The sequence below is a fragment of the Micromys minutus genome (assembly GCF_963924665.1).
Source record: "Micromys minutus genome assembly, chromosome: 12".
Lineage (NCBI taxonomy): Eukaryota > Metazoa > Chordata > Mammalia > Rodentia > Muridae > Micromys > Micromys minutus.
Window position 1 is genome coordinate 42189233 of NC_137981.1, and position 72089 is coordinate 42261321.

The 72089-nt window shown below is 37.1% G+C and overlaps 1 protein-coding gene across 1 annotated transcript; it reads right to left on the reverse strand.

The window, feature by feature from the left end:
• Positions 1-25140: 25140 nt before the first annotated feature.
• SERPINB7 (serpin family B member 7) lies at positions 25141-51833 on the reverse strand (the record flags this gene model as incomplete). Its single annotated transcript, XM_080925887.1, is given in 8 exon segments — positions 25141-25539; positions 26995-27141; positions 29026-29168; positions 31391-31508; positions 40905-40956; positions 40958-41016; positions 41533-41583; positions 51666-51833. Coding segments are annotated over 8 exon segments (1137 nt in total).
• Between the last annotated feature and the right edge of the window lie 20256 nt (positions 51834-72089).

Here is a 72089-nt window from a genome sequence, read left to right on the forward strand (position 1 = left end):
ATCACAGAGAAACCAAGCTGTCATTGATTTGGAGTTTTCATTACCACTGGCTAGTTTTCATAGTGCTAGAAGATGCTAGGCAAGGTATTAAAGGAGAAGAGTCATCAGCCTACTCAGCTGTGACTTCTGTAAGCTACTCTAATGACTAGCCTGATGCCTGCCCACAGTGAAACAGAGGCCAAAGTACACTGGGAGAAAAATAACACTTTTTGATTAGATTTAAAGTCCCCCTCCACAGGATAAAACCCATACCTGGCACCATAATTGGGGTCACAGTCTACCTAGAGAAATCATAGACCTTAGGGGATCATACATTACTGTTATGCTGCTAAGTAGATATAGATCAAACTGACCCACATTCAATCTCGGGGCACTTCACACTTGTTCGCTACTAGGACAGGCAGAGCAATGTTTCTTTAAGAGCATATCTGGCCACACTTTAGTAGAAGACTGAATATACAGGAGCATGTGGGCAGCATATGTTGGTCTTTCGGTGTTAAAGTAAAAGCACAAGTCTGTAGGCCTTTTACCTACTTGTCATCTCCGATATTGCTATTCTAGGGAGCCTACTTATCTTAAACTTGCAAGGTTTTCTCGTAGAAGTTGAAACCAGTTACATTTAGGCTCATGATCTCTTTTTAAGAAAGTCATCGGATCTTTAAGCTTTACTTTGGCAATAGAATATTACTAAGCAATAAAAATAAATAAATAAATCACCAATGCACACAAATTAGCTTAATTTAAAAATAATTAGACAACCCCCCACAGACACAAGTCTTTCCTCAAGCCACAAGGTTTGGGCTGGTGGCCCATTTCTATCATGCTGCCTTAATAAAGATTTTGGAATAAAAAAAAAATTAGACCAAGTGAAAGAAGTCGGTTACAAGATCTCAGGATGATTCGGTTGGCTACACAAACATGAAGACTGACCCAGTTTGATTCCCAGGACTCATTTTTAAAGGATGCATTCCATTCCTGTAATCCAGTTCTGAAGCAGTGGAGACAGAAAGGACTCTGGGGTCTCCTGTCAACTCAGTCTATGCAGATTGGCAAACTGCAGGTTCAGCTGGGAAGTTTTCTGCAGAAGCTAATGAGGACAGTGGTAGAGGAGGACTTTGACATTGGCCTCTGAGTTCCACACCTGTGAATGCACACATATACGTAGACACCCATAAAAGAAGCGGAGACCATAAACATATATCCTGTATAATTACCAATAAAATTTACAAAGTTCAGACCAATCTAGAATGTAGCTTTAGAGGAGATGGGAAGTTTGTACTTTCACAAAATTCACTTTTCAATTATCAAATAGATCAAATGCTCAATTACAAGTATGAACCGCTTATTATATTTAATTTATGTCTTGGTAGAGTTTCAGGATATCAATTTGAAATTAGGAGCAAAATAAATTCTTCCTTGAGCAGTTTATGCAGCATTATAAACACAGTAAGTAGTTTTTTTTTTTTTCTTCCTGGCAGTTTATGCCCTGTACACCATAGTCTACGAGTTGGGCGCCATGCAACTTTTGTCCACTAGAGGTCAGGCGTCTCCAGTAAAAGAGTGCAGGAGCTAGACATAAACTCATGCTTACTCCTGGTAAGCAACCTTTATTACTCTGAGGAAGTTGGTGCGTGAGCACGTGCACATGTGCTTGTGCCTGTGCCTGTGTGTGCATGCGTGCGTGAGTGTGTGCGTGCATCTGTGAGTACATATGGGCATTTATGAGCATGGAAGCTATAGGTCAATATTGTTTGTTGGTTTTTAACTGTCATCTGCTTCTACAAATTCTGCTTGTCCATCAAGGTTCAGCTGAATCTTATTGTTCCGATGGCCTCGCTCTCTATTTCTCCCTGAAGCCATCTTATTCCATGCCCTTGACTTAGACCTGACCTCTTCTTCCCTGTTATTTTACTTGACAGCTCCTTGTAACCCTAGTCTTTCCAAACACAGTCGTTCTTGGGAAGCAAGACCACTTCCATGTCTTTTGGCACCAGGGTGCTTTTCACATAGGCATTTCCTAATGTCTCTCAGACTAACATTATGGTTTCATGTTCCAGTCGCTACCATTCAGTGATCTTCCTTCAGCTGAGCTTGTGTTCCGTGCCTGAGAGGTTTTATACAGTTCTGTAGCTGTGGACATGAATGTTTGTAAGTCCTCCTGAATTTGTCCTTCATAGTGTATCATACTTAGATTCTTAAAGTTTGGCCTGGTCTTAGAATATCAGTATAGCTACAACAAAGTATCAGGATGCAACTAGGCCTGGTGGCCTATAATATCAGTTCCTAAAATGGCGGTTACAGGTCATTGCAAGTTGGATGCCAGCCTGTGATTAATGAGATTTTCATCTCAAAAAATTTTTTTAAGTAGAAAGATGAGTTAAGGGTGTAATTCAATGGTAGCATGCTTACCTGTGTTACCTGTATAGGATGAGTGAAGCTCTGTGTTCAGTCCCCAGCATCAGTATAACAAATGTATAACTACGGTGTACTTCCTAAACTAAACAAAAGAGTTTGACATATCCTTTAAAGACCAGCCAAACTGACTCACACTGGAGAATATAATCAGTGATCAATCTGATTTTCCTTTCAACCAAAACCAGGTCTACCTAGACTTCCTGTTGATTCTGCTGATAAAATATGTTCAGAGCATATTTATATAACACACATTTTCTTCTGTTTCAATATTTGTATTTGAAAACTTCCTGCCAAATGACAACACTCATGAGCAACAACCCCTACAATCCTGCAAACCTAAGGGGGAAAAAGACATTAAAATTAATCAAAATGAGAAATTCTAATGGGCCCTTTCTTCTTTGAACAGTGGTGGGAGCAAGCTGGTATTCATATTTAACAAATATTCAAGCAACGATTCTTGTCTACTCTGTCTAGGTTGAGTAGTGGTACTCTGTCCGGGATAAGCGCTCACGCCTACACCCACCCCATGGGGAACTATCTGGAGACGTTCGGAGGATGCTGCCAGGCATCATGCGGTTCCCTGGACATCTGAAACTGAGCAAGTGTCAACTGACACAGCATGGTAATGTTGACAGGGAGAAAAACCTGAGAAACAGGCAGCCCTAATACAGATGGCCTCTAGGATGCTGCAAAAGCAAGCAAGAAAACACTAGCGGTCACTAAGGTTGCATAAGATGTCACTGCCCTAGTCCTCTTTCGCCTTTCAAACAGTACATTGCTTATCAAACCTCTGTATCTCTTGTAGGACAAAGCAACGATATGGACAATAGAAATAGTTGTTAGGACTGTTGTATAAGGAAAGCATTGGTGTAAGAAGAAAACTGTGAGGTCAGATTTTATTTGCAGGTGACCAGTTTAAACGCATAGATATATGATATGTTGTAATAGATAGCATTTCAAATACTGTGATACTGTATGTTACCCTCCTGTCTTTTCTCATAGAATAAGCCTAGAAACATCCCTAAAAAAGAACGATATCTAAATTGTATTCTCTGCATAATTCCCTTTTCTACTAAACAACAACAACAAAACTGAAAGTAGGGTTTCTCAAAGAACTTCCTGATTTCAAGTATGAGAACAAAGTCCTGGGCCAAAGAATGGGACTGTCCTCTGAAGCATATGGAGGTGGCAAACATGTATGGGGCATCTGGTCCTACAATTCTCAATGACCCCATCCAAGGCAACCTATACAGGAAAACAAAGTTAAAATCTTGATCTAATAAAATGTACAGATTAGTGAGAAGTAGACAAGACATTATTTGTGGGAGCAAAAATAGGCACGAAGGTTGCAGAGGTCCGTCACACTACCCCTGGCTGTAACCAGACAAGCTCTCATCTCAGATTCAAGTGACAACAGGTCAATGTTTGGCCATCTCTCTCTCATACACATGCACATACTCCCAAATACAGAAGGGCATTCGGGCAACTAAGCAACTGGAAGCAGGTGAGACTGCTAAAAGTCAAGGATGGATAGCAAAATGACATGATTTCATTCAGCATTCTAACCAGTTCCTCCCACATTTGTTAGCCTTTCTTCAGCCAGGCTTCCACAGACTGTCTCACTGAATGCTGGACCAGCATGCTGGGCAGAAATTGAAAGTCCTTCAAAACACCAGAAAACAAACCACCAAACACTGTAGATTACAAATAAAATCTATTCTCTTAGTCTTTTTCATAAAACAACACATATTCTAAGCATTTTATTGAAAGCCTGAGCAGTGATCTAATAAGTACTAAAAGAAGGATAAGGAGCAGTTTACTGTATGTAACTGTATTGCTGTTCAGTAAAGGACAAAATATATATGGTCAAAACATATCATCATATTACATAACTACATGTACTATAAACATAAAATATAGCCATATGATATGCAATGTATGTAATGTGGTCATGCGTGCTAATATGTATTGCATGTATTTTTAATTCTTTTATCGGTCATTTTGTTTATTTACATTTCAAATGTTATTACACTTTCTGGCTTCTCCTCCCAACACCCCCCATTTCACTACCCCTCCCCCAACCTCTATAAAAGTGTTCCCCCACCTACCCACCATCCTAGAATGTTCCTCTGCTGGGGCATCAAGCTTTCACAGGATCAAGGACTTCCCCTCCCATTAGTGCCAGACAAAGCCATCCTCTATACCTGGAGCCATGGTTGGTGATTTAGTCACTGAGAGCTCTGGAGGGTCTGGGTAGTTGATATTGTTGTTCTTCCTATAGGGTTTCAAACCCCTTCACCTCCTCTCAGTCCTTCCTCTAACTCTTGCATTGGGATCCCCGTGCTCAGTCCAATGGTTTGCGGCAAACACCCTCATAAATATCAGGAAGTCACTAGCAGAGACTCTCAGGAGACAGCTATATCAGGCTCCTGTCAACAAGGACTTCTTGGCACCAGCAATAGTGTCTGGGTTTGGTGTCTGCATGTGGGATGGATCCCCAGGTGGGCAGTCTCTGGATGTCCTTTCCTTTAGTCTCTGCTCCACTCTTTGTCCCTGTATTTCCTTTAGATAGAAGTATTTCAGGGTTAAATTTTTGTGAAGAATGGGTGGCCCCATCCCTCAACTGGGGGTCATATCTAACAACTACATATGGTCTCTACAGGGTTTCTCTCCTCATTATTGGGTATTTCAGCTAATGTTATTCCTTTTGGGTCTGGGAGCCTCTTACTTTTCTGGATTTTGGGACTTTCTTGTGGTTTTCAGTTCCCTATTTCCCATTGTTACACACCTCTGTTCAAACTTCATAGTACTGGTACAGAGACAAGCAGGTAGGTCAATGCAATAGAATTGAAGTCCCAGAAATAAACCCACACATCTATGGTCACTTGATCTTTGACAAAGAAGCTAAAACCATCCAGTGGGGGAAAAGCAGCATTTTCAACAAATGGTGCTAGTTCAATTAGTGGTCTGCATATAGAAGAATGCAAATTGATCCATTCTTATTGCCTTGTACAAAGCTAATGTTCAAGTAAATCAAGGACCTTCACATAAAACTAGGTACAATGAATCTAACTAATATAAGAGAAATTGGGGAAGAGCCTTCAATACTTGGGCACAGGGGAAAACTTCCTGAACAGAACACCAATAGCTTATGCTTTAAGATCAAGAATCGACAAAAGGGACCTCATAAAATTGAAAAGCTTCTGTAAGGCAAAGGACAAAACAGCAACCCATAGATTGGGAAAAGATCTTTATTAATCCTACATGATATAGAAGGCAAATATCCAATATATACAAAGAACTCAAGAAGTCAGACTCTAGAGAACCAAAAACCCTATTAAAAATAGTGTAGCAGAGGCTTCATGCCCTAGCTGCACCAAGGCCTTACATGTTTGCTGTTTCCTACTAATTCTAAAGCATAGCAGAAAAGGCTCTCTCTCTCTCTCTCTCTCTCTCTCTCTCTCTCTCTCTCTCTCTCTCTCTCTCTCTCTCTCTCTCTCCCTGCATCTTCTTTGCCTTCTGAAACCTGGAAGTCCCACCTATTCCTTTTGCCCAGAAATTGGTTCTCAACCTTCTTTATTGGGAAGTCAATAACCAATTGTTGAACAAGACCTTAGCAACAGAACCTCCCATTACAAATATGATCTATGAAACATGGGTATATACAAACATCCCTCTGTATCTGGTTTCCGTGCATTGTATACTGGGTTAAAACTGGGTTAAAAACTGGGTTACACAGAGAGAATCTTCATGTTCAAGTGCACTGAAACTAAGTTTGAGAGTCACTACGATTGAGATTCATGAGCAGTGTGAAGATATTTGGAAGGTGAGAGTCTGAAAAGGTGCATGTGCCTAGGTGCATAGTGTGTGTGTGTGTGTGTGTGTGTGTGTGTGTGTGTGTGTGTGTGTGTGTGTTTATGGTGAAGGATGGACAGCTTTCATGAGACTCTAACAAACACCTATGGAGGAAGTACACTTTGTGGATGATCTTCTTTCAGAACACAGACCTTTGGTTTATGCTGTGTATCTTTTTAAGTTTAAACATTTAATTCAGGAAGCCTGAGTGCAGTGTTTAATTCTCAGAAATTGCTTGGTTTTACTAATGATAAGTCCTTCTGTCTTTTGCTCTCTCCACAATAGAAACGTTTTAAGCCTCTGCTCTCTAATCTTCTTTCTGTCCATCTTCCAGCAAGAAAACATTGTTTTTTTTTAATTTTTGAAATTATAATTTAGTTACAGTATTTCCCTCTTGCCTTTCTCCCCTTCAAACACTTTCACATACCCCTCTTTCTTCTCCTTTAAAATCATGGTCTCTTCAATCACTAGTTACTATTACATGCATATATATTGATAACTATAATCTTTTCCATTAATATAATGACACTTTTTTAATGTATTTAGGGCTGACCATTTACCAACAATTGGTGTGCTCTTCCCTAGGGAAAACCCTGCTTCTACTCCTGGCTTTCTGCAGTTGCCTGTAGTTCTTTATGTAGTCTTGTATACCTTTTCTCATCTCCCTTGATATGCCCACTGTTCTCACTCTTGTTCAGCTCATGTTTGGGCAGACATGTTGCTGAGATTTTATGGGTGTAGCTTCTGACATTGCTAGAAGAGACAATCTCACAGCAAACCACTTGTTTCTCTGGCTCTTACAATCTTTGTGCCCCATTTCCTGTAATGATCCTTAAACCTTATGTGAAAAAGTGTTTTGAAGATATAGCCAATGGGACTGGGCTCCACAACTTTGAATTTTGATTTCTGTGGTCTTTACTGAAAAAGAGAAATTTTCATGATGAGGTTGAACACTATACATATCTGTGGGTGAAAAGTCAAACATTTCTAGATTTTTGGTAGGGATTATTCTGTTTTGTGGCTATATCATTTATAGCTCTAAGTACCTACATTAAAAAATTAGAAATAGTACAATTAAATGTCTTAACAGATAGCATATGCCTTTAATACCAGCACTGGGGAAGCAGAGGCAGATCTCTTCAATTTGAGGCTGGCCTGGTCTACAGAGTAAGTTCTAGGACAGCCAGAGCTACACAGAGAAACCCCTCTCAAACAAAAAACAAACAAACAAAAGAACAGAATAAAATATTGAAAAATCAAAATCAAATCAAATGTAAGCTCAGTCAACTGAAAGACATAGGAATAATCAGAACAGAAATTGGTGAAAACGAAACAAAAATTATAAATACCCCCTCTAATACAAAGAAGCAACATATCTAAGATCTGGGTTTTTCTGATTGGTTGCTTGGTTGATTGATTGGTGTTTGTTGTTTTTGTTTCTGTTGTTTTGTTTTGTTTGATAAAGCAAATAAAATTGACTAGGGATTTGGCCCAGCTAACCAAAAGAAAGAAAGAGAGTACCTAAATTAACAGAATCAAAAGTGAACAGGAAAATATTACAACAAAACCAAAGAAATTTACAATATTATATGTAAGTCATTTAAAAGCCTGTACTCCATTAAGCTGAAGATCCTAAAAGAAGTGGATGACTTTATTGATTCAGCCAAACCGCCCGAATTAAACCAAGAAGTCAACAACTTAAACAAGCCTAAAGCAAATGAGGAGATTGCAATAAGAGTAAGGATAGGGATAAGGATAGGAATAAGGATAAGGATAGGGATAGGGATAAGGATAAGGATGAGGTTAAGGATAAGGTTGGGGATGGGGATGGGGATGGGGATGGGGATGGGGATGGGGATGAGGATGAGGATGAGGATGAGGATGAGGTTAAGGATAAGGATGGGGATGGGGATGGGGATGGGGATGGTGTTAAGGATAAGGATGGGGATAAGGATAAGGATAAGGATAAGGATAAGGATAAGGATAAGGATAAGGATAAGGATAAGGATAAGGATAAGGATAAGGATAAGGATAAAGATAAGGATAAGGATAAGGATAAGATAAGGATAAGGATAAGGATAAGGATAAGGATAAGGATAAGGATAAGGATAAGGATAAGGATAAGGATAAGGATAAGGATAAGGATAAGAAAGTCTGCCAGCTAAAATGGAGTCTAAGACCAGATGGATAAACAGCATAATTTTAGCCAGTTTTCAAAGATTTACAGCCAATCTTTCTTAAACTATTCACACAAAATAGAAACAAGAGGAGCATTCTCAAACTCCTGTGAAGAAACTATCACTCCAATACCAAAACTAGTGAAAGACACAAGACAGAAAGGATTTTCCCAATGAATACAGATTCCAAAAATGCTCAACAAATACTTACAAACAGAATATAGATTTGCAGCAAAAAGATTATCCACCATGGGAGCATTGGGTCTATCCCTGAAATTAAGGGATGCTTCAAGATAAGCAAGTGAATAAATGTAATAAACCAAATGGATTTAATGACAAAAGCACACCATCATCTCTATAAATGCAGAAAAGTCCTGAACTACATCCAGAATGCTTTCATAATAAAAGTCATAGAGTGTATATAACACTAGCAGAAATATACATCAACACAGTAAAATTCATAGTCAAGAAACATACACCCAACATCATACTAAAGGGATCTGGCAGGATCAAGTATGAGAGAGAAGCCCAGAAACGAGGAGACTAAATGGAAATTTGCAGCAGTGGGAGGTGAGAAGCAGGGACGTGGTGGGTGTGAGGGGTGGGCTGGAGTGTGGAGAAACTGCTAAAACGTCCCAGAGACCTGAGATGTAAGAGGCTACCAGGACTCAATGGGGACTGACCTCGTCCCAAATGCCCAACAGGGACAGATGGAACCTGAAGAGATCACTTCTAGTAGATGGGGCCCCCAGTGTAGGCACAGGGTCACAGTGTGTAGGGGAGCAGTGAGGCAGGGGTGGATGGTGATGGAGCACCCTCTCAGAGGCAAAGGGGTCGAAGGATGTGGTGAAGAGCTCTGGGAGGAGGGACCAAAATGGGTGTCAAGATTTGGAATGTAAAGAAATTTTTTAAAAAGTTGGGTCGTTAGAAAGGCTATGCTTCTATGCATGGTGATATAAGAAGAACAGAGACCACCAGGATTCCATTCCATAGACAGTCACCAAATCCAGACATTATTGTGGATGCCAAAAAGTGCATGCTGAAAGGAGCCTGATACAGCTGTCTCCTGAGAGGTTTGGCCAGAGCCTGACAAATGCAGAGACAGATGTTCGCAGCCAATCATCGAGCAGGATCTTCAATGGAGGTGTTAGAGAAAGGACTGAAAGAACTGAAGGGTTTGCAACCACACAGGAAGAACAACAATATCAACCAACCAGATGCCCCAGAGTCCCCAGAGTCCCCAGGGACTAAACGACGACCACACACATACTACACATGGAGGGACCCATGCTCCAACCACTTATTTAGCAGAGGATGACCTTGTCTGGTATCAATGGGAGGAGAGAACCTTGGTCCTGTGAAGTCATGATGCCCCAGTATAGGAGAATGCCAGGGCCAGGAGGCAAAAGGAAGTAGGTGGGGAACACCTTCACAGAGGCAGAGAGAAGGTGGATGGGACAGGGGATTTTTGAAGGGAAACCAGGAAAGGGGATACCATTTGAATCCTAAATAAAGAAAATAATCCAATAAAAATACAAAAATGATAGAAGTACAGAGACTAAGAAAGCCAGAACCTCTCTCTTTGTCTGTCTCTGTCTCTGTCTCTGTCTCTCTCTCTCTCTCTCTCTCTCTCTCTCTCTCTCTCTCTCTCTCTCTCTCTCTCTCTCTCTCTCTCTCTCTCACACACACACACACACACACAATTTCTTCTTATTCTGACATAGATTCCAAAAGAATATGTCACTCAGGAGAAATACACTGCTTATTCAGATGTGTCACAATTTTTCTCCCCAATCTTTCTGATGACAGACATCTTCCTGACAGTAGATGACTGATCCTTGAGAGGTATGAAAGCATCTCAAGTAGAATACCTATTCCAGAGGCAACCCTTACTACTGTGTCCTAACTACATTGTCCCCCAGCTCTCTCTGCTTTGATTGTTTAGCTATCCAGAAAAAAAAAAAAAAAAAAAAAAGCGTTAGAAAGGTTTTCTCCAGATTCTTTGGTCTCTAAAACATCACAGTATGACACGGCGCCAGGTGGTAGCGTTATGGGTACATTTTAATGTTTTATTCATTATTTTGGCATATTTTCTACCTCACTTCTTGTCAGTTTTAAAATGCGAAGATCAAAAAGATTAATTCATAACATCTCATGTCAAAATTTTATCTTTCATCTTTTGCCAACATTTTCTTAAGACAGAGATTCAGCATACCTCTGCTAGGATGGGACTGCACAGAAGCAGCCTGGGGCAGCCTCCATGTTCCCTGAGTAATGATGGCTGGGTGAGGGAGCCAAGCTCCTCTTAGCAATGGATCTCTTCATTGCTGTGTAGGAGGCCGAACTCTGTGGATGGTGCTAGTCCCCCCCACCCCCCGCTCCGTGGACACCCTGAGAACAGATAATGAATATCAGCCTTATGATTTCATCAGCATGCTTTTTAAATTCATTTTGGGTTTTGTTTGGTTGTTTGGTTGTTTGTATTTTGTAAAGTTTATTTATTCATTCATTTATTTATGTGGTTTGATTTGGTTAGATTGTGTTGGGTTTTTGTGTTTGTGGCTAACACTCAATATATACTCAAAGCTGGTCTAGAATTCTCAATCTTCCTGCCTCAGCATCTCAGCATTCCTGGGATTACAGTTGTTCTCCATTATTCCAAGCTTCTTTCATTTACTCTTGTAATGATTCAAGTATGTGACATATTACAATAAATAATGGAGAAGTGGTTGCTCAGTAAAGATTATTTCCTGTTCTTTTAAAGGACCTGAATTAGGTTCCTAGCACTCACATCATGTGGGACACTATTGCCTCTAAATTGATCTCCAAAAGATCTGGCAACCTCTTCCTGCCTTCACAGGTACTATACACAGGCACAACATACACACATAGATAATAAAATTATAAACCTCTTCCTGCCTCCACAGGTACTATACACGGGCACACCATACACACATAGATAATAAAAGATATAAACCTCTTCCTGCCTCCACAGGTACTATACACAGGCACACCATACACACATAGATAATAAAATATAAAAGCCTTTTGCAATGTAAATGATGTACAAGATTAAGCATTCAAATGTAAATGTTGGCAAATAGAACTATTTTATTAAGTAAAAGAGAAATAAAATTTGAAATTACAAAACTATAACAATACATGCTATTATTGCACTTTATGGTGCTTATACATGTCTAGCAAAATATTCTACATGTATTTCAGAATTTTTAAATATATAAATTTTACTTGAAATGAATATATTTGTCTTTATGCTATCTTCTACAATCTATTGTTTTTTTAAATGATTGTACTGAAAATCATAATTTCTCTTTATCGATTTTTCAATTGTCTTGGGGGTGAATACTTTTGTGTCTCACACAGACACGTCTTTATTTTTTTTCCTTCCTATTTTCCATACCCTTCTCCATCGCATTCTCTACTTCCTGTCTCCCAGCCTTTGTTTATCACGTTCCTCCCTTGGCATTTTCCTTGTCTTTAGTAGACAGATAGACTTGTATTTACATTGTCAGTCTTGGATGCTGTACTGTGGTAGATGGACTTTTGCCACATGATGTACAGTTCATATCTGTATCAGTTATAAGGAAGGCAGTTCATATCTGTATCATCAGTTATAAGGAAGTAGAAATGCTAATCCAATTTTAGCCCATCGTGTTTTTTTTTTTTTTACTAAACCAGATTCTTTACTTTTTAAAACAAAATACATTGAAAAAAGACTTAAATATGCTCACACACTCAGCAGCCATTTCATAGACTTTATTGTGCTTACATATTCAACACACATTTTATAATTAAAGCTAATCTCTACCCTATTATAGGAGGAAAGACATCTTATTCTTGAACAAGGCTTGGTCCTACTTACTATAGTTGAGTAGCATTTCAACAAATATGTAAAGTAAACAGTAAATTTCAACTGAGCTCAGAACACATTCATTTTCCCTTTTAGGAGAAGCAGAAATAACCACAGTGGAGGAAACAGAATGGATACGTGATGTATGGCAGAGGGACCCATTCAGAAGAGAGATTTGTGTGTGAACACGAGGGTAAGGTGACATGGTGTTTGAAGTTACAAGACAGAGAGGGAGGAACAAAATAGTGTTAAGACAAAATTAAAACTTTGTACTGTCCAAACAACACTGAACTTCAAGTACACAGAAAATGTCAAAATCACTTGAAGTTTAGGGGAAAAAATCCTGGGGGAAGAAAGATGTTGACCAGACACATATTGGTGTAATCCACTGCTGAACTCAAGAAAGACCACAATTAATGCAATGGCTCAGAAACAAACCCATACACCTAGTACATTATTTTGTGAAAAGCCTTCAAAAATTATTCTAATAGATTTCTTTTAACTAGAGTATGTGTTCCTTGTGATTCCCAAGGCACCATAAAACATCGAAGCTAATTAAAGTTCATGATTTTACTTGTTGGTAAGCAGCAGAGCTGGTGTTTCATGGCCAGCAATCTTCCCTTCAGCAGCTCTTATTGACACACCCTCCACAAGTATGTACCTGGCAAGGAAAGCTCAGGGAGGGGCGCTGGCTAATAGCTTTCAGCTCCTGGGACTGTTCTTTTGTATGATCCACTTGAATTGAAGCAAGACACTTCGATGCATGGCTTCTATGTGTGCCATCAAAAAAAAAAAAAATAACCTTAGAATCCCGAAATATTACTTTTATGGAACGTAGTTTGTAAGTGTATATCTCCCTTCTTTCTATTGCCCCCTGTCACCAGATGAAAAGATTTTAAAACAGGAAGAAGAGTAAAAAAGCACCTTAAGTGTTGAAATGAGAAAATCAGTGAGTTTAAATCTTTTAACAACATGGAATAACACAATAAAGTGTACATCATTCCTGTTCCCCACCTCACTCCATTGGTTCATTGATTGATTCATTCATTCATTTTTACTACCTTGGCTGGGCCAGCATTTCTTGTCTTCTTGAACTTCTTTGGCTTCTCTCAGCATTACTTAATTTGGAAACTAATGACTCAGATGTCAGCTAAGGCAATGGAAGGAATTTGTAATAAATTCTGGGAATGTCTAACTAGGGTGTACCTTATAAGATACAGAACCTGCAAACTAACCAATGGGAAATCTCCAAGTGTCTAGTAAGCATTTAATTGCACACTGTGTGCTTCATTATATACCTGTGACTATTTTTCAGTTCTAACAAAAAGTGATTACTGTATCCTACCTAAAGAATAAATATGAATTATGAGATTATGGAGATTGAGAAATTATTGTATTATAGAAAACATTTATCCTTGGAATGATTCACTTGACAAAGCGATAAATCTACAAGCACCCAAGTTATGGAATGTGGACCCATGTTCCACCCTACCACTGGGCATAGCCTCTGGGAAGGAGAAAAACAAGAAGTTTGACTGCACTTATCCCCATGCTGTTGCTGGGCTTCAGGGAAGTGCTTAGACACTGCTCCGGGGATGATAAAATACAGTTTAAGATCAGGGAGAAGCCAAAGTTGACTTCTGTGCCTCTAGTCACCACTGAAGAACTACACAGAGAAGTCAGGTCTGAAGTGGCAGAGGTCCCCAACGAGGCCAGGGCCATGGTGGGTCTCAGATTTTTGGACATTTAGGCACTGCTGGGAGTCATAGAAGAGCCAAGACCAGAAGAGGCTCTTGAGCTGGTGACAAGTCCAGGCTTAGGGGAGGGTAGCTCTGACATAGTTAGATGGTGATTGTCCTTAGCTTGGCAATGGTTGTCTAGAAGTACAAAGAGGCCTTCTGCGGGTGACTTAGGCAATAGCTCTGTGGCTGAAGGCCTTCTTCCCCATGGCAGTGGTAAATGAATGAGACAGTCCTTGGTTCTAAACTGTTTATTGGTGATTCATTGTGGAAAATGGATGCATACCAACATCTCAGAGTGAACCTGAGATTAAATACAGTTTGCAGGGAAGAATGTCTGGGAAGGGGAGCTTATTGGATGAACTCTCATGACCTCTAGGTACCTCATTAACATAGAGAACTCTGTTCTGGGCCTACATGACTTTAGGTCACATTTCCTCATGTGGGAAGTGTGACACATGTTTCAGGCCAGGAATTTGGCATGTAGCTGGGAGCTACCTACTGTCTCAGGTGTGTACCCCAAGTTTCTGAGGACTCAGACCCACTCTACTTAACAAGCTTGCTGAGATGATTTACCATCCAACCACAGTGGGACATTATTAATACTCAATGTGTTGTTAGAATGGCTAAAATTATACAAAAACAAATATTTATCAAATTATGGCATGAAGTTAGTCAGAAGTTAGATTGTATCCATGACTCAAATTAGAGATATAGTTCAAATATTAAAAACTATAAGGCATATATGCAAATTTGTTCCTCTAGATCTTACCAAACAATACTAAAAGAGGAAAGAAGCTGTAAAATGGTAAGAAAACAAACAAATAAAAACCAGGGACTATTAGGTAACCATGAACAAATTAAATCAGGCAAATGTCTGCCTTTCTTCCAAGGAGAAATCAAAGAGTAGAAGTAGAAGAGTCAGTGAAAGACAAGAAGACCTGGAGAGTGCTTGGGCCTCTAGGTGCATTGCTCCTTGACTAGCCAGGTACACACAGTTCTGAGGCATGGAATATAAAGTTCATTTAGCTACTTTGTATCTCCGATGTTAACTTTTCATTATTCCTTGAGCCTTGTGAAGAAATAATTTTCCAGTGGAAAAAACTGAACTCTAACTTATGGTTGACTTGCACAAGATTGTCAATTTCTATGTACACTGAATCAGAATTTAGGTCAGCCAGGGCTAGTACCCAGTTTACTGTTTTCCCCTTTATATTTTCATGGGATCCTTCCAAATCAGACTTCAGATAATGCCCACCTGGAGGCCAAAAGAAACAAAAGCTTGATAATGAAATGTAGAAATTAGCATCTCACAGCATTTGCATGAGAGTTAAATTATCCGGATACCTTATATATACAAATCACCCAGAAAGAACTCACTATCTTTGCTAGTGTGTCTATATTCTCTTGGATATAACAGACAAGATCTCAGAAATAATTCAGTAACTAATCTTGCTCCATAAACTACTTCTTAGGAAAAAAATTTCACAGAAAACTTATTAATAATATTATGGGTAGCTCAAATGCTGTATAAGAAAAAAATTTGTTATTGGCCTTACTTTTTAAACTAGGTACAATTTATACCATATTACAGATTGAACATCTCAACTGAGCTCAGCAGGAATGAGGTAGATAGTCCTCCAGAGACAGGTAAAAGAAAAGTGTTAGAAAACTTGACTCATTACTCTTTATTATACTTACATTGAACAAATCCTACAAGTTCACAAATACCAGCCATTAAAGAATATGCAGAGATTTCGATATAAACTCAAGCATGAGAGATTCTTCCATATAAAAACAGCATACTTTGTATGAGATAAACTAAGAAAAAGGCTGACTTGAAAATATTGTAATTTTATAGTCCTCCTTTTATGTTGATGCTGGAAAACTCTGAATCACCTTCAACAACCTGCTGCTCAGCTTTCAGGATAATCATGGTGATCACAAGGGTCTGTCTGTGGTGATGTCAGATAATATATTCCTTGAGAGTTCCAGCAACAGTGCTTGTCAAGGCCACTGGTATGGGAGTTTGATCACCACCACACTGATTAGGTGTGAGCAGAGTCAGATACAGATACTCCACACTGTGAGCTCTGTGGGGATGAATTTATCCAGTGCTTTAATGTCTAATGCAATTTATTTCACAATAGTAGAGTAAGAAAACAAAAAAAAATTATTGGTAGCATTTATTAAGAAACAGATTATACTAGAATGTGTAACATATGAGTAGATAAAGCTATTACCCATTGTCATTCTGAAGAACGGATTTTTGGAACTGTGTGTCTGGCATATCAGAGCAGGAATGGGAGTGAAGGAAGCTGTGGCAAAAATTGCAACTGAATCACATGATCCTAGCATTTACACTTTGGAAAACCATGAAAATGTATTTGAAAGGGGATTAAAGAGTTGGCTGGGCAGATAAAATAGCATGCTGATTTTGCGAGTCCTGTTCATAACATACACATGGCAGCCTGCAATTGTCTGTAATTCCAGTTCAACTGGACTCAGCACTCACTCTTGGTCTTCTCAAGCACCAGGCTCACACAAGGCACACTCACAAATATGTAGGCAAAGCATTCACATGTAAAGTCAAGATAAGCAAATAGAAAAATGTCACTAACATTCATACATATAAAATAATAGTGATGATGATAACAACAATAATAATAATTATGATAACAATAGACATAATATTTAACTTCAATTTAAAACTTCTCATGGAATTTTCATTTGTCCTCCTTCTAGTCTCCTTATAGCTTTGCACATTCATATTTAAATATTTTTACAAGTGTTCATTCTCTTCTGGCCACAGTAATAGATGTCTTTGAACTTGAAATTCTTCAACTTAGGTAGCAAAATTTAATTCTAAATTATAATACTAGATTGATCAATATGGGTTTTTCATAACAATTCAAACAAGAATAATCATTAATTAGGAACCCATAGAGACTGCATTTCTATAGAAATACAATTCCTAACATAAAGCATTCTTCTCCTCACAACATAAAGCAATGTCTGCCCAAGACCTTTCCATCTGTGGCTCACATCTACAAAACAGCCTGGATGCAGTGTTGCTCCCTCAGGTTTCAAGCTACTTGGATCAAAAAATATGTTCCTTCTTAAGTTACCCCTACTAACCTCAGAGTACCTCCAGAAACCATATAAAATTACCCAATCCCTCCTTCCATATGGCAGTCAAATATTTCAGTAGAGGCCTTTTATATCCATTGCTCACCTCACCCATTCTGGCTCCTGTTGTTTTTACTGTGAGAAGGTTGAAATTCACAGCACCTCACTTTTGAAGGCAGAAGCTACAGAAACACAAACATCTTGTATTGCAGGCAATTAAATATCAAGAAAAATCCTACTATATTTACATAAAAATTCTGTAATTTTTATTACATATCACTGTATCCCACTCAGTGGATAATCAAGAAACCAGAAATAACTGTTCTCATTCACTTTGCTAGATTAATGTTAAGTATTAACAGGAGAAAATGAATTGCTTATGACATCTAGATCCATTTCTCTATACCCATGAACAGATTATCAAACTATAATTGATTTTATTTAAATTTGTTTCTAATAAATATTTTAATAATTCCATACATAAATTCTATGGTTATGTAACTTCTACCCTTTTCCTTCCAACTCCACCCATGTCCCCCAGCAACATCTCAAATTCATGACCTCTTTAATTATTGCTACACACATACACACATACATACATACAGTGCGTACAGTCTGAGACCATTTAGTGTTACTCATATGTGTATGAGCTTAGGGATTCACCCTTGAGTTTGGCTAATCTGTGTAAATTCCCATCTCTAGAGAAAATCCAATCTTCCTCTCTCAGAAGTTAGTAATTGCCTATAGCTTTTCATCAAGGGATGGAACCTTATGAGCCTTCCCCCAACGACATTTTCATTTCAACTAGTACTGTCACTGAAGGTCTTGTTTAGACAACCATGCATTTGCAGTTTTGTGGGGGCAGCTTCTCTGTTGTACATAGAAGGCACTCTCCTGTAGCAGGCATCCCAGTCCTCTGGCTCTTGCAATCTTTCCACTCTTTCCACCTGAGCCTTATGTGTACACTTTGTGTTGTAGATGTTTCAACTCAGGTGGAACATCCTACATCAGTTGGTCTCTATATTTTGAGCATTTGTGAATATATGTAATGGGCTCCTTGTTCCACAAAAAACAACTCCTTTGAAGGAAGTGAAAGCTGCACGTGTCTGTGGGTACAGAACACTTAGGATCCAGTAAGAAATTATACTGCTTTAGAGAAGAGAAAGTAGGTTTTTCTCTAGGTTCACTACATTATACATGAATAGGTGGCTAGGTTTATAGTAACAGATATGAAGTCCCTCCTATTTAGTGGGACTTAAATATAATTAGACAGCTGTTGAGTCCCCTACTCTGTATAACTGCCACTATTATACTTTTAAGATAAAGATATTTTGTCATTCTGGTCATTTTTGTGGTTCATCGGCTTAACAGCTGAGAAGGACTGTTGATTACGTTTCTTTCTTAAAAGAATAGTATGAGAGCTGTTCCTCAAGAAGAAGACTTCCAAGTCAGTTCTAGGTAAATTCATCCAAGTCCTACCTTCAGTTTCTGAAAAGTAATCTATGGCAATATTGTGGAAAACACACACACGTGCGCACGCTCACACACACACACACACACACACACACAATTTTCTATGTGACATTTAAAGTATTTCACTTAAAAATAGATTAATAAGTATAAGAGACAAAAGAAAAGGGACAAAAAGGTAAACTGCCTTCATCTCCTAAGTGTGTGTTGAATTTTGGGGATGTTGAATGCATATGGTAAACCTGTGGCATATAATCAGATCCTAGTTTTTCATTGTATTAATTTAATGTTGCTCAGCTCATGATAGGGAAGTAATCCTATAAGAAAAATAACAAATAAAACACTAAAAATACTAACAAATAATAATAATTTAAATTTACAAATTCTCAAAAAAATTTTTAAATGATTTAATAATTCAAAAAAAAAAATTAAAACATGAGCTTTCCTGGTGTTCCTATGTAAAAATAGATACTTCTCAATGATTCCCTAACACTTCTCATCTTTTGGTTTTCTTTAAGCATAAAGCAGTAATACTAATTCTATATTTGTTATATGCTGAAATATAAACATGCTTACTTATATGTGTGAGCTGATATTTGGAATCTTCAGCCATGGTTAGTCTTGGTGAATAATGATCAGCTATTTGAACTCTAAGCCTGGAGCAGTTGGAATGACTGTGAAACAAAGCTATAAATGTCACCAGCACATAATTGCTGTGAAACATAAATCATCCAGCATCCTAATCTATGTGCATGCTTCTCTTTAAAAAGGACCATACTGCATGCCTAGGCTGGCTTCTGAGACAGCAAAGATCCTTGGCAGAAAGATGAAGAAAAGGGATGAGAAAGAGGAAACCATGGCAGAAGACAAACCAGAATACAGAACTGGAGACAAATATAAAACATAAAGAGAGCAAGGACAGGGAGAGATTGCAAATTCCAAATGCAGTCGGATTATCTGTGAAGACCCCCATCACAGGAGCATAATTACAAGGACCTGCTGTCTTAGTGGGAGCTGAAGGACTGTTTGCCAAGACCTCCATGAAAGAACAGCTGCAGTCAACACTGAACTCTTCAAATACTTAAAAAATCAGTGTTATGCTCAGGATGTATTGCATGAGGGAAGATTCCATTTTCAATAAAAAAAATTTTTAAATAAATGAAAGCTCAATGATTATTTTTAGCACATTTGTGTCCTTCCCCAGAGTGACTAGCTAAAGAGACAGAGGATCGGGGCAGTGTGCTAGTTAGATTTTCTGTCACCATGATGAAATAGCAACAGGGAAAGGGTTTATTTCAGCTCACACTTTTAGGTGACTGTCCACCACTGAGGGAAGTTAAGTCAGGAACTCAAACAGGGCAGGAGCTAGGAAGCAGGAGCTGACTCAGAGGCTATTGCTTACTGGCCTTCTTATCTCAGTCTACTTTCTTATAGAACCCAGAAGCACCTGCCCAAAGATTACACCACCCACAGTGGGCTGGGCACACCCCCATCAAAATGTCCCCAACAGTCAGGGTTGACAGGAGAGAAAAGAGGAGATTCTGCCCTGAGAACAAAGCCCAGTTCCTTAAAGACAAAACAAAACTCTGAATTTAAAGCAGAGAGAACCTACCATTCTACTGAGGTTTCAAACAAGAAACAAATTTGAATAACGAAATTTCAAGTGAATGCAATTTTGAAAGGTTTAAAAAAAATTTAATTCACATAAAAAACAAATTTGCTTGCAACTCTCCAAAAAACACCAAATTATTAGAAAATTAGAGTTTAAAAATCAATCAGTATTATTTTCCAATCTCAGGTGTGTGAGTGTATTTGAATGCCCCCTCTATCCTCTCTACTCAATAATGGTAAATAGACAATTTAATGAGGAGTGATAAAGTACATTTACTTTTTCTTTTTTATTGAATATTTTCTATACTTACATTTCGAATGTTATCCCCTATCCTGGTTTCTCCTACTGAATTCCAAAACTCCTCTCCCTGCCTCTATGAAAGTGCTCTCCAACCCACCAATTAACTCCCACCCACCTCACCGCTCTAGCATTCTCCTACACTGGGGCTTCAAGCCTCCACAGTACCAAGGGGGCTCCTCTTTCATTGATGCCAGATAAGGCCATCCTCTGCTAAATATGCAGCTGGAGCCATGGGTCCTTCCGTGTGTATTCTTTGGTTGGTGGTTTAGTCGCTGAAAGTTCTGGAGTTTCTAGTTGGTTGGTATTTTTGTTCTTACGGAGTCATACCTTCAGCTCCTTCAGTCCTTTCCATAACTCTTCCATTGGGGTCCCTGTGCTCAGTCTAATGGTTCACTGTGAGCACCATGATGTATATCAGGAAGGATCAGCAGAGCCTCTCAGGAGACATTTATATAAGGCTCCTGCCATCAAGCGCATCTTGACATCTGCAATAATGTCTGGGTTTGATATCTGAGTATGGGATGGATCCCCAGGTGCGACCATTTTTGGATGGCCTTTCCTTCAGTTTCTGCTCCACTCTATCCCTGTATTTCTTTTACATAGGACCAATTCTGAATTAATTTTGAGAAGGGTGGATGGCCCATATCTCAACCTGGGCTATGCCTAACTTCTGAATATGGTCTTTACAGGATCTCTCTCCCCTTCGTTAGGTATTTCAGCTAATGTCATCTCCATTGGGTCATGGAAGTCTTTTGCAATCCTGGCATTGGGACTTTCTGGTGGCTATCCCCAGTTCCCTATCCCTCATTGCTACACACCTCTGTTCAATTTCCTGACTCTCTGTGTACCTCCCGCATCTCCTCCCACACCTGAGCCTCCCCTTCTTTTTTTCCCTCTACTCATCTTCTCTTTTTGCCAAGTACCGCCCACACTCTAATGCCTTCTGTGAGAATTGAAGCATCAACAATGCTGTCTTTCTTCTTCTTAAGTTTCATATGGTCTGTAAGTTTTTATCATAGGTATTCTGAGCTTTTTTTTCCTAATAGCCAATTATCAGTGAGTACATACCATGTGTGTTCTTTTCTGACTGTGTTACCTCATTCAGGATGATATGTTCTAGTTCCATTCATTTGCCTAAAAATTTCATGAAGCTATTGTTCTTCATGGCTGAGTAGTACTTCATTGTGCTTGCCTCTTGCCATCTTGGATTCTGTGATGCTAGGTAATCTTTTTGTCTCTGACTGGAACTTTTATCTCCTGTGGGTCTGTTGGCCCATGGACTCAGGATGGAGATTGCTTCTGGGTGCTCAGCTCTCTGTGGGTAGAATGTGAGTTACAATGGCAGTGGCCCAGCTCTGGCTCTGTACCAGAACCTCTTGATATTCTTAAAACTGATTCTCACTTTACTGAACCAGGATAATTTCTAAATATATTCTAAATATTTTCCTATGGCCATGCCTTTTTTCCCAAATCAGATCCACACTGAAGTCTACTTCTTCAATGAATGCATATAGTGACACATTCCTCTAGAAATGTGGGATAAGGGTGATATGAACTCAGATGTAGCTGCCAGAAGCATGGAAACAAGCAGAAAGAACCCAGGATTTGTTCATACCATTCAACAATGAACCCTGATTATCCCAAAAGGGCCCCTGTGTTTGATTTGGTTGTGAGACATTTCTTAGCTACTTCTACTTTTCTTTTTGAGAAGCACCATTTAGATTTATGTGCTATTTTTACTTGGCTCATTTTTTTTTTTTTTTGGCTGTTTGATTTCTTGGGAAAAATATATAAATATATTCTAGATGCTAAACCTTTGTCTATTAGGTTTACAGCTTATTGCAACTGAAAATTATTCTTTCCCACCCAGTAGGCTGCCTCTTCACTCAGTTGGTTGTTTCCTTATTTGTTCAGAGATTTTTAGTTTTAGAAAGTCCATTTTTTTAATTGTTAGAGTCATTTCCCGAGAGAAAGTGGTCTTGTTCAGGAAGTTCTTCCCCAAACCTGCCTGTGTTTTCTTCCACCTGTTTCAGTGTTTCAGGTTTTACATTGAAGTCTTTTATCTATTTGAAGTTCATTTTCATTCAAGGTGATAAATACTGTTCTAATTATATTTTTCTGTATGTGGACACACAGTATTCCTAACACCATTAATGAAGATGCTGTTTCTCTAATGTATATGTTCAGCTGCTTCATCAAATATTAGATGGCTACAACTGTGTGCACTTACATTTGTGTCTTCCGTTCTGTTCCATTTGTCTATATGTCTATTTTTAAGTCAATAGTATCCTGTTTTTATTACTATAGCTCTGTAATATACCTTGAAATCTGAAGCATTATTTCCTCCAAATTTGTTCTTTGAGCTTAAAGATTGTTTTGGCTCTGCCTGGTCTTTTATGGTTTTATAGGAATTTTATAAGTTTTTTCTATTTCAGTGAAAAACATTGCGGAGATTTTTATATTAGAATTACAATTAATCTGTAAATAACTTCTAGGTATAATTGTAATTTTTACACTATTAATTATACTAATACACAAGCATGAGGATTCTTTCTATTTCCAAGAGTTTTCCTTTACCTCTTTCTTCAGAGATTAAAAAAAATATTGTGGATGTATTTCACTACTTTGATTAGATATATTCATATGTCTGTGTGTGTATGTGTGTGTGTGTGTGTGTGTGTGTGTGTGTGTGTGTGTGTGTGTGCGCGCGTGCGCGCGTGCGCGCACGTCTCACATTCATGTAGATGTATTATTGTATATAGGAGTATTATCATGATCTCTTAGCCATCATATTTATTTGGTGTATATAGAAAGGTTTTGTGTCCTTTCAATTTGATGATTTGTTGATCATTTTCAGAAAATTTCTTGTAAATTTTGGTATATCTTTCTAGATTGTCATTCAGTCTGTACATATAAAACAAGGCATGACAACTGGATATGGTGCAGAATGTTGAGTTTCCAGAGACTCACTAGACTGGATTCATGTCCAGGTGTATAACCTGAGCTATGTCTGGAGGTTGGATATGTTACAAGTAATCCAGGGTTTGAGTGTCTGACCTGATTGATCTGACCTACAGGGTAGTTGAATGGGCAAACTGGGTGTTGAGATGGCTCAGGTAGGATTGATCATAATGGGAAGGTGCACAGGGTGTTCAATTCGGGTTAGGTCTAGAGATTGAAGAGGTTCAGTTGGAATAGGACTTGGGACTAGACATGAGCAGCAGAAATGGAAACTGCACAAGTACTGGAGGTTGGATACAGCTCAAGCAATTGAAAGGCAGGAGGGGAAGAAAGTGAAAAATAGCATGATTGGGTCTGTACAGTGTGTGGTGGGTACAGGGTCTCTGGTAATAAGTGGAGTTAGGATCAAGCAATATCCTAAGGGAGACAGTCTTGGGGGAGGGAACTACCACTGGCAAGCAGTGATGGGTATAGGGCAACTAGAATGAGAAAAGCAGCAGGGTATAGCACAGATAACCCACCAGTGTCTGCACCACCCACCTGTGGTAGCTATAAAGTCTTTAGTAACAAGGAGGGTTGAGAACAGGTGAGTCCCCAATAAAGGGAGCCAACTGACCAGGGACACCAGAGGGAATGGAGGAAGAAATGAGGGAAAATATAGATATCTCACTTAGGTCTATCCCTGTCGATCACTCTTAGTTTTAAATCTTTATACTCATAATTATATCATTCATTAGTATTCATGTAAATGTAATATTATGTCATAGATAAGTTGTGTTCTATAAAACCATTCTTTTCCTTCTTCACTGCTTATTTCCATGATCTAGAAAACAATGAGCTGGTATACTCAAAATTAGTAAGAGGTGAGCAGCCACATTGTGCAGATGTTATGCATCTTTATTATAAGAAATATGAGAAACACTCATATCTCAAAAGAATACGAAATAATATTCAGCAAATAACAACTGCCAACATTTAAAAAGTACTTAATATTTGAAAATTATGTACATATTAAGTCTTATTTAGGAATGTCAAAGGCTATAAATTTGAAGTTATTAGTGAAACACATTGGTTGCTTACCAATCTTAATTCTGTATTTTTGAGACCCTGGATTATACAGTGATTGGGAAGTCATGTGTTCTAAAGGAAATTCTACCATCTTCTTTGTTGGCAAGGTTGAGTTAGCCTTCATTTTAGTTTCTGGGAAATAAATGGGCTTACTTTTAGATCATTTTATCATAAAGCATAAAAGTCTATGAAAACTAAGAAAATTAAATGTGAAAGTTTCTACAGGCAGCCCATGCATTTTTTTGTGAGTGGATCAGAACCCATGTTTCCAGATGGACCTTCTGAAATAATGGTAGAGCAGATCATGAATAGAAAGCAAATAATATTAAATGAAGGGAAGTAAATGGGGGTAGAAATGATGAGAGCAGGGATTAAGACTATCAACCAAGTATTGAAAAGGGTTAAGTCACCAATATTGTTTGCTGACCATCAATTTTATAAACTGAAACAAATCAAAGCAAACCCATTGTACTTCCAATTATAATTCTATTCAGTTATAATGCTTCTTGATGGCTGTTATCATACAGGAAACCAGATGGAATTTCAAGGACAAGAGACTTTGCCAGTAAATAAGATGATGCCATTTTTCCTGATTACAAACAGAAAGGGGTGGTCGGCTCTGAAAACTGTGGATTCAGGAAGCTGCTTTTCAACAATGTTATTTTCTGTGGCAGCGGTAGCCTCAGTGCCCTCCTCTGAGACTTCTATGAATGACTTGTGCATTAGCTTTGATATGTAGAGACGACCTCCAGAGGCGATTCCAGAGAGATCAGCTCTGGACTCATCAAAGATGTCTTGCAAGCCTAGGGATTTCAAGTGGTGCCTCATTTCATAATCCTTTTCTATCTTGAACTGGGGAAGAAACACATCCACATACTGAGATTTCATTTTCCTCCTACTGGTCCAGTCCATTAGATTCTGGAAACTCAGCTGGCTTTCAACCTATAGAAATGTAAAAGTATGGAAACATGCTGTTAGGAAAAGAATAAAATGAGAACTGCCATCATATCTGGTGTTCTGTGATGATGCCCCTGTGGGATTTTCTATAGAAGTGCATGAAATAGATCTGAGGGAAATCACAAAGAGAACACAAATGAAAGAATAAGTAAAGCATGTTTTAAACAAGTTGCTTGTTTAACTCACAAGGCTATGGCAAGCTATCATTTGTGTATTCTAAATGGCATGTCTGATCTCTGGGCATATTGGAAATGACAGAGAAAGAGGGATAATTGGTAGGCAACTAGAACAAGGAGGGGTATGTGGGATTATTTGGAGGGTAGAGGTAGAGAAAGGGGTAGAGGAAATGGCATAATTATACTCTGTTTTCTACACTTAAAAGAAAATATTAAAATTTATAAAGATGATTATCATTTAAAATAGAATTAGGTTTATTAGTTCTGTGAAGTTTTTTTTAAGATACTATAATAAAGTATCAGTAGACATACAAAAGAACATGGAAATGAGAGATCATGAGAGTAAACAGAGCTTAGTAATCATTTAAACCAGTGCTTTCTAACCATTGTACCACCATGAAAGACACATAAAGTAAAAATATTTATACAGCTTGAAAAATAAACTCCTGGAGGGCTGGAGAGTTGGCACAGATCTTTGAACCTCAGCACCCATAATGGCTTACAAATTTTTAGAATTCCAGCTTCACGGAAACCTTCTTTCACCAAGGACACCAACCATACATGTGGTACACAGACACACAATTAGGCAAAATACCCATAAACATAAAGTAAAAAGTTTTTAAATATAATAATAAATGATAAATAAATCTATGTGGCCTAGGCAAAGACTCATAATCACTTCTCCAGAGAATGAAGTGGCAGATCTCTCCCAGTATAACAACTACTCTCATAGGGAAGCACAGATTCACAGTTTTTTGATCTAACACATGAAAAACAGATGCTTAGAGAGTGAAGTAAGATATACTCATGGTGCAAAACAAGCAATCTTGGTTGTACATCATAGCTGCTTGAAACAATTCACAAATAAACTCAGCTAGTTAACAATGGGAAGGATTTTTTATACAAAGTTGAATTCCTATATGTAGATATCTTTTAAACCCAAATGACTGGAAATTTTAAATATATATTTCATATACATCAAACTTATATTTTATAAAGTATCTAAATTAACATAGTTCAATTTAATTAATTTGAAATTTCTAGGTATGAATAATCTAGTCTGTTGATTATCTATAGCTTCTCTTTCTGAATTTTACTTTTTCTCTGTGATTCTAGCCTTCTGTAGTATCGATTTCCTTGTTTTGTAACACATATGTAAGCCCATTTTTGTGTGCATGAGTGCACATGTGCACACAGAGAGAGAAAAATAAACAGCCAAGAGTATTCTGCATACAATAGTCCATTGTAGGAAACTGTTACTTACTTCAGATAGGTCACCCTCAGGCAGCATGATATACATGCTTACGCCACCATGATATTGGAGCTCAAGAACCTTCATTGGTGGCTCCTGAATGGTAGACAAATTGAACCTCCGTTCTTGATGCATCATATTAACTGCTTTCCCAGGACACTGGAAGTCAGATCACAAAGATGTGTTTACAAGTCTATATCATCTTATTCATTGATCAAGTACATGTAAAAATATGGATTTGGTTAGTAGACCTTGAAGATTTTCTGATGTGCTGCAAGTGTTGGTTGTAAGATGCCTTCATCTTAATTGTAAAGGTATAGAGTTTGACTTGGGCCTTCAGTTGAAATATTTCTGCCAGTAAGTTCAGGTAAGGTACCTTACATTTCTGCCTCCAGACTCTCATCAATATGAAAGAGATGATCTATCTATAATGAATGATCCTGGAGTAGAGTTACTAGGTAAAAAGATTGCCTTGTATTGAATACAGTAGCTGAAATGTTTCTATAAGTAATGATAAAATAAAATTCATTAATAAAAATTAAATTAGTTAAAAAAATAAAAATACTATAATAAATTGGAATACCTAATTCTGTAGGTTTCTTCTCACATCAAAACCAAAGAATTCAATAAAGCAATAAAATCATGTAATTTAGGAATAAAATCTTAGGAAAATTAGAATTCCCATAAAGTGGTATATTGCATCTGTTATCAATGTAAAGAGCAACTATTTCTTATCTTGAAGATATCTTTTATGGATTTAGAAATATCATACAGGTTCTTTTTATTTTAAAATTAGAATAAACAATTTGTTAATGATTCTGTTCTAATTTTAGGTCAAAATTTCTACATGAGAGGACAGTAAATTCTGTGTGCTTGAATCTAAGGACTCTTTCCTTCTAGTACAATTCTTTTGGCCTTCAGAAGAGCATACAGGGAATAACGAATAATACAAAGACTCATCAAGAGATGTAAGAGTGTGCTTGTCCCAACTGGGGACTGTTATGGAGTACCCACACAGTGTCATTTCTATTTGGATGCAGTGAAAGAGTCACAGATCCTACAAAGGTATTTCACTAACATCTTGTCTGTTACTTTTAGTACATGTGTTCTAATACTCCCCTCCTTTCCCTACCTTGTACATTAACAGCTCCAACTGTGAAGTCAGCATTCAAGACTGTATAGCCTACACAGTTACAAAGCTATCATGCAAGGGGATGGGGCCAGCAAGGTGGGTTTTAAAAAGAAAGCCATCATACTTTTAAAAAGCTCCAATTCAATCCCAAGACAATACAGGTAACAGGAATTCTGCATGCTATGCCTTTATTGTTGAAATTGAGGCAACCTATACAGTGTGTGAGGTAAAGAATGAATGAAAAAAATGCACAAGAGGCATTTGGTTCCAAACCCTGTCCATCTTAGCCACTGAAGTGTTGACAAGGCCCCTGAATGTTTTATACTGCAAGAGCAAGAGAGGACGAGTCAAAGTTGTGTTTTACTATGATTTATTATATTTACTTGCCCATATACAATTTTCAAAGTGTTTCTGTGCTCGTATTTCTTCCTCACAGAGACACTTATGTCAGGATCTTTCTCAATCAGGCTTTAAATTCAACTCAGAATTGGTCTGCAGACTACCAAAGGCATGCCAACAAAGGCAAGCCAACAAAACAAGCCAACAAAGGCAAGACACTGCTGATACAGTACTTCCATATTTAAAATTCCTGATGCATAACAATGTATAAAGAAGATTTTAATCCATTTTTGTAATATGTAACAAATAAAAGTAACACTTAATTTAAATCTATTCAACAGTATTTCTCAGCACTTAACATAAAATACTGAGTGATTAAAATAAAATTTGCATATTATTTAACTGAATAATGACTTCAAGGTGTGGGGCGTTCAACCACCTAGACAATGTCACTTCTATAAAGCAAGAGGAGGATCTTGCCATATTTGGCAATACAGATGACATATGTTCAAAGACCAAAATTCTTACATAAAAATAATTGGGGGTGGGTCCCTTAATGCCTATGTACATACCGTAGGAGACCTGAAATGGCAGCTGAGGGTATCACTCTTGGTAAAGGCCGATTTCCATTTGCCTTTGAAGTAAACAGCATTCACAAGCACCATGACAGCTGAGGAGCTGAGGCTGCTGCCACCCAACACCTTCTTGATTTTGCCTTTTGAAAATAAGTTGAATGAAACAAGGCTCATATATACTGAAACATATTTTTAAATGTGCTCACAGACAGTTAATGGGCATTTTTTCTTAGTACCATTATTATACAAATAATTATACTGTTAGTAGCAACACTTCAGTAATAAATATGCCTGGTATTTTCTAAACCCTTTAAGGACAGTATTTGATGTAACCCTCGTGAAGATTTTGCAAAATCTGTGCTGCCATCATTTTGGTCTTCTGTTAAGGGAACTAAAGCACAGAGATATTAGATAGTGGATACAGTCACTGAATAAGAGAGCAAGATTAATTAACCATCACTGTGCCTGTGGGAGCCACAGAGATGTTGACTCGCTGTCTCAGACTCAACCTGTAACACAACCTCATACATCTGTGAGATAACATAATGAAGATGTGGGATTCCCATGATGGAAAAATCAAACCTCACAGAAGAAACTCAAGCAAAGTCTGGGAAATTGCATTTCCAGAAAAAAATAAAAACAATCCCTCCCCGAAAAGAACAGAAACATATATCACCAAAGGTGGCTGATAAAAATACTGAAAGAATATGGCCATACAAACACCAAATGAGATGGAGCAGTTTCCTGTAACTTATAATAAACTTGCAGAAGTCAAAGTTTTGGTTGTGGTATAGACCACACAAGAGAAATGAAACCCAAGAAGGTCTCCTGTTCAGATTGCTGCTTAAAGAAAACTTTTAGGTGACCCAAAATAACTATGAGACTTCAGATATGTCATTTTCAGAACAATGAAGCCCTGACATCTAAAGCGGGACTCATCAGCCAACAGTAGAAAAGTCCTCCTGGTGGGTGGGGCTTCCCTGGAACACTGCCAAAGCAGTTGCATAGTCACCACTATGTGACAAATTCCCAGGTTACATCTTGTTTTACATGTACTTTATGCTCATTGTAACTAGTAAGATTTTAATGTATACTATCAAACCTTTAAAAAATCAAGTACTGACAAAAATGTATTCATATACTTTTATGCAAAAATTCTTTTGAAATCTGTACATTTATCTTTGTTTTTTAAAATAAAGTTGTTCAATTAAAAATAATGTTAAAAAGAAACAACTCAATGTTTCCCAGAAATAATCAGTTATTATTCATAATCAATCAATTGTTCACCAGTTAAGGTAATAAGATCAACATTTGTCTTAAGATTGATGTGTTTGGTCATCTTACTAGACCAATAAACTAATATATGTATTTATGACTTAGTTTTAAACACAAAATTAGACATAGTCATGTGTTATAGATAAATATATATTACTAAAAGTAAAAATAAAGACAAATATAACTAAAGAAACAGAAGACCATAGCAACATGATTTCTATCTGGGAAGAAGTTCCCAAAGCCCCTTCATGGCATTGACCAAACCATACTAAATTTATGCAACTTCAAGTAGAAATTAACTCTATTCCATTAAAAAGGCTGATTCCTCCAAATTCACATCAACGAGATTTTTATTAGTTACATCATTTATTCTCAAAGCTTAAACTATATCCATGAAAGCTTCAAATGGCAGGAGAAAATAAAACATATTAAATTAACTATGTATTGCTTTGAAGAATGCCACTTAGTTTTCTAAAACCAAGTTATGTTATTTTTTGATTTATTAGTAATACACATATCATATGTGATATTTGTAATGAGGAGTAAGCCGAGACACAGTAATGACGTAATGATAAATGAGCAAAGGAAATGGAGAAATTGTGTTCTAACTTCCAGAAAAAAACGTGTGTGCTACTAAATGGAGTATAATTCATATGGCTCATAGTTATGTGGTGAAACAAAACTCACACACATGAATTATATTCACAGTTCAAATCAGAAGCTACCATAAGTAAATTAGTAATATTGTCTTTAGAATAATATGATTAGCAATGCAAAAGTTAAATAGATTTCTATGTTTTGTATTAGAGAAGAACTTTGTCTAAAATTCAAATTTTAGTTGTAAAAATACCATGAGGTACCACAATTTTTCTGTAAGTACTATCTTTGCCAAATATATTATTCTGAGAAAAAGTAGTTTTGAAACATTGAAATCAATCAAACAAATAGTGTAAAAACAACAGCAATCATTACTTTGATTTAGCAAGAACTATTATATATGCATAAAAATTTCCATGTTTCAAGTAGCCTGATCTCAATATTTACATATAACTGACAAATGCTGCAAAACATATAGTATTTTACTTGCCGTGTGTCTCATTTTCAATCCATTTATTAATTTTAAATCTGGTATCTTGTATATCATTTGTGAAATCAACTCTTTCCACTTTAGCATTGTATAAGTTTTCAGCACATTCAATGTAGTTCTGCAAAAAAGAATATAGATTTTGTAATAAATTAATAAATAACGACTGACCAAGTTTAAAAGAAACATGAGGTTGATTCTTGATTTCCACTCCCTCCAAAAAGTGAAGACATTACCAGAGGGATAAGAACAGGCTACTTGTGAAGGTAATGTTGAGCAGCAATATTACTTTTTCTGGATTAGGATGGGGAGTGACGGTTAAAGCTCACTGCCTCAGCATGTCTTTCACATCATAAACACCTCCTGATATACCCTTCTAGCTAAAGGGCTTTTTATTATTCATAAGATCAGACAACAAACTTTGAACGTAGCCTAAAAGGCTTTGCACCTCATTCCCTAATTTCTAGTCACCTCTCCACAGTAGGTGCTTTGGTCACACAAGAATCTTTATAGTTTGTCTAGAGATTCATCCATGTTTCCCTCCTTACTGCTAGTCTTTAAGCAACACTGGTTCCACTCCAGTGTTCCTCATTGTCAGCAAGTGTCCCAATTGTTTCCAAGCATTACTTACTACCTCTAAATCTCTGAAACTTTAAACAACCCACCAATTAAATGTTTTCTTTTATCATAGTTTCCTTGGTCACTGTGTCACTTCAAAGCAATAGACCATTGATTAAAACAAAAGTTGGTACCAGGAATGGAGTATTTCTCTGATAAGCCTAACAATGCTGCTTATTGGCTAAATGTGAACTTTAAATCTTTTAATTAGGAAATCACTTGGATGCTTTAAGAGAGTTTTAGTGGGTCATACCTATAGGCATGGAAGACTGGTGCTGAGAGCAATGTAGACTATGACAGCCTGAATCAAAAGGTTTTACAGAAGAAGAAACTAGGAAATGGCCTAGAGACCATTCTTGTGATATTTTAGTGAATAATATTGCTGCTTTTGCCCTTATCCCCCACAAATTGACTGAAGCTAATTGGAAGAGTTGTATATTAATGGCATTGACAGGAAATTTCAAGACAGACTAGTATCTACTATAGTACTTGGTTATTAATGGTCACTCTTATACAGATATATAATGAAAAGGAGCCCACTAAACAATGAAAAACATAAAATGTACAGTTCAAAGGGAAAATAGAGCACCAGGAAGTATAATAGAGCTAAGTCCAGTGCTTGAGGAGATGAAAAGTTTAAAGAAGAGCCTGAAGGTAAATGGAATGTACAAAGGGGTGATCTAGAGCCAAACCCCAATCAGCTAAGCATCTAACTTATACAAAGCAACTAAAAAAAAGTTTAAGCAGTGATAAAAAAAAATTTACAACACAGCTGAGGAAAATGTAACTGAACAAAGTGGCTAAGTTCCAGTCCCAGCTAGACACAGATGTTGGCAGCTTTAGCAGGGGATTAATAGTTAAAAATATAAAAAGCAGGTTATAAAATCTTTCTTCCAAGGTAAAAAAGAAAAACAAGTTGCTATAGCAAGACTTATCAGGAATATTCTTTCATGGAAGTCCAAAGGGGCCATTGTGTGAAGCCATAAAGGTGAAACCTGCATTGTGTTGTAGACCCCAGGATGTTTGAGATGCCAGGGACATGGAATATGTGTAAAAAAGAGCTACTAACAGGATACTGAACAAGCCCCAGTGTGGTGTAGTCAAAGCAGAACAGAGTTGAAGATCTTAAGAACACTTTGACATTAGACATGGATGTATAGAATTTGGAGTTTTCCAAGCTGGGTTTAGGTCTTGTAATGGTCTCCTATTTTCTTACTATGTTCTCTTTCCTCCCTTTTGTAATGGTAACATATATTCTGTTCTGTTACAGGTTAGATGGGATCTGCCTTTTTGTTTTGACTCTTTCAGGGGATTAGAGTTCAAAGATTGCCTTGAGTCTCATTCTTGGAACTTTATATTTTGAACAGTGTTGATGTTATGATAAATTATAGAACTTTCTATGTTGGACAACACACACACACAACATTGTCACTTCAAAGCAATATATATATACACATACAATGTTATAGCTACAAGCCTAGTGTGATCAGGGAGTGGAATGAGGTGGTTTGAATATGAATGGCTCTCATAAGTTTTTATGCTTGAATTTTAATTCATCAGGGAGAGTCACTATTTGGGAGGGATTAAGAGGTATGGCCTTGTAGAAGTAGGTGTGGTCTTATTGGAGTAAGTGGCTACTGAGTGTTGGCTTTGAGGATTCAGAAACCCAAGGCAAGTATGGTGACTTTATTTCTTTCTGATGCCTTCAGATATAGATGTAGAACTGTTAGCTTCTTCTCTAGCATCATGTCTGCCTGCATGTTGCCATGCTTCCTGCCATGATGATAATAGGTTTGACACTCTGAAACTAAAACCTCTGAAACTTTAAGCAAGCTCCCAATTAGGTGTTTTCTCTGGCCATACTTACCTTGGATATGTTGTCATTTCACAGCAATAGAACACTTACTAAGAGGTCAAGATTTACACTTATTCCTAAATTTACATTTAATAACTATTTATAAATTGTACCATTTTGTGGATTTCTTTTATAGAGGGTGTGTGTGTAGTGTTTAGGAATGTTGCTTACTTTTGGTAAATTTACTTTAAAAGTATAATTTTACTAAATAGGAGTTCTGGTAGATTTTTGATGAAACTTTTAGAGATAGATAACTAAAAGACAGAAAAAGAAATAGATATAGTATATATATGGCAATATATAATAGACACAGAGAGAGAGAGAGAGACAGAGAGAGAGAGAGAGAGAGAGAGAGAGAGAGAGAGAGAGAGAGAGAGTCAGATAGATGATTGATATATATATATATATAGGCATGTGATAGGTAATAGGACATCATCCTTTTGGATAGTTAAGCTTTAGTTCTAAATTGAGTATCTTTTATTTATTTTTCTGAACTAGACTTTAAGTAAAGACTGATACAGTTACAACTGGCTAATGGTTCATGTATCTTATTGGTTTTCTGAAAGAGCCAGCTTCTAGTTTGGTTGATTCTTCATATAGTTCTTTTTGTTACTAATTGATCCCCTGGGGGGAAAGACATCATTTTCAACAAATGGTGATGGTTCAACTGATGGTCAGTATATAGACGAATGCAAATTGATTCATCCTTATCTCCTTGTATAAAACTCAAGTCCAAGTGAATCAAGGACCTCCACATAAAACCATTTACACTGAAACTAACAGAAGAGAAAGTGGGGAAAAGCCTTGAACACCTGGACCTAGCTGAAAATTTGCTGCACAGAGCACCAATGGCTTCTGCTCTAAAATTAACAATAGACAAATGAGACCTCATAAAATTGTAGTGCTTCCATAAACCAAAGAACACCATCAATAGGACAAAATGGAAACCAACAGATTGGGAAAAGATCTTAACCAATCCTCCATTCAATAGAGGGCTAATATCCAACATATTAAAAAAACCCAAGAAGTTAGATTTCAGAGAACTAAATAAGCCTATTAATATGAGGTACAGAACTAAACAAAAAAATTTCAACTGGGGATTATCAAATGGCCGAGAAGCACTTAAAGAAGTGTCCAATATCATTATTCATTGGGGAAAAGCAAGTCAGAACAACCCTAAGATTCTACCTCATACCAGCCAAAATGACTAAGATCCAGTGACAGCAGATGTGGATGTGGATAAACACTCCTCCACTGTTGGTGGGACTACAAGCTGGTACAAACACTCTAAAATATCAATCTGGTGTTTCTTCAGAAAATTGGACATACCTGAAGACCCAGCTCTTCCAGTCCTGGACATATACCCAAAAGAAGCTCCAACATCTAACAAGGACACATGTTCCACCATGTTTATAGCAAGCAACCTTAAATATTATAGCCAGCAACTGGAATGAATCCAGATGTCCTTCAAAACTTGAATGGATGCAGAAATTGTGGCACATTTACGCAATACAGTATTACTCAGCTATCAAAGATAATGACTTCATGAAATTCTTAGACAAATGGATAGAACTATCATCCTGAGTGAGGTAACCTAGTCACAAAAGAACATACATGGCATGTACTCACTGTAACTTTATATTAGCCCCAAAGCTCAGAATATCCAAGACACAATTCAGAGATCATATGAAGCTCAGGAAGAAGGAAAAGCAAAGTGTAGATGGTTCAGTCCTTCATAGAAAGGGAGCAAAATACTCATGGGAGGTAGAGGGTGAAAGGGACTTGGGAATATGGGGGTATGTATGGCAGTATCAGATATTGGAGGAGGATGGCATACAGAGTGCTTAAACAGAGGTATATAGCAATAGGGGATGATGAACTGGGTGTAGCCACAAATAAGTCCCAGATGCCAGGAAAACAATAGGCTCCAAGCACCCAGTCAGGATGAGATTAGCTGAAATGCCCAACAAAGGGGAGGAAGAACCTGTAGAAACCATATCCAGAGGTTAGGCAATGCAACAAGTTGCACTCCTCTCCAAATTTTTAACCCAGAATTGCTTCTGTCTAAATAAAATATAGGCACAAAGAGTGGAGCACAGACTGAAGGAAAGACCACACAGAAACTGCCCCACCTGGGGATCTATTCTATGTACACACACCAAACCCAGACAACATTGCAGATGTCAAGAAGTGCATGCTGACAGGAGCCTGATATAACAGTCTCCTGAGAGGTTTTGCCAACCCCTCACAAATACAGAGGCAGATGCTCAGCCAGCCTTTGGACTGAGTATGAGAACCCTAATGGAGGAGTTAGAGAAAGTTCTGAAGGACCAAAAGGATTTGCAGCCCCAAAGGAAGAACAACAATATCAACCAACCAGACCCCTCAGAGCTTCACAGGACTAAATCATCCACCAAAGAGTACACATGGATGTACCCATATCTCCAACTGCATATGTAGCAGAGAATATCCTTGTCTGGCATCAATGGAAGAAGAAGCCCCTTGTTCTGTGAAGGTTTGATGCCCCAGTGTAGGGAAATACCAGGGCAGGGAGGCAGGAGTGCGTGGGTGGGTGGGGGAAAAGTGGAAATAGGAATGGGATAGGGAGTTTCATGAGAGAAAACAGGAAAAGAAGGTGACATTTGAAATTTAAATAAATAAAATGTCCAATGAAAAGTTTATGGTTCATGCATTTTATGCAATATATTGTGAAAATATTTATTCATATTACCCTCTCTTCTTTCCCTCTGTGTCTAGTACCCTTCTCATTTGTCTTGTCTTAGTCTGATATTGTTTTTGTTTTTTTTTTTTTTTTTTTTTTTTTTTTTTTTGGTTCTACTGCTTTGTTTTGTTTTGTTTTCTTTTAATTAGAGTTGCAAGTAGGAAGAATATCTAGTAGAACACATTTAGTTATGAAATGTAAATGCTGGGGAAAAGGGGGCATCAAAGATAACATAATGCCCATTTTATTGCTCATTATAGGAGAGCAAATAAGTAGTATCTAGGAGCATAAAAATGATGCTTTCTTGAGGGTTTAAACTGTACAAAGTTGATCCTGGCACTGAAAAGAAGAATGACCCATCACACAACTGTGGAAACACAAGAGTTATGAAAGACTTCCTTGAGGACATAGGAATTATTTGAGTACATCACTTGTCTATATAAAAAGATAAAAGATTAAAATAAATATAATAAAATTAGAATCCTCAAACAACTCCAATTTCAAGGACCATTGGAAACACTAATAAATATGAAGATAAATATAAAACAATAGGAAAAGAATAAAAAATCAACAAATGGTGTGTGTTTCTATAGAAGCATAAATTTTAAAAAGTTCTAGAAAGTATGTTAACATACTGTAGTACTTGGAAGAGTGCGCTACTTCACACTGCATGAATTAAGGGTGATTCAGCCCAAGAATGTGAGCACAACCTACCATAAGCCCTACCACTGATCTTTATGGACAAAGATGAGATACCTTCCTTCCCCCTCACCTCTCACAACCTTCAGAAGGTACGAGATCTTGCTCCTGGAGTTTATGAGAGCAGGAAAACTGGCCCTGCTACTCACATGTTGTACCACTTGGGTCAGCAGGCCCTGCTCCTTACCTGGGTAGCACTGTACAAGTGGCCCTTGGAGACCTGGTCAAGCAATTTCTCTGCTGTTTAGCAGCAAGAGCAAGGGACATATACTCTCCCATCCCTTACCCCTTGCCACCTATGGCAGTTGGGAAAGCAGCCCTGCTCCACATGTGCCTCAGCATTCAGGAGAACAGATCCTCCTCCTCAATGGGGCAGTACAGTAGAGCTGACCCTAGATGTGGGGTTGCAATAAACCAGCTCTAAGGTGTTAGCCTGAGAAAGCTTGCCCCCAAACTTGTCTGCTGTGTAGTGGCATTAATTTTCTCCTTCCCCTTGTCCCTCACCAGCTATGGCAAGAGGTGACCCTGGGATTATTCGAATGGAAGAACTGACCACATCTTTCACCAGCTGTAACACTCAGGAGAGTAGGCACTGGACCTCTCCTGGCCAGAACTGTAGACTAGCCCAGGTGGCAAAGGTTTATAGCTCAAGGTCATGAAAGTTGAAGAGCCAGTGGGCTGACCAGCTTAGATACCTCTCAGACCCAGATCCAGGTCTGTGAATAATTGGCCCGCCCCAACATCTACACCATTGATGAACTGGTGGAGTGTTCGAGTCCCAGTGAGGCTACAGAACTGATAGAGTATCAGAAACCAGAGGCCTTGTACCAAAGAAAGTTTTTCAATGACTTTGAAGAGTGGACCAAAAGGTATACTGTGGGGCACACTGTGATATACTATATCTTCCACAATGAAATCGTTTTTCTTTGTTGAGGAGAAGATTGCAAGGGTGGAGGGAGGGAACAAGAGGAGGAAAAGATAAGTGGTATTGGAGTGCATGTTGTAAAATTTAAAAAGAACCAATAAAAAGTTTTAAAAAATAAAAATAAAAAAATAAATGAAAGGGGAAGCAGGCATAGCCAACTATACTTAACAGATGTTTGAAGGACAAATGATACCAAAGTTGCTTAAAGTCTTAGGGAATCATTATCTAATATTTGCCTAAAATTAGACATTATATGTGTATAATATGTACAGTTACACATGCACACATATACAAACACAACACACACACATACACACACATTAAAGGTAGTTAAGTCACTTGAGCAGACAATGCTCCCCAACAAAAATCCTACAACCAGGTGTGAAAAACCACCCTTTGAGTGGCTGCTCAGAGTAATAAAATGATTCCTATAAATTATTGATGGAGTCCTGCTTGTCTTTTAGGAGATGAGCATGGAGTGCTTTTGCTGAAGTTGCTTTTGCAGACTTAGGACACAGGACTCAGATGATTCAAGCTGGATCTGAACAAAAAGCCTACATCCTATATTCTCTTTTCTCATTCCAGAATATACTATGTAAACTGCCAAGGGAGATAGACATTAAGCAGTCTGACAAGTTTGAAACACCTATGAGTCCTGCTAATGTGCAGGGAGGCAAAATATACGTAGCGGTGCAACAAGTGGCACTCAGATGTTGATGGTACCCAAGAGATTTCTAATTGGACTTGAGATCCCTCAGTGGGAGAGAAAAGTGAGGTCATGAACATTAGAAAAGGATCTATCACTACTACTTTCCCAGAGCAACATATTCCCAAGTACATTATAAACTGTATCCTTATATCAATAGACATGTGTAATTAGCAACCCCCATCAAAGAAGCTTCTCTTTAGATCAAATGGTGACTACCACAGAAAATCACAACTAGATGCCATACAGAGATCACTGGATCACAGGAAGCCCAGGCCTAACTGGAACATCCACAGTACAGCCTCTGTATTTATGGCTCAGAGAAAATTTAGAAAGAGTGGGTGGAAAGACTGTAAGTCCCAGAATACCAAGAAATCTTTTGTGAAACAATCTCAGAAATGACTACAGCAAAAGAGTAAAACACTGGCAGCATTAGGGGACATGCTGACTTGGAAGGGGAAACTTTTCAAGGGTTCACCCCCTAGGAAAAAAATAAGGTAATTAATAGTGGCTGAAGAGAGGAAAATGAACCTCTCCCATGGATTAACCTCTTTATTAGTTGTCCAATGTTAAAAGGTCAGCTATCAAGCCATTTACATACAAACAATGTGTGTGTGTGTGTGTGTGTGTGTGTGTGTGTGTGTGTGTGTGGCAATAATAATCAAGGAGAAGAATGCTTTCAGCTTGAGAGTAGGGAAAGCAAAGTAAGGCTTAGAGAGAGGTGACATGGGAGGGGTTAATGGAAGGGGCTAGTGAGAGGAAAGTATAAGAATTACATTTTGATTAAAATGAGTGATCTCCCTGTTTTCCATGATCTTGATCAAATCTTGTTTTCACTATGCCTCATGTGATTCTTACCCACTGCAGTACCTTTTTGTGCCATGAGATTCAGGAAAAAGAAGTACATGGAAAATTGTTGTAAATAATAGCATAGCAGACAAACCAACTTCATGTTTAAATGGTTTAGCATTTCTTTGGGAATAAGTTAGTAATTGGCATGGAAATAAGAAAAATCAAGTATGATAAACACATGGAATAGCTCTATTTAAACTGAGCAGAAAACTTTTGAAATGACGGAAAAATAAAAAGTGGCCTATTACTCCCTAATTGGAAGGATATCAAAAGATTTGGGAGTGGTTCTGGGTAGGGGCAAAGAATTTGAGTGGGTGACAGTCAGAGAGAACAGTAATGGTTGGGTGGAACACAGAGAGTTGGCAAAGATACAGGAGATTTACCCAGTGATGTCACCGACATAGAGCTTTATGGATGGTTGATTGAAGAGTGGATAAATAGAAGGGTGATGCATACTTGGAGAAATATGGGAAGCATGGCTTCTTTCTAGTCCTAACCAAGTAGACAGCTTCTAACCACAGCAATGAGAATGCAGTAGTTTCGGGAGTACAAATTGCATCTCATAGCCTTTCATAGGCCAGGTGCTGTGATGACACATTGATTCTCAATGCCATTCAGAAATATTAGTCAACTGACCTATATAACGCTTGTTAAATCTGAGCTTCTTCCATGCAAATGTCTGCAATGTCTGGCCTAATTCGGCTATACCTCCTCAGAAAGAACTCATGTAAAAACAACATCACTGAGAACAAATGGCTGGAAGGAGAAGTGAGGAGCCTTGTTGAAAACAAATAGTAGCAAACTGGGCCAACTCACTGGGAATTGTAACTGTCTCAGTAGACCTGAAGCTTAAATGAAGCAGTAACTCATCTCTGCAGTAATAGACTTGCTGTGCACCCCATTACCACTTCCAGTCACAGCTCAACATCACTACACTAGCAATGGCCTCTGCCTTTGAAATCTGTCCATCAGTTGAACCATCCTGAATATGGGAATTACTGGGTGGAAAGGTGATATTTTGAAGACCACAGTACCAGCAACAATAATAAAATAGCATTGCATGCATCATTAATATAATAGACTGGAGAAGGTTCAAGTTTAGAATGTATGTAACCATCTGGAATATGAAGTTTTACTCACCTTATGAAAGTCAAACACTTGCTCTGCAAAAATTCCATTAACAATGCTGAGTATCCTTATGAGATGAGTTTATGTCAGCAAGAACTCTTTTCAACTGATACTGCAGTCCTGACTGTTATCAAACAGAGGCATTCAATTTCATACTGCATAAATGTACACTATCACTTATATATTAAACAAATCATGTATAGTTTTCTATAAGAGAACTGGAAAGTATTGCTTTGAAAGCAGCAAGCAAATCCTAACACATATAAGTGTCTTTACCCTTCTTCATTATATTGTCTGCAATCAAACTGAAAAAAATTAAGTGAAATGAAGTTATCAATAGGACACTAACAATTAATCTAAGACATACACTGATTAATTTACCTATAAAGGACAAAAGAGAAAGGCCTATCATCAATATTTTACTAAAACCTGGCATGCAAACAAAATATTAGTAAGGTACTAATTAAATTACCAAAATTATATTTAATATTCTTATATAACCATATTTGAAATTTTGGAGATTTGAAGTGAATTTCTATGTTTTAATAGACTAGAAATCATTAAAACACATTCAAAATACAGGGTTTTCTCCCATCTAGTTTCTAGTTGTTTTCTTCATTAAGGAATACATTCCCTTTACCTGATAGTTAGATGAGTTCACTTGTCTTGATGGGGTGTAAAAGTGCAGTACCTACAGATATGATACACACAAAAAAAAAATGCTGTCAGAATCAGATAAGTTAGCAAAAGATCTTGACAATAAACCTCTTCTGAAAACAATTATCTAGTGTCAGTTCAATGTCACTAGTGTCTTAGAGCTTACTTTTCTCACAATTACAAATTAATGTCAATGTTTTAAGAAAAATAATGGCCTCTGAATTTTATTTTTAGCTCATTTTTTTCTTGTTCAACATGGTAGCATTTTAGATTACTCAAGATTGATGGATTTGTACTAATTTAGTAAATTTTACTGTGGTGTTGTTTCCTCTAAATGTTATCATCAATCTTCAGTGTGTGCATGGGCATTGAAATATTTTATCTAAAAACTCCCCAGATTTTGTGTGTTGGAGTCGAAGTCTCCTGAGCTCTGGTCGGGGTGAGAATTCTGAAAGAGGATTGGATCCTTAGAGCTCTAATCCCTCAGTGGCTTAATCTAGTTGTGGAATTCTGGTTTCATGCATTCTTGGGAAAGGTACTTGACAGGTGACAGCTTTCTCAGTTTCATCTCTTGTGGCTGTGAGGTGAGTAACAGCCACACAACTATAGATGGAAACCTCTGAAACTGTGAACCCAAATATACCTGTGTGACTTAAGTCAATTTTTTCCTGGTGTTTTGTCACAGCAACAGAAAGTTACTAACAGAGGTGCAAGTAGTGCACAATAGTTTTCAATACAGTCCACTCACACACTGCCACAATGCTCTCTACAAGCATTGCACAATACAGAACGGTATTTGGGGACATATGGAATACCCAAGCTTCGCTTTGGTGGTTCATTGGAGCATTTGAGTTATTACTCATTAGTTCAACCATTCCTAGGTTTATGTAAGGTTTCCTTAAATCTCGAATACCAGAATATGGGTCCTCTCCCCAGTTTTAAACTAGTTTTAGAGCCATGAAATCCATTAGCATTTCATATCAGCCATGGTCTCTACTGGTCTTCAGATTTCACTTTAAGAAGCAATATTAAGTTTTACTTGAATTTGTCATTTCCTCAAAGTATCATCTTCACCATGTCAGAGACTGATTCCCTCTCATCTTTCCTGCCCCTTGTCATGAGACTTTCAGTGTATGAACTTTACTGCAATCCTCAAGTTTTTAATAATGCCAGGCATACAGTTACATGACTATATTAGTGTTTTACCCATAAGTATTCCTGTGGGTGCATACACTTGGGTTTCTATTCCCATCTTTTCTAGTTTTCACAGCCACATGTTCTCTGGCACCAGTGATTCACTACCAAGATTGGGGTGGTGTACTCATTTGTGTTGATCAAGTTTAATTTTTTATTTTTGTATCAAATGTGATTTTGATTTGGTAACGGATATTTCCGACTGACAAAGAATCTTCCTATGGTAGCAGACATGCTATGATGACTGTTTCATCTCTGGAGCAGCTTTTCTTAAAGCCATGATCTTTACAGCATCCAATGACACCACAACATGCATTCTAGATTATTATGAAGTCTTAATTTAGGGGCACATTTTGGTATCTTCAGGCAGAAGAAGGGGAGTTTTCTGACTTTCTTCCTGTAATTCAGGATTATGTCTATAGAGCTTTATACATTCTTATATGTCTAAAGTTTAAATTTTTTAATATTAAATGGCTTTATCTGGAATAGAAATCTATTGCATTCATAATTGAACAAAACTGGAAAATTACTATTTTATGCCCACTTGGAAACTTTGTTATGCTGTCAAGTTGTTTAAATCACTGTTGGATTACAATGCACTTTTGATCATCTTTAATTCCCCACAAAGAGAAATTTGTTTCAACCTTGAGCAATCTTACATTATATGCTCAGTTGTAAAGTATTAAAAATCTTTACTAGAACCTACTTGGTCTGTGAGCCACAAATCCTTGGACAATTCTGATTAAGTAGTTAGGTGGATTAGGGTTACTTTGTGTTAAATTTATAGGTGTAATAAATGGCTTTGGTAAAAGTTTAACAATCAAGATCATATTCCATAAAAGCTTATCAGAAAATATCTCTACTGATGCTAATTAGAAAAGACCTAGTAAACAACATCACAATTCTGTGAAATGATGAATGTGGTAATAAGTCTCATTTAGTCTTTTTATAATATATTCATAAATCAATAAATTGTTTTGTGCTCCATGAATATAATTACATATATAATTATTGTTTCTGTTAAAATTTTATTTTTAGGTTGAGTTGAATTATTACAATTTTCATACCACAGAACAATCCACATAAGATAAAATATGAAAGTAAAACTTTGTTGTGTTTGGTTGTTTATGCTTCTTTGTCTTGAGAGGATGATTGAGCTGTAATGTTGGCTTGAGTAAAGCACAGAATGTTCATTGGGATAAGTACCATGAACTAGAAATTAAAGTCAATTTAATTAATATAAAATAAAGAGTTTTAAACTATTTTGTACATTTTGGAGAAACAACAATTAATCATTCAACTTAGGAAGATATTGAAAATTTTTAAAAACTAAAAATGTATTTAATCAAGTAGGAGGCTGGGACAGTATTAATTACCTAGGCACTATGACATAGCTGTGGAAAGGAATCATTGAATATTTAAGAAACATTAAATGTGAAAGTCAATCATACTTGAAATATGGCATGTATGATCTTACAGCTGCTTAAACTTAGTCCACTTTATGTGTTTTGTTTAGTTTTTTTTTTTTTTTCCCTTTTCCACTGTGGCTCTCTAACAACCCTTTCTAACAATTGCTACTGTGCCCAAGTCTTGGTAGCTATAGATCTAGACATCCAAAATACAAAATAGTCTTTCTCCTCAGAGGTGGGAAATGTCCTACATGTACAGTAACTGGTCATATGACTGCAGTGGACAGCACAGAGGCTGCTGGGGACTCTTTTGCTCTACAACAGCTGGTATGAAAATGTAGATAACTAGGCCATGATGACTCTGCTCAAGACCTCTACTATGCTGATTGTGTTTTCTGTAACAAACCGCAAAGGTCCATGCATTTCTGACTGGGTAGGGCTATACTGAAGCTACTAGGGAAATTCTGTGTGGAACTTTAATTAAAATAGCCAATGGTAGTCAGTGTCTCTGAGAGGACTTTCAGCATGGGGCTCTTAATGAACCTGTTGAATGGATGAAAATGAAATCATTCAGAGATAAGAATAAAGCCTTATAAAGACTCTATGAATCTTAATTTTAACAGACGACAGACAATTGAAAACTGTACTTAATCTGGAATGATAATGTGGGCTATTTTCTAGGTAAGGAAAAAAATCAGCAAAACAAAATTGACATACAGAATAATAGTAATTTTAAGTTTGCAACGTGGGTCTCTGCAGATACCAAGGCTGCTCCTGCTTCATGCCGTAACTCTGGGATTGTTTTCTTCCTAGCATTATGCTGCAAAGCTGAGCAGCCTCAGACTTCCTATCCTGTTCAGACATGGCTAAACACTAATGTTCAGTGGCATAGAAAATACAGTAGTTGTCTTTTCACACTGACAGAAAAAGTCAATTTAAAGACACAATGTGCCAGGGTACTCTGGAGCTTTAAAATATGTCCTGTCTATTTTCAACAAGAACATACTGGTCCGTGGAACAGTTTGTTTTTGCTACTTAAAAGGAGGGGGGTCAAGCATAGACTATCTTGTTTCATTATTGTTTGTCCTCCTAACTTTCTACCATTTGTGTGGGAAAATAAGTCAAGTTTGCTTCTCTGGGGAGGAAAAGAACTATAAAGACAAAGACAGAATTAGAATGCACTGTGTGTTTACTATTCTTTACCTTGAGGGGTGATTTTGTATCCCTTTTCCTAAAAGGAGAAGTTAGAGGCAGCAAAGGGTAGTTCTCTGCTCTGTGAAATGGTTTCAGGGAGAACACTTTGACTCTCAGAATGTGAAGGTTACACTAAGAGTGACATCAGGTTTGGCTACCATGCTGCTCTACAAACACTGCCAATGATTTCTGAGTCTCATGTGAGTGTAAATTGTAAGCTATAATTGGACAGATTTTGCTCTTTTAGAGCTTTAAAGTTGTAGCTTTTAGAATATTCCTTGTAAAAAGAAGCTAGTCAAGAATGTGAAGAGGAGAAATAAGTTATCTGGTCAACATTCAATATAAAGCCAATTCAGCTCTTCCTAAAGTTCCCATTTATAACCAAAGAGTGCTAAAGTCATTGAGAGTAGACTGCTATTTGGAAATAGTCTAAGGTAAGAAAAAAGTAATAAAATTCTATGGTTAAATCCTAGGTCTTGCTACTAATAATGCATTTTTGAGCTAAACTTATGAAAATTATACCAATATTCAAAAGATTCTACCCTTAGGTTTTAAACAAAGTTTTAACAATTAAATCTATTTAAGACTATTGTTTGCATTTTTACATTGATTTTGTTACACTGACCAGTCATAGTGAGCTTGAGGAGGTCTGGAGCACTGTAATTCTGACTAGGTGCACAACTGTTTTATCTGAACAGCCAAATATGTTGGTTTGACAGTAACACTACCATGGTCATGAGGATAAACAAAACGAAATACTAGAATCATGAGGCTATTTCTTCTTTTTTTTTCCACTGAAAACATTTTTCCTACATGAAATGCTCCTTTTGTGCTGCCATAACTTCTTATGAACCTGAAAAAAGATCAGAGACTCTTTGTCTTTTTAATAAGTAGTTTCCATGTTAATTCAAATAATGGCAAGGACTGAAAATTCTGCTGTGTGAGTTTCAAGATTTCTATATTAAACTTAGGGGACCAAGACAGCCATAGATGTACTTTCCCTCAGGCTTCTGCCTAAGTATATATGCCAAATCACCACAGTGCCACCCTTCTTACAAAGTTTTCAAATAAGAATGTACCATACAACCAAATCCAAAAACACATGAAAATGATCATTCACCATGATCAAGTAGGCTGCATCCCAGGGATACAGGAATGGTTCAATATAAGAAAATCCAACAACATAATCCAGTAAATAAACAAACACACACACAAAAAAAAAAAAAAAAAACACATAATCATCCCACTAGATGCTGAGACAGCATTTAACAAAATCAACACCCCTCCATGATAAAGCTTTTGGAAAGCTCAGGAGTTCAAGCCCATACCTAAACATAGTAAAAGCAATATACACCAAATCAGTAGCCAACATCAAACTAAATGGTGAGAAACTTTAAGCAATCCCACTAAAATCAAGAAAGCCCAATCTCACCCTACCTATTCATTATAGTACTGGAAGTCCTGGCCAAAGAAATTAGAAAACAAAAGAAGGTCAAAGGGATACAAATTGGAAAGGAAGAGGTCAAAATATCACTATTTGAAGATGATATGAAGTATACCTAAGTGACCCCAAAAATTCCACCAGAGAACTCCTACAGCTAATAAACAACTTCAACAAAGTGGCTGCATATAAAATCAACTCAAACAAATCAGTAGCCATTCTATACTAAAAGGATAAACAGGCTGAGAAAGAAATTAGAGAATCAACACCCTTTACAATATTCAGAATAATATAAAATACTTTGGAGTTACCCTAACCAAGTAGTGAAAGATCTGTATGAGAAGAACTTCAAGTTTCTGTAGAAAGGAATTAAAGAAGATCTCAGAAAGTGGAAAGCTCTCCCATGCTCATGCATTAGCAGAATTATTATAGAAAAAAAAAATGGCTGTCTTGCCAAAAGCAATCTACAGATTCAAAGCAATCCCCATCAAAATTCCAACTCAATTCTTCATAGAGTTTTAAAAAACGTTGGAAAGAGCAATTTGCAAATTCATTTGGAATAACCAAAAAAAAAAAAAAAAAACCTACAGGATAGAGAAAACTATCCTCAACAAGATTTTCTGAGTGAATCACCATCCTGACCTCAAGCTGTCTTACATAGCAATAGTGAGAAAAGCTGTATAATATTGTTACAAAGACAGGAAGGTGTATCAGTGGAATAGAATTGAAGACCTATAATCCATACACCTATGGTTACATGATCTTTGACAAATGAGCTAAAAACGTTCAATTTGAAAAAAAGCATCTTCAAGAAATGGTGCTTCTTTGTCAGTATGTAGAAGAATGCAAATCTACCTAATCTTATCTCCTTGTACAAAGCTCAAGTCCAAGTGGGTCAAAGACCTCCACATAAAAACCAGGTACACTGAAATGAATAGAATAGAAAGTGGGGAAGAGCTTTGAAGTCATGGGCACAGGGAAAATTTTCCTGAACAGAATACTTATGCTCTAAGATTAAAAATCTACAAATGGGACTTCATAAAATTGCATAATTTCTGTAAGGCAAAAGAGACTGTCAATAAAACAAAACAGCAACCAACAGATTGGGAAAAGATCTTTATCAATTCTAAATCTGATAGAGAGATAATATCCAATATATACAAAGAACTCAAGAAGTTAGACTCCAAAGAAACAAATAACCCTATTAAAAAGTCAGGGAAAGATTTAAAGAAAGCATGCTCAACTGAGGAATACTTAATGGCTGATAAGCAACTAAAGAAATGTTCAACATCCCTCGTTATTAGAGAAATGCAAAGCAAAACAACCCTGAGATTCCACTTCACACCAGCAGAATAGCTAAAGTAAAAAAGTTCAGGTGACAGCAGACAATGGTGAAGATGTGGAGAAAGAGGAATACTCCTCCATTGTTGGGATTGCAAGCTGGTAGAACCATTCTGGAAATCAGTCTGGCGGTTCCTCAGAAAATTGGACATAGTACTATCTGAGGGCCCAGCTATACCACTCCTGGGCATATACCTAAAAGATGCTCCAACATATAGAAAGGACACATGCTCCACTATATTCATAGCAGCTTTATTTATAATAGCCAGAAACTGGAATGAACCCAGATGTTCTTAAACACTTGAATGAATACAGAAATTGTGGTGCATTTACACAATAGAGTACTAGTCAGCTATCAAAAACAATGACTTCATGAAATTCTTCAGCAAATGGATAGAACTAGGAAATATCATCCTGAGTGAGGTGACACAGTCAAAAAAAAAAAAAAAAAAAAAAAAAACCACACATGTTACACACTAACGGATATGCAGATATTAGCCCAAAAGGCACAGAATATCCAAGAAACAATTCACAGAACTTAAGCTCAAAAAGAAGAAAGGCCAGAATTTGGATGCCTCAGTTCTTCTTAGAAGAGAGAACAAAATACTCATGTGAGGAAATACAGGAACAAATAAAGGAACATGAACTGAAGAAAAGATGATCCAGAGACTGCCTCATCTGGGGATTCATCCCATATGCAGCTACCAAACCCACACACTATTGTTGATGTCAAGAAGTGCTTACTGGCAGAATCCTGATATAGATGCCTCCTCAGAGGTTCTGCCAGAGCCATACTGATACCGATGAGGATGCTTGCAGCTAACCATTAGACTGAGCATAGGGACCCTAATAGAGGAGCTAAAGAAAGAACTGAAGGAGCTGAAAGGGCTTGCAACCACATAGAAGAAGAACAATATCAACTAACCAAATGCCACAGAGCTCCCAGGGACAAAAACACCAACTAATGAGTACACATGGGTTGCGTATGTAGCAGAGGACAGCACTGTCTGGCATCAATGGGAGGAGAGGCCTTTGGTCAGTGAAGGCTTGTTTATCCAGTAGAGCAGAATGCCAAGCCACTGAGGTGGGAGTAGGTAGTTGGGAATGGGAGTATTTTCATGGAAGCATGAGGAGGTGGGAGGGGAGATAGGAGAAGGGTGAAAGGGAATAATGTAAGTACAGAGATTAGTCAATAAAAAATTAATAAAATGTACCATACAGTTATTATTTCTAAATACTCTTTGGAAAACCCAACTTGATCTTAGAAAACACAAGTATGGACAACTTGTAAATAATACTATAGTCCAAATCCATGATTTAAAATAAATGGAAATCTGACCTAATGAATAGTAGCTTATCTTGGGAGAGAGAAGCAAGGGGAAGAGAAATGCTTGCTCTTCTGTTTTGGGGTAGAAAGAAAGATCAATAATATCAGAGCCAAGTGAAAAATGTGAAATAATATATATAGAACTTTGTAATGAATGTCTATCACACAAAAACATATCAGAAAGCAGATATATTTTAGAGTTTGGGAAAGGGGTTACCTAAAGCCAATGTATCGACCTCAGACACTTTTACAGACAGTAGCAAAACTGGCCCGGGGAGGTGGCTCACTGGCTAAAACACTCACCACACAAACATGAGAAGTTGAATGTGAATCTCTAGAAGTCACATAACACTGGGTTCCAGAGACTTACCAGTCTAAAATCCTAGCACTTCTCCTGGGAGCTGAAATGTTGAGACAAGAGAATTTCTGGAAGCTTTCAGCTAGCTGACCAAGCATTGTATGAAGCAAACAAGCAAGAGATTCCATCTCAAACAAGTGGGAAATAAGGATCAGTATCTCAGATTATCCACTGACCTCCACACACATGCTATGACTTATGTGTACCTACATTTACATGCATGAGCATACACAAGACAAAGATTTTAAAGAACTGTGATACTTTAAGCATCCCAAGATAAATGGCATTGGTTGCTTCAAAGTGCCTTTTACAGACACATACAAGGAAGGTATGAATTGTGACTCCACTGATCCACCCAGAGTTCCCCTGAAATGTAAATGTAGGATTCATACTGCCAAGGAGAATATACTGTACAAAGAAGCTAACAGGGTCAAGACTGATGCTGGAGATGAATTTCCAATTGAGCATGCCACAAAGGACTAAAATTTGTGTAAATAAATAAACATGACTGTAGTTGATGTTTTCTTCTTACATTCCTTGTGAGCTATCACGATATCAGCAGCTACATCTTCATACCTGAGAGTGAAGGAGGTTGCTGTGGGTATTGGAAAGAAGTCTCCAGGCAGACAGGCTTTTTCAATTCACCTGGGCACAGTTCAAGAAACCCTACTTTCAAAGACCAGGCAGAGTTTGAGTCACAGATCTGGCACCCATCACCACACAGTTGGCTCAGTAATCCCACCATAAAAATCAAGATCATAATGCTACTTCAGCATGATATTGAGAATACCAAATAAAACTGTGTTTTATAGTAATAAAAGCATGCTTGTCCTAGAGGTTTCAGTTACAGATGTCATCAACAGCTAGTTGTCACTGCTGTTGTCTTGTTCATCCCTCTTCAGCCTCGGCTATGAATTCCTATGTTTCCTGATAAACTGAAAGCACTTCACTTGGCTGCCCACTTGCATCAGACTCATACTTATGCAACGATAGAGAAAATCATTGCAGTTTAAAGACACACGGAGATGACCCTCAACAGTACTGGGCTAAAACAATCTGTAGAGCTGGGACCAGAAGGAGATGGCTTCTGAGCCTGTTGAAGCAGCTGAGGCTGGGAAGACAGGTTCTGTTGAGTTGCTGATTCATTTTTCCTTTTCTTTTATTTTATTGGACATCCTCTGTATTTACACTTCAGATGTTATTCCCTTTTCCTCTGCTCCCAAATTTTTATGATTTCTTGGGAGGAAAGAAGGAAACCTTAACTATTGCTCATTAGCGCTGTGTACAAGGGTACCTTAATAAGCACTTTCTGAAAATGGAGAAGAAGGTGATGATTCAGGAAAATATTGTTCAGGTAGCCTTCTCTTCTCTGGATGCCTGTGACTGTCATTTGTGTCCAGGTAACCTGTGTTTAAACTAGGACGTTAGGTGGTAGTTGAGCACTTGTCTAACAAGTGTGAAGGTTCCATACCCAGCACTACAAACAAAACAAAACAAAACTGGGACACTGTCAAGAGCCACCATAGCTATATCTATGAATCTAATGGCTCTAAACCATAGTGTAGACGGAAGAGCTTTCTGAGAGCACAGTAGGTGACCCACACCCATACTTGTAGTCCCCAATCAGCCTAAGAATTTACATCTGCACCAAGTCACTCAGGTGATGCTGCAAGCTGATATCAAAGGGAAAGGACTCTGAGAAGCAGTCTGCCAAGAAAAAGCATCTCAAGATTTATCTCTGCTTCTCCCAGCTGTAAACCAAGGACTGAAGGTAAAGCCCATGGCTTAGCATGAAATATTCTCCTGGAGAAAACAGTTTATTCTTAGGATTGATTGGAAAGGCAACACTAACCTTGTCAATCTGACGTGCACAGTCACCTCGAGCACCCAGACGGATTAGGGTCAGGGCAGTGAAGATGCTCAGGGAAGAGAAGAATACATTTCCATTTCCTTGACTACTATCCATCTCTCTGAATAAGTCGAAGCCAAATTCTGCATTTGCTGCAGCAAGGGAGGCCATTGTGAAAGCAAGTGTCGCCTGGAGGTCAATAGAGAGTTAAATTAGCTCAGAGCACATTCATTTGTTTGTTTACTATGATTAATACTCAAAGCTTCATTTTTTTTACCTTTGTGTGCAATCATCAAGTAGCTCAGGACTGAAAGAAATGGTACATTCTTGAGTCTACTAATTCTAAAAATTTCTTGGCAGTGATACAAAATGTTTTCATTCTCCTCCCCTGACACATCATCAAACCAACACACCCTATTCTCATTGGAAGCATAGTCCTGATTTTTTTTTTTTGATGGATAAACTATCTTCAGCGGTCCTTGCTTACATGTTTTTGAAACATATATTCATGAATTTACTCTCAAATTGTTTTATATTTCTAAACTGAGGTAAAGCAAAAGTATAATTTCCTGAAATGCCTTTCTACATCATCAGGTAGTCTATTCAACATAGCCTTTGTTTCCTAAAGCATTGTTTTTTTTATCACATCATTTCCCCACAATGTCTCCATTATGCCTTCCACAGTTATCCATAGAGCCAGTGTCCACCATGATAGTTTTAGGACCATCTTAATTTTGAACACTGTTCATCTTTGGTCCTGTAAATATATTTATCATTGAAAGTCTACTATCTGGTATTTTTAGTATAAAATATAGTAATCATTATAGATACCATGAATGTTCCTAATACTTCACAACACTGAAGTCTAGATTCTGCTAGGAAAGTCATTTAGGCCACAGTAGCAAATATAGAGTCAGGATGTAAATTATCTTTGAATTCTCAAAACATTGTTCCCGTGGTGCAGTGATACCACCCTGGATTTCCCCAGGGACCCACTCCGTGTTTCTTTAGAGGATTTCTCCACAGTTTAGTGATTCCAACATTGAAAGCTTGCACTAATTGAATTTTCATGGATGATCCAAACTACTCTCTCCTTGAGAACTAATTTTTCTGGCACCATGACAGCGATTCTGGTGACCCAGCATTGTCCCATCTCTGCTGCTAATGGTTTCATGAACTGGAGTAAGTCTTTTTCATTCTTCTAAACTACTATCAGCTTATCCCATAAGATGACCTTGGATAGGAGCTATAGCAATGATGTACAACAGCAAATTGTGTGTGCTTCTACTCCAGACAAAAAGAAGTTCTTCAGGCCAGTCATTAGGTGAGAAAAACAGAAGTATGGGAGCGTAGATCTCCCAGAGAAATACATGCAACCCAAAAATTATTCTTGAACTTCAATTTTTATGAATTTACATTCCATCAACATAGAGTAAAAAACTCAGTCATACTACACATACATTTTATTCCAAGAAAAAATACCAGGTTTTTTAAAAAATTATAATAGGAAGCTCAGGTCCTTAAGTCTCATCACTCTAGGGCTAGAGACAAGCAGATTTCTCTGAGTTCAAGGCTAGCCTAGTCTATAGAGTGAACTCCAGGCCAGTCAGGGCTACTCCATAAGTTCCTATCTCAACAACAACCAACAAAGTATAATTTAGAAAAGGAGAGAAAGTGTTTTATTACGGTTGATGTTGTAATTCAGTGGCCTATAATAATACACAATGCTTTGAGTTTTCTAGCAACGTCAAATTGAAATCAGATAAAAACTACCCTTAAATTACTAAATTGATTTTATATCTTATCCAGTTAATTCAGAACAAAGAACTCTATATTGTATTGTGTTGTATTGTATTGTATTGTATTGTATTTGCAATACAAATAAAAGATCCTAACAGAAGAGAAACATAAAGATAAAAATTTGGGGCTCTGGATAGGGTTGGTAGTACAGGCCAGCCTTGCATACTAAATGACACTGGCATTATCTATGGTTCTTAAGTCATTTAAATTGTCAACCAAATTAATGAAAACACTAAATGCAAAAATAAAACACACACTGATGGGGCTTTTCATTAATTTTAGAAGCATAAGTATATTTGACTTTCACAAGTAAGATGAGTTTAGATTCTCTATCTTCAACAGAGTTTCCGGGACTCCATGTTGGCAGTGGACACACGGTGCAAATGAATGGAATCGCTCTCAGAAACCACCTTGACAGCAAACTCATAGGAACCCTATGGAAATATCACAGGAATATCGTGTCTGTGGGGACATTTTAGATGCACTGACATAGTGGCAGCTGGAACCATTAAAATGAAACTAAAAAGGTTTTAGGCCAGCAGAGGCTACCAGGTAAAATTATACTTCAAGTTAAACTCCAGTTCTCCCATCTGGTTACAAATGTCTTGCTGCTTTACACTTTTCAGTTAAAAAAAAAACAAGAATAATTTCTGAATTTCTAACATTATTCTTTACACTCCAAACAATAAAAACATTTCGTTAATAAACTTTTAGTCCTTGTGGTAATGTTTCACAAAATGGTCATTATGTCAAAAAGAAAAGAAAGCTAACATAGGAATTTGCTCATTTAAAAAATAGTGTAACTAATTTATTGGATAAGATAGATTTCATGACATCAAAATAATACTGATGAAAAGTTATTACAGAAAATGATGAGCTAAGGCATTCTTAGACATAATAAATCATGAAGCTCTAGCTTTTGAAATGATAGATAGTACTAACTGCATTCAATCACTCTTACACCAACAGGCTCACACAGGTTGAAAATAAATTCCAGAAAAATAGTACTTCGTGTAGTTGATTGGTGGACTGTATGTCCAGGAAATGAAAGCCTCCCTCCTCCTTGTAGATGAGACCTGCACTCCATAGGCAAACAGACAACTTTACTTAAAGCTGACTCAGGGACTTCATACCCCAATGTCTCCACTGCTGACAGAGGAGTATAAATTAGCATCCAAAGAGTTTTCCTTTTTTCTATAAAACCTTTGCAGCAACTTAAATTAAATATGTAAAATACAATTGTGTCAGTCTTGGCTTTTTTTTTTTCTTTTTTTTTTAAGGTTCGATACTCTGCATTAAGGTCTTACTAGTTACAATGAGCAAAAAGTACATAAAAAACAACTTCTTAATCACAAAAGAATTTGGCTACTGAGTTTTAATGTAATCTCAAAATACTATATTCTCTTGTTTCTTTCATAAACTGACTAAGTTTAGTATAAACTTAAAAAATAATAAATTGTTCATAATTTTAATCTTAATACAAAGTACAAAATTCTCATGAAAATTCTTAAATCCCAAATTTCAGACAAAAATCACAGATGCCTGAAGGCTCTTCGGTTATCAGTGGACTCTTTCAGCACGAACAATATATTTGTGTCAAAACAAGAGCAAAGCAACAACAACAGAAATACAGAAATACAGATCTCACCAAAGCTTTGCTTTAATAATCTAATTAAACTATCAAGAAAATTCTTTTTAAAATTAAACATAGGAAAACCTGCATAAATTGCCTTCAATAAAGCATAGAATTACAATGATTCTGTTTTGTGGCCCTTGACTGATAAAACACAAGGTTTAGCTTTGTGGAAAGAAACATATGTAATGCTATAATAATTTTTACTATGCAAGAAAAATTTACTGCTCTTAATAATTAATTACTAGCAGAAATATTTTATAATTACTATATTAAACTATATATTAGAATAGAATAACTATTACATAAATTTAATTTTATTAACAGTGATTCATATATTACAATGTATTGCAATATAACTTCTGCTCCCCAGAAGTATTCTCAAAACTTTCTATTTATTTTTAAAAAATTAACTTTGATGAAGTTCTAACCATATGACTAGCTTACATTATGACCGATTCTATTTTAAAGCATTGGTTAATTACGGCAAATAGTGAGTGGGCTAAATAGGAACACCCGAAATACAAAACCTAGATTTGTACATATTTTTCCATTTATCTTTCAAAAAAATGAACATGAAGTTTTGACCGATAGCTGATCTCCTACACTGTGGTAAATGTCCTTCGCTGTGATGCTAGTCTGAGTGAAACGGGAGAGGCCATAAGCCAGAGAGCTGAAGACGTTTTGAAAAGTTTGATGTATTTAGTAGTTCATGTACAGAAAAGAACCGAAGATTCACTCCACCCCCTCCCTTTCAGCTTTACACCGTGGACATCAGAAGCATTTACCTTACTCTTTTCATAGAGGAAGTTGCAGCGGTTGGGTGAGTCTGGAAGAGTTCCCTGCATTACTCTGAAATATAAAGCCTCTGACTCAGACACTCCCTGTTTCTTATTGTGATGGCCACAATGGTTTAAAGATAACTCCCCTCAAGTGAAATAATGCTCAGGCAAATTGGAGAAAATTTGTAATGAGCTATAGTTTCAATTCAAAGTTGTCAGAATAAATATTTTCTCATGAAAATAGATGTATTTGATGTTATTATAGCACAGTGTTTTTAAATACGTAGAGGACATATGAAATTCAGTGGCTGCTCTGTGACATTGCTGACTTCTATTCCTCTCTCCTTTCAATTTTACAGACAACAAAGAAAGCAGCAGAGTGTCCTCCTTAAGGTCTTATTTTCTAAAGAGTTGGGAACCAGGAAATCTGTGTCTGAGGAAGAGGGAGATAACTGTTTCTGGAGGAGCAAGCTTATATTATTGATTCTGGTTGACCTCATACATTATTCCTCCTATTCCAGAATGTATATGGCTCATTGCTAATATTGAATACTGTTGATCATTCAATATTCTCTAGAATGAATATCCTCTCTTATTAATACATTGAACAAAATGGGGAGAGACAGCTGCTTTCATCATAAGCTAAATAAATCAGTGATGGGAAAACAGGACAAAAAAAAAAACGAAAAAAGATAAAGGGGTCATCATTAGCATCATGAAACAAACACTGTGCTGTGGAACATGTGTAATAAGACAACAGCCAGAGAATCTGGAGATAAAGTGCTCTTGATGGAGTTTTTAGGAAGAATCATGAAGAGCAGAATACTCAATACATACACTATGATTTCATGAGAAGGTGTCTAAACATAGTTGCCAATGCAAAAGGCAAAGCTGAGTGACAGCGTGCTGGATAGATAACTGGAGAATGAGACGCAGCTGAGTAATGCTTCTGGCAGTAAGTGAGAAGAAGCAGGGCCAAGCCAAGTATGAACTGTTGTTTCACCTGACAAGCTTGTACCTGGGCTCCCATTACTTGGACTATATGTAACTTGGAAATAAAATAAAGAATAAATGACCAGATCTAGGTTACATTCTAGCTGGACAATTCTACTAGCTGTGACCTTGAAAAAGCAGTTTAGCATTTTTATGAATCAATTTTTCATTTATTAAATAATCATTTAATTTGGTGAAGTAATATAAAATAACATTGTGCCTAGAGGACAAACCCCCAATAATTTCAATATCCCCTTTCAAACTTTACCCTTCCTTAACATTGCCTTTTTAAATAGTATGCTCATCACAGTGAAATAATAGTGTATTATTACATATAAAAACTGTATTATATAATATATTATGCTAATAATATATTATAATTATATTAATGGCATATTAGTATAACATATATTATATAATAGCATAAAATAGTATATTATTATATTGAAATTTTTGGTGACTTCATCCATTCTTAGATAGTATGTTATTTTACAAATAAATGGTACCTCCTGGACAGTTTAACAGCAGGAAGAAGAGGTGCCTAAGATGCACAGAAGATGCAGTTGGAGGAAAGAATAAAGCTCACCAATATAATCCAATGGTCCTTGGACTTCTTGGTTCCAGAATTCTGAATTTCCTCACTCAAAGGTTGGACATTTATAAAGGCTCATCCACTTCTTTAGGATATAGGCCTTCTCAAAATAACTCAACTTATCTAGTATATCCCCAAGCTATGCTCCACACAGAACAAATCCAACTCTCACCTGAAGATATTCTAGATCCCCCAATTATGCCATCATTTGACAAATAAAATCTCTTCAGCAGGACACAATGTCCCCATGGTACTAGTATAATTGAGGTTTAAAAACTAAGTGTTTATTACTAAAATAGGCATACAGTAGGATGCCCTGCCAAAGACCAATGCAAGAAAAGTATATGTTTCTGTGGGCGGACCCAGCATTCAGGAGAAATAGTTGCTTTAGTTTCCATGAGTGAGAGGGAGGTTTTCTTGGGAACAAAATTGGCATAGAACTGTCACAAACCCTGCAAGTCTTCTTTCTAGGGACTTATACGAATATATTGAGAACAACATTATATCTCTGAGTTATGAATTATAATTTTAAAAATTGCTACAAGTATATAAGGAAATACATTCCAGGTAGGTCCACAACTCAGTATATATAGTTGATTAAAATTCTAATTTGGATATAAAGTTTTACTAGAAGGTGAGCTGGAATCCTGAGCTAAGAACAAAGACATCATAAGGAGGATATAAAATAGAGCTGAGAGGGCTGAAAACGATGGCCAGTGGTGGAGACTTGCTGAGCTCCTATCTCTGCAACCTAACATCTAAGCAGGGTAACTGCTAGTCATACATGCTCACTGCACTACCAGAAGGGGGATTGTTCTGATGAAGCAACCTAGAGAGCACCTAAAACTCTGCCAATAGTCTCAGGCCCTCTACCACCAAAGTGAGATTCAGTAGTGAACCCAACTGCCACCCACAAGAGTGAATAAGAGCCATACTTGAATTTGGAGAACAAGGTATTCACAACAACATACCTACACATAGAAGCTTTGACAATAATCACACTCATTCACAAAATGTCTCCATCCTGTTCTATACTCTCCAGCGCTAAATTTCTATGCCATGCACTTAGAAAAGGAGCAAGAGGGCTAAAGGGACAACCTTATTTATCACTATTTTATAAACCAAAGTGACCTTTTTCTTAATTGAACAACTTTATTTTAAAAAACAAAGATAAATGTACAGATTTCAAGCATTTTTGCATAAAAGTATATGAATACATTTTTGTCAATACTTGATTTTTTTTTTAAGGTTTGATAGTGTGCATTGAAATCTTATGAGTTTCAATGAGAATAAAGTACATGTAAAAGAAGATGTAACCTGGAAATAGTCAAAGTTTTCTTGGTGTGTAAAGGTTAACCATAATGGTTTTTCATTTTCATTTTCATTTTTTTTTTGGCCTTTGTTTTTTCTTGAACTTCAAATAGTCTGTGAGTTGTTTCTGGGGTGTTCAGAGCTTTCTGGCGTTAGTATCCAATTATCAGTGACTGCCTATTATGTCTGTTCTTTTGTGACTGGGTTACCTCACTCAGGATGATATTCTCTAGATACATTCAGTTTCGTAAGAATTTCATAAAGTCATTGTTTTTAATAGCTGAGTACTACTCCATTGTGTGAATGTACCACAATTTTTGTATCCATTCATCTACTGAAGGACATCTGTGTTATTTCCAACTTCTGGCTATTATAAATAGGACTTCTATGAACATTGTGGTGCATATGTCTTTGTTGTATGTTGGAGTTTCTCTGGGGTATATGCCCAGAAGTGGAATAACTGGGTCTTCAGGTAGTACTATTTCCAATTTTCTGAGGAACTGAAAGACTGATTTCCAGAGTGATTTGTACCAGTTTACAACCCTACCAACAGAGAAGAAGTGTTCCTCTTTCTCTGCATCCTCTCCAGCATCTGCTGTCATCTGAATTTTTGATCTTAGCCATTCTGGTTGGTGTAAGGTGGAATCTCAAGGTTGTTTTGATTTGCATTTCCCTGATGGCTAATGATGTTGAGCACTTTCTTAGATGCTTCTCAGCCATTCGATATTCCTCAATTGAAAACTTTTTATTTAGCTCTTGTACCCCATTTTTAATAGGGTTGTTTGATTCTCTGGTATCTAATTTCTTGAGTTCTTTGTATACCTTGGATATTAGGCCTCTATCTGTTGTGGGGTTGGTAAAGATCTTTTCCCAATCTGTTGGCTGCTGTTTGTTTTCTTGACAGTGTCCTTAGCCTTACAGAAGCTTTGCAATCTCATTAAGTCCCATTTGTTAATCTTTGACCTTAGAGCACAAGTCATTGGTGTTCTGTTCAGGAAATTTTCTCCTGTGCCTGTGTTCTAAGGTTTTTTTCTACTTTCTCTTCTAATAGTTTCAGTATACCTGGTTTAATGTGGAGATCTTTAATCCACTTGCACTTGAGCTTTGTACAAGGAGATAAGAAAAGGTCTATTTTCATTCTTCTGCATGCTGATTGCCAGTTGGACCAACACCATTTGTTGAAGAGGCTGTCTTTTTCCATTGAATGTTTACAGCTCCTTTATCAAAAATCAAGTGACCATATATGTGAGGGCTCATTTCTGGATATTCTATTCTATTCCATTGATTCATGTGCCCATCTCTGTACCAGTACCATGCAGTTTTTAGCACAATTGCCTTGAAATATAGCTTGAGGTCAGGGATAGTGATTCCCGCAGATGTTTTCTTGTTGTTGAGAATGGATTTCTATATTCTAGGTCTTTTGTTATTCCAGATGAATTTGCACATTGCTCTTTCCAAAGTGACCTTTTATAACAAGTTTTGTTTTAAAATTTTGAAATAGGTCTGAAGGCTGTCTCTAGGTGCAGGCTCCTGGGTACCTGCTTACTGATTAGATGTCACTTCTAGGGTGGCTCCTCCATGACTCAGAGCACAACACTGTCCTCACAGAACTTTACAAGCATTAGCTTTCCACAAGGTTTCAAAATAGCATATGATTAAGATGATCATTATGTGGTTCACTCAAATTGGATGTGAATCAGATTTACTATTTTTTATAGTAAAATGATTTAAATATAACCATGCAAATAAACTAAGACAATAGTGCTCCTTAACCATCTTATAACATTTTCATCTATAAGAAGACTATATTGAGACTAAAAACAGCTGTGATCTCAAGTTTAATACTCAGTTTTATTAAATTTTGTATTAATTTCATGGTACAATTTTTCTTCACCCTATCTTGTGCAAATTGACCATCAGTAATTGTCTAGGACAGAATTTAGCACAACATTTTTACCAATCATTAAACTACGATAATCCTCTGCACCCATAACTTTGTCTGGCTTCTGTTTGTACCATTTTCTATCTTCCTTATTCCTTTTCCTTCCTAATGGCCTGTAGTTTTCCAGAGAAATGTCTGTTGAGTTCATTATTGCTTTTGACCTCTCCAAATACTACCATCAACTAAGAAAGTTTCAGGTAGCCTGAAACTGGGTGAGTTAGTCCATTCTTGTCTTCCTGCCAGCCTGTCCTCCACCCTACTGACTGGTGATGGAAATCCACACCACACATGCACACTTGTCCTGCTATCCTATAGACTGAAATCCACTGAGGAAGATTTGTACCCTGAAAAGTGACTACCAAAAGTCTCCAGTCAACAGCTCATAGCTTTGTTTGTGGAGCATGCCACACAAACAAGGATGGCATCCCATTACAACACCTGGGTTTGTGACCACAGTCCACCATACACAAGAATCTAAATTCTTCCAGCTTAATGGTTTCCAAAGAACAGCTAATGCTTGCCAGAGTGACTAGTTCTTGAATATAATAGGCTACCAGAATTAGACCGTACTATCTCCATAGAGGTGTTTGTTCATTTTCTTCAATATTTGACTCCTCCCAAAGAAAAAAAGAGAGCTTGCCGACTAAAATTCAACTATCTACAGAGAAGCTGCAAAGTGCCTTAATACCTTTGTAACAGTAGAGAGAAGTAAAATAATGAATAATCATTGAGTTAGCTGTTGCAGTAAACTTTCTGATGGAGATTTCTGTTAAGTTGTAAAAATTAAGCTTACGAATGGATTTCCTGTTTTCTGTTCTAATTATAGTATAGTTGATTACAGTGATTCAAAATCCTCTAAACCTTTATCCTTCTTTCTCCATTGTAGAGGTAAAGTTACAAATGACTAGAAGGTTGAATAGAGGTGAGCAACCCAAATGATGGACAAACTGGAAAATCCTCCTGGAATTACCAAGTCAAATTTAATTAAAGGTCTTCTTGCTATTGTTTCTTAGCCACTGTACTCAGAAATCCCTCCCACTGAAGTGTCTGCAACAGTGTGTTTACAATCAACCAATCCCAAAGGGACATAAGTCCAAGAAGACAATTTAGTCCATGGGAACACAGCTGGAATGTCATGTTAATTATTCCCTCTTGCAAGACAATTATAACCCAAATTTCCATTGACCTTGCCAGTTTCCAAGTGTAGACTAGGTCATGCAAATTATAATGATCTAAGCCTTACTAAAGCTTACATTTCACTCATTTACCAAAGGCTCACTATGACGTGTGACTGTCATACTCCTAGTAGAGATGAGATCACACAAACAATAATGATTTTAGTTACCCTCTCAGAAGCCTACTGACTGGGGCTCAACAACATCAATATACATCTCATGGAGAAGTTGGGGAAAAAGGTGGATTCTTCCTAATTTTATTATGCTTGTCAAATATCTGAGATGAATATTTACTGTACCTCTATATTTTATTTGATATTCATTCTCACATTATCTCCAAATGAACCATTGACTATGAATTCTTTTTAAATTCTTTATATAAATGAATCAAAGACTCGTCTTTTTAAAATTAAAAGGCTCAGAAATAAAATAACCTGGTCTATCTGAACCCCAAGTAATTCTTTTCTCCAAAATTAGAGAATTACTTTATAAACAACTAAAGTTATCTATTGTACTCACATTAAATTTTAAGTCTGTATGTGAAAAAATATCTTGGTGGGAAAGGAATGTTAAATTTTAAATTTTTGACATTTATATAGGATAGATAAATCGTGGAAAGAATAAAGGACCAAAAGAAGAAAGCATGTTAGCGAGAGACCTTGGGGGAAAACCCACATTCAAAGAATGGATTTAATAAGAATTAACTAAGGATTAATGAATTATGGTGGAAAAGTAATTGTTTCTAGGAGCTAAATTTAAGGGTTATGTGGGTTATTTTTTCTCTTTCAACTTTATTTTTAAAAAAGAGAGAGAGATGTATGGATTTTTAAAGACATTTTGCCATAATACTATGTGAATATATTTTTGTCAGTACTTAATTCTTTTAGAAATTTGATAGTATGCATTGAAATCTACTAGTTACCATAAGCATAACGTACATGTAGAACAGAACATAACATAGAAACAGTCAGAGTTTTCTTGGTGTGTATAGATTAAACATAATTATGTAGCAACAGTTGACACCAGAGAACAAAATAAAAATTGTCTTATGAACTATGAGTATAGAGATATGTGTTAGAGTTTAGTTTAAACAAGTGTACATTTAAAAACCATAAAGTTCAGGTTAAACACATCATAATTCAAAGAAAAAATGAGTGCCTTCACTGTTTCCCAAAATTAGTGTTTGCTTCAGAACCATGAACATCAGCCCACCTGAACTGTTTCCAACCTGCAAATTTCTTGCAACTGGTTAAGAAGGCAAGCTTTGTGGGTTAGCAAAAGATAGCTAAGAAAACTTATCAGACTACAAGTTTTCAAAAATCACTATAACATAATATAGAAAATTAAGTATGATCAATAAAAATAGGGTACATGAAAGCTAGTAATATAGTTGGGAAAAATACTAGGATATAAAAGCACGGTTGTGTTGAGGGGCTAGGTATATGTGCTTGCTAGCATGAATCAAGTCCTTGATTCGATTTTAAATATAAGGAGGAGAAGGAGGTGGAGGAGGAGGAGGAGGAGGAGTAGAAGGAAGAGGAGGTGGTGGAAGTAGACAAGGAGGAGAGTAGGAAGAAGGAGAGGGAGGAAGAGAACAAAAGGAGAAAGGAGAAAAGGAACAAGGAGGAATAAGAGGAGGAAAAGAATTATAATTAGGTTGAGAGTGTAAAACCTCTCTGGTAAAAAGAGAGTAATATAAAAAGCATTGTGAATTCCAGATCCCCTCTATAGAGGAGCTCAGAGCATTGTGGCCCTGAACAGTCATGGGATATTTCTGGGAAGAGTGACATCTGAGAAATCTGAGAGCTAAGAATATAGCCTTGTGGCAATTTTTGGTATTCAAAGATTATTATGCTTAATCTATACTCAGCAAGAAAACTGACTGTTTCCATGTTATGTTCTGTCCTACATGTACTTTATGCTTATGGTAACTATTGGGATTTCAATGCATGTTATCCAACCTCTAAAAGAATTAAATACTAACAAAAATATATTCATATAGTGTTATGCCAAAATGCCTTAAAAATCTGTACATGTATCCCTCTTTTTTTAAAAATAAAGTTGTAAAAGAACAAAAAGCATGGTGATAAAAAGGCAATTCCTTTATTGAAATAATTTTCCAAAATTAAGGAGAACACTCTGCACATCACAAAATACACTAACACATTGCACAGAAGACTAAGCTGTTTTATTTATTTGCTTACCACATTACTTTTCAAACTCCAAGATTTAATATTTCTTTCTATATAAACTGTGTTTGCTATATCTAATCTTTTCAGTTGGTATAAGCTATTTATTTGAATAAAATCTTGTAGGAGCAAGTTACAGGGCTTAATTACATGTTGTACTGGGACAGATTCATTTTAAGTGATTGCATGTTATGTCTATTTTTATTTCTTAGTACATTTTTGCCACTGGTCTTAGGGAGGGGCACAAATGAATCCAAATAGTCTACATATCTGTTTTGTGTAAATATTTACTGTGCCTTCTTGCTCTACCCACTCCATCCACCTTCTCTTTCTTGTCTACTTGTGGCATGAACAGTCTTAGCTTTCACTCAGCAAAAAAAAAAGAACATGACAGAGTCTCCTTCTCAGACATTTAAATGAATGCAATTGTTGAGATTTCTAATCTCTTCTTATCAGAAACTGAATTACTGAAAGCCATATGGATTTCCATTTATTTGTGTCATGTTATCTCATCATCTTTTCATAGTGACATTCAAAAGAATAGTGATGAACAACAAATGCAAATACCCCTAAACTGAGTCATCCCCAGTGCCTATTAATCACATACTCCCTTTGAACTTAGTTCTGCTGACATTTATGAATAGATTGATGGTGTTGAAAGTTTCATAAATAAAGTCCAACTTATTTCTTTTTTTCTTTTAAAGAGTTGAAAAATTGTTATATATACATATATACATAAATTTTTTAAATAAATGTGAGTACACTGTCACTGACTTCAGACACAGTAGAAGAGGGTATTGGATTCAATTAAAGATGACTGTAAGCTACAATGTAGTTGCTGGAAATTGAACTCCAGGACCTCTGTAAGAGCAGTTGGTGCTCTTAACCATGGAACCATCTTTCCAGCCCCAACTCTAATTTCTTAAGAGAAAAATTGCTTTCCATTTTAGAATTTCAACTTCTCAAGTCAATGTATAATGAATACCATCTGGCTTACTGAATTATTTTGTTGAGGTATCAAAATCATTGTCTATCATGAAGAATCAATCTTTCAAGTCCAGCCAAAAGTTCAATGTAAATATATATTTAGTTTATCTATTTGTTTCTGTTTGTGAATCCATTAAGAGTCATTAAGAGTTTTATTCTAGCTTCTAATGATAACCATAAACTTTAAAATCTTTCTTGCCCGAGTACAGAGTTTGAAAAGGACTACAAATATGTGGGAATGGAGAAAAAGATACTTTAAATTAACATATGTATTTATATTATAATCACAAAAGGTTGGCCTCTACAAAATAATTTAGATAGTGTTCCTTTACACTGGGTTTGTCTAAGGAAAGTAATGACTAGTGAAATGGCTTGAATAAACTGTGGAGAGCTTTCAATGCCACCTTCTAGGAATTGGGCAAGAATTAGCCATTGGGATAGGACAAAAAAAATGTAGGCTCAAGGTAAATACAGCTGAAGAATGTATGATATTCTTGGTCATCTTGATAAGTCCCTAGACACAGTGACCAACAGACTTTGTTTATTGACTTGTTGGACTACTTTATCTTTGATTCTAAGAACTGACTCTATTCTTTGCTTGTACCTATAATGGGATAAAAGCAGACTAGACTGAGAAAAGATAAACCCACTTCAGCTTCAGCACTGGCTTTAGTCATGTTATAGTGTAGTCTCATTGTCTTTTTTTTGTTTTTTTTTAATCGTCACTACCTCTCCTGAGACCCTGTTGACTGACTGAGCTGGCTGGGCCAGATGGCACCTCAACATTGGAGCTAAAGTAATAGGGTTACAGTGAAGGACACAGCAGGAAAAAGGAAGCAAGTGCAAAGAATAATTTGGGCCAGCTGTGATAAACACTTAAAAATTTTCAAAGGGTAATGGTAGAATGCTTTTCGTATATATGCTTAGAGGTATCCTAAAATCTAGAGGAGTGAATATAATTTTTATACATGTTTTTAGTCTTTTGACTCTAATTAGAGATAGTTTAGGTCCGAGACATGAGAGGAGGGGGAGAATGGGTTTCAGAAAAGCAGTCTCTCCTCATATCCAAGGATGCTTTGGAGAAAGAGAATAAAAGTGAATGTAAGCTGTTCCAGAACTCTCCTAATGTTAGGGAGGCAATCAAGACACATCCTGTGCCCTCTCTGGTTCCCACTGGGGAATATTTAGTTTTGGTTATGGTCCAGTAGGTAGGATATCTGGGTCCCTTGGGGACATCTGGTTCTCTTCCCTCTCTGTCTATTGTCTGTCCTTGGTGAACCAGACCACTCCATGTCTGTCATTTTATGTCCATGATTTCATTTCATTGCTTAATTGTTGCTCTTTGTTTCATATTTTTAAAAAAGAGAGATGGTTAAAACTTTATCTGCTGGCTGTTCATTTCTTGATTTAGTTTTAACTCATTAAAATAAAGGAATCTCAATTGACAACAACAAGAACAAAACCTGAAAAACTGCCGCTGGACTCCTGTACCAGTAGCTTGGAGTCAAGCACAGCTGGGGAAGACCTACTGGGGGCTAATTGACTACACAAGCTGCTCTGAAAGGGGCCAGCAGCTTCTCTCTGTACAGGAAACCGATGGCCGTTTCTCCTACAAAATTCTCTGTGACTGTGATTATTGGGTTCAGCAAGTGGCAATGTTCTCTTCTTTTGAAATTCCAGATAGAAAAAGTAAAAAAAAAAAGAAAGAAAGAAAGAAAGAAAGAAAGAAAGAAAGAAAGAAAGAAAGAAAAAGAAAAGTCTAAAAAGGACTGAGGCTTCCACTTTTGGCTTTTCTTTCTTTCTTTCTTTCTTTTTTTTTTTTTTTTTTTTTTTTTTTTTTTTTTTTTTAACTTCATATGGTCTGATCTGTGAGTTGTTTCCTGGGTATTCAGAGCTTTCTGGAGCTCTGAATTATCAGTTACTGCATACTGTGTCTGTCCTTTGGTGACTGGGTTACCTCACTCAGGATGATATTCTCTAGATACATCCATTTGCCTAGGAATTTCATAAAGTCATTGTTTCTGATAGCTGAGTAGTACTCCATTGTGTAAATATACTACAATTTCTGTATCCATTCATCTACTGAAGGACATCTGGGTTCTTTCCAGCTTCTGGCTACTATGAATAAGGCTGCTATGAACATGGTGGAGCATGTATTCTTGTTACATTTTGTTGCATCTTTTGGGTATATGACCAGGAGTGGAATAGTTGGGTCCTCAAATAGTACTGTGTCCAATTTTGGGGGGACTTTTCCTATGTGTCCTCAATTTTTTCCTGTACCACATAATGGAGTTAATCCTCGAGGACTCATACCTACTCGATTATGGCAAATAGATGTTACCCATATTTCTGATTATGGAAACTTAAAATATGTACATGTGACTGCTGACACCTTCTCAGGCTTTCTTGTTGCAACTGCTTTAATGGGAGAAGCAACTAAAAATGTAATTAGTCATTGCCTATGCTGTTTCTCTATGCTGGGTGTTCCAAATCAGATTAAAACAGATAATGAAACTGGCTATTGCACTCCGGCATTTGAGACTTTCTGTCAGCAATTTAATATTACCCACATTACTGAGATTCCTTATAATCCTCAAGGACAAGGTATTGTAGGACAGGCCCATGGAACTTTAAAACACTGTCTTCATAAAATAGGGGAGTTATATCCCCATACACCACAAAATTTACAAAATTATTTAAATCATGCCCCTTTATTTAAAATTTTAAAATTCAGATGCCAACGAACTCTCTGCTGAGTGTCTATGCCCTACAACTTGGCATACTTCTGGCTAGGTGAAATGGAAGAATCCAGATACTGACATATGGCATGGTCTCAATCAAGTATTAATATGAGGAAGGGGCACGTTTGTGCTTTTTCTACAGGATGCTTAAGGAGAATGGTGACTGCCCCAGTGATTGCTGAGACATGCTGATGCTGGGACAAAAAAATGATGCCGACTGTGAGCTTGCTGAGAGCCCTGACAATGGTGACAGGGATATGTTCCTGACCTACCTTTCCTCTCCTATATCCCACACTGAACAAGCTGCTTGTCCTCATGCTTTTAGACCTTGTGGGACAGAGAACATGCGGACTGTAGAAACTGCTTCAAACTTTCATCAAATAGAGAAGTTATAATGAGTCTTCTCTTTCCTTTAATATGACCACTTATTCTGATGCAATAGTGGACTGGTCTGGAAATTAATTCAATATTGGCAAAAACAGGAAATGACGGTCTGCATTTAGTGGACTGGTTCTGGACATTTTCAGAGACATATTTGAAAACTGACAGATGCCTTGTATGAAGTTACATTTGCAGTGGATAAAACTGGAACAGGATCTGGATGTAGAAAAGTAACAGGATATGGATTTACAACAAATGTTAGTGCGTCTAATCCTTTATTAATTGGCCATGTTAATATTACTTTTATTTCTTCTATGACATTTAATGTAATTGTAGTGGTTGAACGCTTTCTAATTGTATTAGTGTGTTAAAATGGCATGTCTGATATGGTGGTCTATCAACCAGCATTTTTTTTTATTTCCTGTATGACTGAACCCTGGCATTACTGGAAGAAGTAAGTCAAGCTCTAAGCAGAAGCAAGAGGGTAATGTGCTTATTTAGTAGGGAAAATAATAAAATAATTGTTTACGATATGCTTGTTTTCGGGTAAGGAAAAGAAGAACATTTTAAAATGCAGTAAGCCATATAAAATAGATCTATACATACACATAAATGCATATCTATACCCTTACATCTACACACTAGATCTTGGTTTCTTACAGTTGTCCAATATGCTCATAAAAGAAGCTAATACTAACTCTGTGCTATTTCCTGACTCAAATTCAAAATAGTATTATACTAATATTAAATTGAAATATTAAAATAATTCTTACTACAAAGCCAAAGACCAGAGTCAAATACAAGCATGCTAGTATCTGTATGCAGGGTTTGGTGAAAATATAATGCCTGTGAGTGCAACATCCTGGAGATGTGATGGTTACGGTTGTCAACAGAAAACAGAACACCCCAGAAGACAGACTACTAGGCATTCCTCTCTGATGTTTCTCTTTTTTCATTTGTTTTGAGATTTAATATAATTACACCATTTTCCCCATTTTCCCTTCTTTTTCCTCCTTAAGCCTTCCCATATACTCTTTCTTGCTCTCCTTCAAATTTTTGGTCCTTTCTTTCACTATTTGTTATTTTGTGTTTATATATGTACAGATATATTTCTATATATAATCTGTCGGTCCACATAATGTTACTTGTATGCGTATTTTTCAGAGCTGGCCATCTGGCACTGGATAACCAGTTGCTGTGCTCTTCTCTGAGAGATTTCATTGAGGTGGGAAGACCTTCTCAATGTGTGGTGCCATGCCTAGCTAGTTCCTAAGTTAAGTGGAGAATCTGAGCAGCACGTGTTCTCAGCCTTCTTTCTTTCTCACTCCAGATGTGATGAGCAGCTGCTTTGCGTTCCTATTTCCTTGGCATTCTCACTGTGATGGACTAAACCTGAAACTGTAAGCCTGAATTAACCTTCTTGTCTTTAAGTGACTTTTGTAAGTAAGTTTTATCACAACAGAAAAAGCAAGTAAGACAAGCGACTATCGTTTGCTTTAGCAGAATCAATCAGTCCCTCTGCACTCTGAGGACCAAAGCTCAGGAGCGGAGATGGGAAATGGAGGATCCAGGCAGACCATCACATACAGAAGGACAAGGCCAATGTGAAGAATAATCTGGGGGGAGGGAAATCAGAGAAAGTGTGGGAGAGAGAGGCAATGGTTTCAAAAGAACTTGAAAATGTGACATAAAAAAATGAAACCAGCATGGGGGCTTAGGCTTCTGAGGAACCTGGGAAGCTTAATGTAGTGTCCCCTGCTAGAGTGCACAGGAAATGATACCCATGATTACCAGAAAGGTTCTCTGACTCCACGATTTATTGAATATTTTCATTTTTAGAGAGATGAAGCATAGTTCTTAAGGAACTCAGGACCTATCGAGGAATATAGGCATCAAAGTAACATGCATACTGTACCCAGTTTTTCTGATAGACAACATTCATTGTCAATATGTATGCAAAATGAAATGAATTTGGAGGGGAACAATTGTTCTTCAATTTAAAAAATCCATATTTTTTCACCTCTGCAGATAAGAAAGAACATGGATCAAGAAATTTGTCAAGAGTTATCCAAGAGGGATCCTAGAGGAAGATTCCAAGAAGCTTTCAAGAAATTTGTCAAGAGTTATCCAAGAGGGATCCTAGAGGAAGATTCCAAGAAGCTTTCAAGAAAAAAATTGGTGATTTCTTTGCTATATGCCCATTTTCTGGTTTTTTTTTTTATTTTCCTTATTATTTTTATAAGTGGTATTGGCATATCATTGTCATCTGGAGAGATTTCCAAAAGAAAGAACAAAGTAACCAGAGACATCTATCCTGATAACTTTGAGCCACCGCATGAAAGGCTAGCAACTATTCGTTTATCTAATTGAACCTAATGGAAACAACAGATTAAAGGATAGTTGCCAGTATTTCAAATTGGTTTCAAATTATGTTTAACATATTAAACATGCATATAAGATATATACTATAAACTATTAAGTATAATCAAGAAAAAGCTCACAGACTCCTAGAATTAACATAATGAAATTGAAATTACTAGTTTAGATTCTATGGTGAAGAAGGGAGGCTCTCTATAGGAAATAAGAGCATCCATCCCAAATCACAACTGAAATGTGAATCTCCAGTGTGTGCAGGAGGACAGAGTACAGGTGATGGTTAAAGGCAAAGAGGGGTTTTCTAAAAGGAATAGCAGGGAAAAATCTATTGGGATTGAATTGTTCAGTGAGGCTCCAGCTATGAGTTGGACTTCACCTGAAATGGTCACAGAAGCCAGTGAAAGAATAATCTAGGTAGAGTAGTAGACAGACAAAAGAAAGAGTCAAACAGGAAAGATTGTTCCTACAGTCAGCCTGTCAGCACAGGGATGGCAGAGTGTAAACAGATGGATTCAACTTGGGAGGGAAAGAGAAGAAAATGAAAGATGACATCATTTGGAATTTGCATTAGCATCTAAACCCGTGTTCACAATGCTAAGATATGAATTTCTGTAAAGGATGCTGAGATTTGGGGGCCTGCATCTGAAGTGCTTGTCAGCAGCTCACCTAAGAGCTGAGTTCATAGTTGTGATGGCTGGGAAGGAGAATGGAACTCTCCTCAGAAACTCACAAAACAGATCATAGAATAAAGAATGACAGGGTCTGTGGTTCCACTGAGCTTAGGAGAAGAGAGGTTTGGGAAATGATGGTGTTTTCACTGTCAGTCCACATAGACTGAGGAAGTGGGAAAGCAGTTCTGGGAAAACAGAAATGAAGAAACATCTGTTGCCCTTGGCACCATGGGTAAATGAGGCCTGTAGTAGCACACTTCGGATGAAATGGGGAATGTTAAAAACTGGTAAAACTTGAAGATCCAAAGACAATATTGCTCATTACTGTTGGCAAGGTTTTGCTACATTGGTGAATATGGAATCCAAAGCCCCTGAAAGAGGACATAGCTCAGTGGGTCACTGTGGAGTTTCTCAAATAACCAATACTACAGCAAAATAACTGCAGTGGATATGGTTCACCCTGCAAGAAGTTAAGATGAGGCCACCAAGATTATGGCTCACCAGAGAACAGTGTTTGCCTGAGCAGACTGAAGGACCCGAGTTCACACCTCTGAACCTGGTAAAAGGAGACAACCAACTTTCAAAAGTTGTTCTCTCTCTTCTACTACATTAACACTGGCACTCAGGGGGTAAAGAATGGGGGGTGGGATTGAAAAGATCATGTGACATGAAAGTGTAACAACTGTTAATGGTGAAGGGAAATGGATAGGCATGGGGTGAGGGGTACTGTAGAGGAGAAGGGAGCAAAAAGATTATAACAACAAAACTATTATGGAAATTTCATATGAAATGTATGACTTTGTACTGATTTACAAATACAAAGGATTGGACTGATCACTTAGTCAATAAATCCT